The sequence below is a fragment of the Phocoena phocoena genome, chromosome 17 (genome assembly GCF_963924675.1).
Source record: "Phocoena phocoena chromosome 17, mPhoPho1.1, whole genome shotgun sequence".
NCBI classification, from domain to species: Eukaryota; Metazoa; Chordata; class Mammalia; order Artiodactyla; family Phocoenidae; genus Phocoena; species Phocoena phocoena.
Genome location: NC_089235.1, coordinates 45,146,617 through 45,218,705, shown reverse-complemented (window position 1 = coordinate 45,218,705; position 72,089 = coordinate 45,146,617). Strand labels below are relative to the sequence as shown.

At 37.7% G+C, this 72,089-nt stretch overlaps 1 protein-coding gene across 1 annotated transcript; it reads left to right on the top strand.

Annotated features, from left to right (window-relative positions):
* The first annotated feature begins 13,772 nt into the window (after nucleotides 1–13,772).
* RNF19A (ring finger protein 19A, RBR E3 ubiquitin protein ligase) lies at nucleotides 13,773–71,610 on the top strand. The gene is made up of 10 exons (XM_065895081.1): nucleotides 13,773–14,029; nucleotides 39,567–40,332; nucleotides 51,626–51,834; nucleotides 56,481–56,625; nucleotides 57,460–57,622; nucleotides 60,645–60,759; nucleotides 61,258–61,419; nucleotides 66,721–66,934; nucleotides 68,629–68,772; nucleotides 69,429–71,610. Exons 2-10 carry the CDS (start codon nucleotides 39,659–39,661, stop codon nucleotides 70,117–70,119), a joined length of 2,517 nt encoding a protein of 838 aa, XP_065751153.1. The 5' UTR covers nucleotides 13,773–14,029; nucleotides 39,567–39,658; the 3' UTR covers nucleotides 70,120–71,610.
* The last annotated feature ends 479 nt before the right edge of the window (nucleotides 71,611–72,089 follow it).

Here is a 72,089-nt window from a genome sequence, read left to right as displayed (position 1 = left end):
TTTTCTTAAGAAGCCAATATCTAGAAGCCTTTTCCTACACATCACCCCAGGCCCCCCAGACTAGACCCTTTGCATATAGACCCTCCAAAGTGAACTAGCATTCACCTTGCTCCTTGGACTTGATGATTTTGACTGCTGACCTCTCCCTGATAGAGGCTAGCTTGCCTCTATCAGGGAGAGGTTTAATTCATCTCCACTGCTTTAATTCATCTCCATGTTTGCTTTAATTCATCTCCACGTTTGCTTTAATTCATCTCCATTGCTCTCTCAGCCTCAGTACCACCCTCCTATCAGCTTGAGCCTGCTTCTGCACCAGGAGATGCTAAGTACTTGAGGCTCTGGGAAAGTGCCAATTATGATAACTAAAGAAAATGTGCAGCTGTGACACTGAGGGTGTGGTCAAAAGTGGAGCCTCTTCTCTGACCCAAAGAAGGAGGGGGTACATTGTGCCAGGGGTAGATACCAGCTGCCCTTTCATCCTGTCTCCTGTAATGCATGCATTCAAGACCCAGTGCAGTCACCCTTAAAGCAGAAGGACTGAGGTCTCAGACTCTCACTACAGTATAGGAGTCACACCTCGAACATTTGAAGGGCCTACCTGTTTGCTAGGATTTAGTTCTCAGTTTTCCCACAAATCTCTATAATAGCTCATTGTCAGACTGTATCAACAGCAATAAAGAGATGATATATTTGTGCTTCTGGCTCACATATTCTGTGTCCCTGATGAAGAAATGCTGGCTTGAAGAGCAATGGTAAAGCAAAACCATCAGTGATGCTCTCATCACCTTTCCAAACTTGTTTTGTGTGATGCCCTTTTCGTATTACTTTAAAAAGAGGAACCAGATGTTTTCCTAAGGGGAAATTTCTAACACCTTCTTTCTGAAAAATAAGTCACTGGAATTGAGAGACCATACACTCGGGATTTTCTAGGTTATGACCACAAAAAAGTAATGGATGACATCACCTATAGGAGAGAGGTTTTCATGAATCAATGCAGTAAATAGAGTATAAGAAGTAATTACTAAATCTAACAGGAAATTTTCTAGTTCCTAGATACTGGAACAATCTTCCTTACCAATCCAAAATTAGTAGATCAGAAAATTAAAATAATTTTTCTTTATATTTGCTAGCCAGTCTAAGATTAAAACTGAAAAACCAAGCTTAGATGTGTGTGACTTTTCCAGAGCAAAATAGAAAGTACCTGGAAGGCAATCCAAATAAAATCATTTAAAAAGAAGTAATGCTGACATATCTGCCGAGGAACTGTTCACCAGAATGTTTAGACCAGGTCCAAGAATGTCAGTCCCCTGGCTCCTATTCTGATTGTTTTGGGACAGAACACAAATTTCAAAAGGAAAAAACACAAGATAGCATTCAAAGAAACTCTGCCAATCCTGAATTTGAAGATATTAGCAAATGTATTCAGTGTTTTTTCATCAAAGTACAGCTTTGATTTAATACAGACTGTTTAAAGGATTTAAGAGAAATATCATTTATTTCAGAATAAAAACTAATGAGAATGATAGGGAGTAAGGTCTTAGAAGAAGGAAGAAGGGAATGAATTCAAGGACTCATGGGAAAGGATGTAAGATTGGCTCGTCTTCTGAGACAGGAGGAAAAATAAGAAATACTTGAGTAAGAGACAGAGAGAAATGACACAAAGAAAGGGAAGATGAGAGGGTTGATGATTCCCTAAAGGCCTGGATGTTTCCAGTAAAGCAATAAGGGCAGGAAGCTACCTTTTTCCCCTCGCTAGACTGTAAGATCTGTTAGGGCAGGGACAGGATCTGTTTTGTCCCCTACCGTATTACCCTGCCACTTAGCACAGTGCATGGCACATTGTTGATTCTCAATTAGTATTCGTTGAATACAATGAATGAAAGAGTGTGGGCACTAGGGACTTAGAAGAGTGGGACATGCTGGGAATGACTATGTTAGGAATCAACCAGAAATGAATAATGTGGTCGCTAATCTGAGGTTAGGTGGTATGCATTTAAGTTGAATCAGCATTTCTCTGAAATTCAGAAAAGCAGACAGACGGGAACTGGCGTCACAAGAGAACAGAATGGAAAAAGGATAAGAGGGTCTAGTATGCCTGCGAGAGTGCTGAAGGTCAGGCTGAAAATGGGGTCAAGGATGGGGACAGACTGAAAGCAACAATAGATTGCCAAGGTCACAAGATTACAAATACTTCTGAGTGCTTTAGGCAAAGAGCCCCTTTAAAACACCAGTGTAGCATATAGCTTTGTAACAGGCTGAGCATCCAGTTCAAATTTTTACTCTAAATTCTGTGAATATTCAGACGTGAATTGTATCTTATAGCCCAAATTCTTGTAGCCCAGTGTGTTAATTAAATGAATAAAAAAGGGAGGAGAAAAAGAAAGAAGACATGATTGACTTGTGTTATGTCTATTAAAATTATGAGCTACTCAGATTTTTTGTGTCTATAAGTGTATATAAGTATTTGGGGGTGTATGTGTAATACTATTCACAAATACACATTCCATCATAAACATCCCCAGATATTTTCTGCAGTATTGGGGTTGATAGCAGTGATTGGAAAATCTGTCAATTTAGTTCTGCTCTATCTTCTGTGTGGTAGGATGGAGCCAAGATCTGGTAAATACTGGGCTTGAAGACCCAGGGGACAGGCTGGAGATTTGGAATTGCTGAGGACAGAGAACCAGAACCAAATTCCTTGTCCAGAGCCCAGTTACTGAAAGGAAAGGGCCTAGAAATGACACAGTTTCACTAGGATCAAAGACCGTGGCACCAGCCAGGTCAAACAGAGGGACAAATTGGCAGGTACCATATAGAAAGTCAAAATCCAGAATTACTATGTATTTGCCTCTTTGGAAGGCCCCAACATCAAACCCTTTGCTAAAACCCGTCAGCTGTTTAAGTTCTCTGCCTTCAGTATCAAACATATCAATATTTTCCCTTCTAGGATTTTCTATTTAAAAGGTGAATCTTGGGCTTCCCTGATGGCGTAGTGGTTGGGAGTCCGCCTGCGGATGCAGGGGACACGGGTTTGTGCCCGGGTCTGGGAAGATCCCACATGCCGCGGAGCGGCTGGGCCCATGAGCCATGGTCGCTGAGCCTGTGCGTCCGGAGCCTGTGCTCCGCAACGGGAGAGGCCACAACAGTGAGAGGCCCGTGTACCGCAAAAAAAAAAAAAAAAAAAAGGTGAATCTTTGGAATTAATTTTCTTATCACCTCTTCTTGAAATGTTATTATAAATTCTTTTAATTTTGTTCATGTCGTTTCTTCTGCAAATACATGTACTCATATACTTAGGATTCTCAGGTTGGAAATTCTTCACTTGTGAAATATCAATGCAAAGGTACATTAGAAGCCTAATTAAGAGAAACAGTGACTCATTGTCAGTTGGGAGTGAGGTGGGAGAAGAGAATGAAAGGAACTTCCACTCTCCTCCAGATATCCTAAGTCTTCAAAACTTAGGAAAGTTTTGAATGTTTCAATGTTTCAAGGGAATCCATTGTTCATTTAAAAGGAAAACAAAAGCTCTACACTTGTTTTCCTGTTGGGTCTATAAATCAGTAAAATATTAAGGTGGAAACAAAAGAAATACCTCTTTGCAATTGATCATCTACTTCAGTCATACAAGTCCTTGTATTTGATTGTGTTGCAGATTTATGCTTCTAAAAATAGTATGTCTCAAGTATTCTTTCTAAATCCCAAAGTGCTTGCTACTAAATTATTTTCCCTCTATTCAATGCTGAATCACAGAGAAGATAATTTAAAAGATCTCATGTGATGTATGGAACCAACATTGTACAAAATCTGGACCGGGCACCCTCCTGTTCCCGGTAAAAAATGAATTATCATACAACTTTACTGTGTGGGAATTTTTATTTGAACAAAGCCATCTCAAAATCACTGCACTGTAGCAATTGTTTAGTTTCCCCCTCATGTCCTTGAGATATATTGTTTAAAATTTTTGCTTTTATCACAGGATATAAAACAAATTGAGATTGAATACAGATCTCTGGCCCAGAGACTTCAGATATTTTTCTCCCTCGCTCAGTTATCCAACTGGTTTCAAATCTTATTCTCTTTGATCATGGACAAGAATGTTGGCTTGGCACAGTCATTTTAGCTCCAAACTTGTGTTTGTTTTTTTTTTTTTTGCCAACTCCCAAGTATGAATTTCAACAAGTTAACAAAGTTAAATTCTCCCCTCTAGCCCTAAATGTCAGTTGATGCATTCAAGGTATGACATGTCATCTCTTGTCCATCTTTTTATATCGTATAGACTTTTCAATTAGCCATTTTGAATTCCAGCCACATTTGCTAGGAAATAACTGTTTAAATACATCCTCTCCTAACACATTTCTGATGGGATTCCCCTGGCAAAGGTAGATGGGATTTTTAAAATTGGAACCATACTAGAAACAGAATTGTTTTTGGTAATTGCGGATGAGTTTCCTGGCTAGCATACATGGAGCTAAAGTGACAGTTCCATTGAACAGCATGGATGGCAGAAAAGGATGAAAGATGGCACCTGCAGAACAGCTGTCCACTCCCAGTAGGGCTTCGTTCGGACTTAGTTGTCTCTCCCCAGTGTTTTCTCCCTGCTTAAATGTTTTGTATCTTCTTACTGTTTCAGTGCTGAGATTCTGCCAAAAATACTAAACACGATTTGAAAGGAAAAGAAAAACATAGAGATAAAACTTCCCAACATAGTATTACAGGGAGGAATAACATTTTCTTTCTTCCTTACAATTCTATTTTCCTATGACAGACTATCTTCAATAAAAGCCACTGAATCCAATATCCACTCATCTTAAAATAATACTATTGATAACACCTAATATTTACTGAGCTATTACTAAGTGCCAGGTACAGTGCTAAATGCTTTACCTTTATTATTTCATCTAATGCTCCCAGAAACTCTAAGAGGGAGATATTTTTATTACCCTCATTATAAAGATGAAACAGATATAATGGAACCTTGATCTATGAGCATTTTTCTGCCTGTACTAGTAATTTTAGACCTTTTATTGGAAGGTCTCTGAGAATCCAAGTGCACACATGTATTTTTTCACCCACTGAATATGAATACCTACAAGTATAATCAAAGTGGGAGGGGGCCACAAGATGGGTTATAGTATTTTTAAACTTTTAAAAGAGTATCTTTAGTAATTCTGCTTCTACGTATATACCCCAGAGAAACTCTCCCATTATACCAAAAGAGATATGTATAAGAATGCTCATTTATATAGCAGTTAAAATGAATAAACTAGATTTTCATGTATCAACATGGATAGATCTTGAAAACAATGTTGTGTAGGGAAAAAAAAGACTATAGAATGATATGGATTTATAATATATTTATGTAAAAAAATAATATCATTTAGTAAAACAGATGTTTGGAACGTAAAACAACAGAATATGTTATTTGGAAATAAGCATTTTTATAGTAAAAGGATAAAAATGTGAGCCAGAAAGGTAGAACTTTCAGGATAACAGTTACCTTGGGAGGAAAGGAATAGGATGGGGGGAAGGTACAAAGTAGGCTTCAACTCTTTGTCTCATTTCTTTTGCTATAGAAAATAATGCAAATATGAGAATATGTTAACATTTGTTCTGTCAAGAACTACATGAGTCTGCTACCTTATTTTCTGAAAAACTTTTATATTTTAAAAATAATTCCATCTTAAGAAACACAAATAGGTGTATTCACACTGGAAAAGGGCAGGGATCACTATACAGAGCATTATCTCCATAATTTGGGGGTAAAACTTTTCTGAAGCAGATTTAACTAGGTGCCCAATTTATTTATAAAATAACTCAGTATACCATCCATAGAACAGCTAGCTTTGAGTCTTATAAATTCAGTGCAACCTCCAAACTAAACTAGTTATAAAATGTATTCTTCAGTAATTTCATTAAGGTGAATTTTGTGGTTTTATATTAGCTGCAAACCGCAAGGAGCCAGCCCCCAAGATCCCTGCAATATTATCAAGGCCAACAGAAAGAACAGTTGTCTGGGGACTGTCACGGGCCACACGCTTCTGGCCAAAGACTCCTCTTCGTGGGTCATCATTATTACCTGGACTGTACATCCCCAAATCTGACTCCCTGGCCACCCCTCTTCCTTCCCCTTTCTTCATCTCCAACAGCACAGGATTTCACTGTGAAGGTAAGCACTCCTGATTGCTATCTAACTAGGCCATGTGGTTTCCGTAGTGAGCGCTCTTCATTACATGATTTGGTATAAGGTTCTGGGTCATAGCTAAAAATATTTCAGCTTGAAAATTAATCTAATCTCGTTTGTTTTCTTTTGTTTGGAATATTTTCACTTTTTAGACAATAATGTAGTTGAAGAATGCTATACCCAGCATTACTTAAAGTGCCATTTATTTGTTAACATTATATTTTGTAAGTGAGAAAAGTATTCCTCGTGTACATTTAAAAATAATCCCCTTCAGTTATATAACTAGCAATCAGTACCAGTTTGTTTGTGGGCATGTGTTCATATACATTTTTTATACCTGCCTTGTTTCAAATAGCATAAAAGCTGGGTTACAGATATAGATAGATAGATAGATAGATAGAGATATAAATAACACCAGAAAAATTAAATCTGAATTCAGTGAAGACATGGAAACAGAGGATTTAAGTCAGGAGTGAGTTAAGTATGTAAAGTGCATCCTGTTCAATATTATACACAGGCAGGAAGGATGCCTCATACATGGCTCTAAGCTTCCTCGCAGCCAAGGAAAATACTGTCAGTCCCACAATTGGCTATCCAGAAAACAAAACAAATGGGGATAATACACAAGGGAAACACAACTATACCAGGTGCTAAAACTAAAGAAAAACATTTTCCAGATATTGTTAGAGTAAATATAGCAATAAATTTCATGGTGCTTTCTTATAAATCCTTTAATATAGGCCCAAAGTATGATACCAAAGTAAGTGCATTAAGAAATCAGAGGGAAGAAAGGAACCATGGCATGGAGGCTGGGAAGGTAGGAAAGGGGTAGCAAAGGCACAATCCAGGGGCTATGGCATTGCAACTGTTGGTCTTGACATGAGGCTCATTACCAGGATGACCATATAATTTATTGTCTAACCCAGGCCCCTTTGAGAGTGAAAGGTGGTACTATTGGGACCTCCCTGGTGGTTCAGTGGTTAAGACTCCAAGCTTCCACAGCAGGGGGCACGAGTTCGATCCCTGGTTGGGGAACTAAGATCCTGCATGTCCCGCAGCATGGCCAAAAAAAAAAAGAAAGGTGGTACTATTAATTAAGCCCACACACAGGTATAAGCCTGGAGTGTCCTGAGCCACCTGGGACATACAATTACACTAGGTCCTTGTTCCTCACCCAGTGACATCCTGCTCCCATTGCAGCCCACCACTGTGGACATTGTCAGCCAAACTCATTCTGTCCAACCTGGAGTGAGTCTAACCAGCTTTAGTTCTAGGCGACTCTGGGAGGTTCTGGCCCAGGTCACCAGCATGGGGTTGGCTTGCTCATGAGTCAGCCAAAGAGGGAAGGTAATCAAGAAAGACTGGAGTAAGCAACGGGCAATGTCATAATGGCTGAAGCACTTAAGCTATAGTTCTCAAACATGTGATATGAATTACCCAGGAATCTATCTTAGTAAGCACCCCAGGTGATTCTAGCAATGATGCTTCTAGCCTAGGCTTTGAGAAATACCACCTTAAAGGCTTATTAAATAGCCCTTCAGGGAGTCTAACCTTCCTACAAGGAAGAGTACCTTGGGTGGGCTTTGGGGAGGATACAGTACCAGTTCCCCTGTGCAAGGTCAGAGCAGTGAGATAGGTGGATCAGAGCCGCTCAGCGTTCAGCTACCTGAATGACTTTTCCATTGAGAGGCCTAGGTTCTCAATTTGGAAGAGAAAAGGTCTTTCCTCTCCAGATTCTCTATATGGTCCTAACAATTAAGAGAACCACTCAAGCCGGGACACAGACGACCCCATTTTTTAAAATCCTGGCTGGAATATCTCCCACTCTAGTGAGTTTCCCTTTACCTAGAAATAGTAGCTAACATTTACTGATGATTTGCTATGTGCCAAGCCTAAGTGTTGTATCTGCATTTACTCACTTAGTCCTGAGAACAGCCCAATGGGAGAGGTACTGTTTTCACCCCCATTTGATGGTGGGGCATGTTGAGCACACCCAAGGGGAAATGTACACAATGTGGTCTCTGTCTGAGCCACCCTTGTGGTAATGCAGGCCACAACCTTCACAGTCTTACATACTGGGCCCAGCGTTGTGGGTTATAGAAGTTTGGTAAATTTCCCAAGGTCCCGCAGCTAGAACCCAGGTTCTGAAATCTCATAGATGAGAAAAAGGAGGGAACTGGCTAAGAAGACATTTCTATGACCTGCCAGGAAGGGAACTGGACCAATTTGGGAATCAATATATGTAATCACAAAAGGACAGGTAAGAGTGAGCAGTTAGGAAGTAGCACGTTCCAGTGAACCAATTGTGGCAACTGAGAATCTCCCAAGTCTTCCTGGATGAGGTCCCAAGACTGCCTCCCCAAACCGTGTTAAATGATGATGGTGAAAAAAAAAATCTAAGCTCCCCTTCCCAGTTGCATATTTTCCAATGAAATGACCCTAAGGCCAAGCTTCTTGCTTCCAATGTCCTGTCCGGTGTTCCTACAACATGTTTTTGTCACACTTTTGGCCCTTGTATTAGAGTGATTTTCTATGTGTCTGTTTCCTTGCCAAGCTTACAAGCTTCTTGAAAGCAGGGACAATACTTTACCATATTTGTATCTCTCATTGCCCAGGGAAGGCATGCCACATGTGCATGGCTAGGCATCTTTGATTGCTTCCTTCTTCTCTTCCTTATGTGTCAGGATTAAGCTACCTGACTTCAAAGTGTAGTGGAAAAGACCTACAAAAATAATGAAGTGCTTTACACAGAAAATTATAGATAGGCACAGGATTGCTGTGGAGCCAGAGAAGATGGGCTCAGCTTAGCCTGTGAGGGCCAGCGAAGGTTGATAAATTGAGCTAGACAGAGAGAAGGGAGGGGGCGCTCTAGGTAGAGTAGATGGCATGTGCAAAGAAAAGAAGATGCTCATGTGTAAGAGAGAGAGAAAAGAAGGAGAGGAAGGGAGAAAGGAGAGAGGATTTGTGGTACTGCAAGCAGCTTTGTGTGGTTGAAGAAGTTTTCACTTTGACTGTGTCACCAATGGAGGGGGCTGGGGTAGGGATGGGAGAAGGGTAGGAGCTCTGGAGCCAGACAGCCTGCAAGGTCCAAATCCCAGCTCTGCCACTTACCAGCTATGTAACTTTGTGCAAATGACAACCTCTCAAGCCTCAGATCCTCATTTGTTAATGGGATAATAATAGCACCTACCTTTTGGGACTCATAATTAAATGGCCTAATACTTATAAAGCACTTAAAACAGTGCCTGTCATATAATATGCATTCAATAAAGAGTAGTTATTATTGTAACCCCATTGCTCTCTTTCTCTCATTCCCTGCTTTTACTCCATTCCAAGTAAGTCTTATCAATTCTTCCTCTAAAACAAATACCAAGACCATCCTCTTTTGTCACCACCTTGGTCCAAAGAACTATGATTTCTTTCCTGGATTCTTGTAGTAGCCTCCTAACTGCTCTCCCTGTTTCTATTCTTGCTCTGTTACAATCTGATCCACAAAACAATTAGAGTGATCCTTTTCAAAGGTAAATTGGGTGTCACTCCACTTAAAAATCTATTGTTTCTCATCACACATCATCCCAACCATTTAGAATTCTTATCATGACCTTAAAAGGTCTTAAATAGGGTTTCCCTGGTGGCGCAGTGGTTGAGAGTCCGCCTGCCGATGCAGGGGACACGGGTTCGTGCCCCGGTCCGGGAAGATCCCACATGCTGCGCGGAGCGGCTGGGCCCATGAGCCATGGATGCTGAGCCTGTGCATCCGGAGCCTGTGCTCCGCAACGGGAGAGGCCACAACAGTGAGAGGCCCGCGTACTGGAAAAAAAAAAAGTCTTAAATAATCTGGCTGCCTCTAACCTCTCTAAAACTACATCACATTCCCTCTCACTCACCACGCTTCAGCCTCTAGTTGCCTTGAACTTGGCAAGTTTGTCTTGCTAGAACCTTTGCAACTGCTGTTCTCTCTGCCTTCCCCACCCCGTAACTTGTTTGCCTCCTTCTTGTCTTGTACTGGGTTGGCCAAAAGGTTCATTTGGTTTTTTCCATAAGATGGCTCTAGTAGCACTTAGTTGTCTTTAACTTCATTCGAAACAATTTTGTTAGATTGTATGTGACAGCTGTCATATCAGCGTGCATTTCAAAAAAAGACATCAAAATTGGTGAATTTTTGTGTAGCCATTTTAATATTGAAGATGGAAGAAAAAAGCAACATTTTCGGCATATTATGCTCTAGTATTTCAAGAAAGGTAAAAACGCAACTGAAATGCACAAAAAGATTTGTGCAGTGTATGAAGAAGGTGCTGTGACTGGTCGAACGTGTCAAAAGTGGTTTGCAAAGTTTCGTGCTGGAGATTTGCTGGACGATGCTCCACGGTAGGGTAGACCAGTTGAAGGTCACAGAAATCAAATCGAGACACTGGTTGAGAACAATCAATGTTATACATGTGGGAGATAGCTGACATACTCAAAATAACCGAATCAAGCATTGAAAATCATTTGCACCAGCTTGGTTATGTTCATCGCTTTGATGTCTGGGTTCCACATAAGTTAAGCAAAAAAAACCTTCTTGACTGTATTTCCGCATGCAATCCTCTACTTAAAAGTAATGAAAACATTCCCTTTTTAAAACAAATTGTGATGGGCGCTGAAAAGTGGATACTGTACAATAAAGTGGAATGAAAGAGATTGTGGGGCAAGCGAAATGAACCACCACCAACCACGCCAAAGGCCGGTCTTCATCCAAAGAAGGTAATGTTGTGTATATGGTGGGATTGGAAGGGAGTCCTCTATTATGAGCTCCTTCCAGAAAACCAAATGATTAATTCCAACAATTACTGCTCCCAGTTAGACCAACTGAAAGCAGCACTCGATGAAAAGCATCCAGAATTAGTCAACAGAAAACGCATAATCTTCCATCAGGATAAGGCAAGACCACATGTTTCTTTGATGACCAGGCAAAAACTGTTACAGCTTGGCTGGGAAGTTCTGATTCATCCTGCTGTATTCACCAGACATTGCACCTTTGGATTTCCACTTATTTAGGTCTTTACAAATTTCTTTTAATGGAAAAAATTTCAATTCCCTGGAAGACTGTAAAAGGCACCTGGAACAGTTCTTTGTTCAAAAAGATAATAAGTTTTGGGAAGATGGAATTATGAAGTTGCCTGAAAAATGGCAGAAGGTAGTGGAACAAAAGGGTGAATACGTTGTTCAGTAAAGTTCTTGGTGAAAATGAAAAATGCCTTTTTTTTTTAAACTTAAAAACCGAAGGCACTTTTTGGCCAACCCAATAGAACCAGCTCAAATGTCAGAGGAGTGGACTTTAGTTTGAGACACCAAACTGAAGTAACAGGCTCCCTGGTTTCTATATGTTACTCTGGTAAATTTATTTCCTTTTGTTTATGTCTCTGTTGTTATTTACTCTGCCTTCCCCAACTCTGTGCTCCAGAATATATGTTCTATGAGAGCAGAAACAAGGCCTGTCTTTTTCATCGTTTCAATAACAGCAAAACTCTCTGCCTGAACTAGGCACCCAATAAATATTTATTGAATTGAAATTGAATGAATTAAAAGAGAATAGGGAAAGAAGGGAGAATGCTGCCAAAAATGAAGGCACCTGGGGCCAATTATTATGCTTTTGCAGCAATCCAGTGAGAAATGATGAGGCCCTCCAGTGGTTTTCAACCTTGGCTCTGCATTGGAATCACCTGGGTAGTTTTGAAAAATACTGATGCCTGAGCATCATCCTCAGGGCCCCTGATTTAATTGGTGGATGCAGCCTGGGTGTCAGGATATTTCTTAAAGCTCCAGAGGAGATTCTATCATGCAGCCCAAGGTGAAACCACTGCCCAAAGGCAGAAGGGGGATATAGAAGAGAGTGAGTGCAAGGATGTTTAGGACATGCAATAAGCAGGACTTGGTGGTTAACTACAAACTGGAACTGATGAAAAGGAGGGTGCCTAGGAAGAATCCTAGATTTCTGGCTTGGGCCTGGGTAAAAGAGAGAGGCAAGTTTTGAGAAAAAGATAACAAATTATGTCTTGGACAGGCTTAGTTTGAAGTGCCTGTGGGGATTTGAGTGGAGATGTTCAATAGATATTTCTTTAATAGATTTACGTTGCCCTAGTGAAGAACAGGAAATCCCTCTAGTTTTTAAGATGACAGGGAAAGGCATCTCCGGAAATTATGACAGTACAAGACCATTCCCACTCTGCACAGACTCTTTACTCAAAACTCCCTTCCAAGACAATGCCCCATCAGTTCTGAAATGTTGTTCAACATGTTGATATATTTACAGGAAGGATTATATTATGGATGGGTACCATCCCATAAATCCATTTAACTTACTATTCTTGTATTACCTGTAGGCTTAAAGTATCCCACTGATTAAATTGCTGGCAGCCTCCAAATAGCATTTAAAGGAATATATAACAGCTTTAAAACTTTCTGATAAATGAAAATGAACATACCCATCATTACTTCCTTTAAGAGTTGTGGTCAAATATACTTAGACCTAAACTGCTTAGAAACCTTGTTTAGTTTAATTGGTAAATATTTACTGGGTTACCAAAGATACCAAGTACCCTCTGAAAGACCATGGCTCCTTGGTTTGTTTCTAATTTAAATTAGATACACTAAAACAAGGATTGATAGGGGGATATATTTAGTTAAGTAACAGATGGCAAAAGGACATTCTGTCCAGCATCTATCACATTCCTGTTTCTCAGTATTCCAAAGAGTGACTAAATCTTGAAATCAACTAGGAAGGAATGGACTGAATGTGTTTATTCAACGAAGATGAACTGATGCCCAGTCGTGTAGGTTAAAAAATTCAAAGGGGGTATGGCTGGCTTCAAGGATATGGGGGGTGTAACGGATAAAGCGGATTAAAGTAATTCAGAAGGTATCAAACATAACTGAAATATGAATTCTGAATTCTTAAGGGACTCTGTGATATCAAGTGGGAAAAAAAGAGGTGAGTGGAAGATATTCTCCGAACCCTCACGCAAGGTGTTCAACTGTGGCTAAGGGCTGTTCCTAGCAGCCCCTGCGGAAAACTAAGGTCTGTTAAAAGAAGGGGGTTGATGGGGCGCCGCCACCCTGAGGGAAGGACATTTCCTCCCGGAGAGGTTTGAAACTCGCTGCAACACCACGGCCCTGCTCTCCCTGGGGCTGCCAATCTAGCAGGTGAACCGTGAGAACACAAAGGAATGAATAATGGCGTGCGAAACGCCGAAAGCCGGCTCCGCAAGTCCAGCATCTCCCTACACCTCCAGCCACTCCCACCCGTTCTTGGAGGAGACACCTGCCCCACAGCCCGGCCCACTTCGGGGAAGTCTTGCCGGATGATGGGCAGGAAGGGCCGCTGATAGCCGCGGGCGGGTAGACAGGGGGGAGGGGCCACACTCCCAGCAGCCCGAGTCGCTGGCGGGGAGCTCCCGGGCGTGCGCGGAGCGAACACCAGCGAGCGAACAGCCGCGTCCCAGAGCCGCCCGCGACGGGCTGGGTGGGCGTGACGCCATGACGCAAGGCACGCGGGCGGTGCGCAGAGGCGGGGCGGGGGCGGGAGGAAGGAGTGGGAGGAGGGGGCGGAGACAGCGGGGGCTGAGGGAGGGGGAGAATGGCAGTTGCGGCGCTGGTTCCCGGGAACAGCAGTCAAGACAGAACTGCGGAGGAGGAGTCCGGGAAAGCGGCAGCCTGGACCCCTCCTCTCCGTTCCCCCCGCCCCAGCTGAGAGGCGCCTTGGCGGGTCTGAGGAACCCTCCTCCGTACTTCCTTTGGCTGCTGCCGCCGCCAGGAGATGGGCCTGCTCGCCCGCAGCCCTGCGCCCTGCGTCTCCCTGAGGAGTTGAAGGTACGGGCGGGTACGGGGGGAAGCTGCGCCCGGGAGCCAGAGGGCAGGGGCGGCTCCAGTTTCCGACACGCGGCGCTCCGGCTGCTACCCTTGCGCCCCTCCCCGGGACGGAAATGGATTCGGAAATCCCACGGGAAAGGCGCCTCTGCTCGTGCTCGGCGCGGGGCCGGGGCGGCCCGGGGGTCAGGCCTCGGGCTGGTTCCGCGTCCCCGGCTTGGACCCGGCGCTGGCGTTCCCTCGGCCGCGCGGGCGGAGGGGAGGCGTGGGATACGCCCCGAGCTCTGTCCTCCTGGCCCGAGCAGTCTGGGGCGAGGGCGGCCGACCCGGCGGTGTTGTGACGGGCGGAGGCGGCGCTCCCCTCCTCACTTCCCCAGCCCCTGGAGCAGGCGACGCGGAGGGCGGCCGCGGCGGGGAGGTGGCGGGGGCGGAGCGCATTCCTGATGGGTGAAATCGGCTCTAACGGGACTGATTTCCGGGCCTCGCTGCAAATTCGGAGCCGGGGCCAGCGCCCCCCACCCCCTGCGGCTGGAGGCCTCGGGGAAAAGAGAGGCAGGCACTGGGGAACGTTCATCCGGGGGACTGCCACCCCCTGCAAAAGCAGAAATTAAACAGACGAAAAATGGTGGGGTCTTGGGGTGAAGTATGTCTTAAGAGGGGTCCTCCAGGGTTGTCTCCCTCACACTAAACCTTCAGGGAGTTCTCAGTCTTCATCCAAGCCAATAATGCCACTATTTTTAATTTACAGTTTTTCCTATCATTTGGCTTCCCCTCTGCCGTTGCCCTCCCCCCCACCCTTTTCATTAATGGGAAGAAGGAAAATAAGTTCAGGGTTCATTAACCTCGCGACAAAGGGCAGTAAATAAAAGAGGGGAAAGAATGGTTAAGGCTACATATGGGAGAAAGAAAGGTCTTATTTTTTTCCCATTAGCTCTTGAAGGTAGAAATATACGAACGATGTTTTATTCTGGTTAATATTTACTATTCAAAATGTTGCGGAACGTCCTGTTGGGTGGACGTTGGAAAGAACAACATTTAAATGCCTCTGCAGTTTTCAAACCCAGGTGTTGGCTGCAAACGCTAGTATTAAATGTTAGTAAACGGTGGAGGAATAAAGCAATCCTTTCCTCTGATCGGTTGCCTTAAAATGTGATTTTTCCTTAGCGTTCCACGTTTCTTTTCTTTTCTTCCCTTTTTTTGGTAGTAACATGGCTGTCTTTTTATTTATACATATGTACTTTTTATTTTAACCTAATTCCTTGACCCTTTTTGTTTTGTGAAATCTGACGGTATGCCCAAGTTTCATTTTCGGTTTTGCCATTAACCATCTTAATGAGCATCTTTATGAGTCAAACTGTTATTACCATATTGGCTTGTTTATGCTTCCTTAACACCCAACTGTCAGAACTGAATCAAAATGTAAATATTTATATTTAGAAGATGGCGATGATCTATTGTTGACGCTTATTTTCAAATGTTCTTTGCTTGCTACGTGCAATTCCATGGTAAAGATCTAGAATTAAGTCTTGGGACCTAAACCACATTATGCAACAACAACAACAAAAACCCTTTTTATTTGTTAGTTTTATTCCTCTTTCTATTATTGTATACAGTGTAACTGAAATTTAAATTTCATGTGTCCTCAAAAACTATTTTAATGTCACCACAAGGTGTCTTTCTGAGGAAAAAATTACATTTGGCAACTAATGTTAGTGTAGTTTTTCAATATCTGTGACTTCCAGGAGGATTCCAGTAAGATTAACTTTTAAAACTGTAACATTATTTTAGGAATTGAAACACAACTCAATTTTTAGTCTTCAGATAGTAGCTACTTGAAATATTGTTGTTTCGTTTGAATGACGCCTCAGTTGAGCATTAGAGTTTATATAAAGAATGGTCCATTTTACTGTCTTCAGACCAGTATTGGAATTTTTAAAATTTTGGTGGTGATTTGTAGAATTTTGGGTGCCTTTTTACTTGGTTAAATGAAACTGTTTTTTTCTACCTAACATATGAAAGATACTAAGATTATGGTCTGTTTTTAAAGCTACTTCAGCATTTTAGTGGAAAATAAATGTACTTCACACATTTGAAATAGAGGAAGTCATAAGGTCATATTTTTGCAGTTGTGAATTAAGACACTTGGAGTCGCCTCTCTTCAATGGGATCAGATTGAAAGATATTATTCTCCCGGGGTTGTTAGATGGAATTAAATATAGGTAATTTAAAACAAACTCTTTTATCATTTGAAAGACTCTCTTGTATATTATGGCAGGTTCTGATTTTATCCTTAACACTTCCTTAGATTTATCGCAGAAATTCTTTGGTTTCTAATCATCCCTGCCCACACTGCCCCACCCCCACCCCCCCAATCTGGAGGGCGCTGAGGATTGAAAAACGTAGTTTTCTGAATTTTTCAAGGAGGAGAAGGAAGACAAATATTTGTGATAACACGTCAAAATCTCTGGTCAGGTGCTGGGCAGAGAGTAAGCTAGGGATAAATTTTGTTGCATTTATATCTGAATTGCCTCTTTCTATTTCTTCCCTACTCAGGTTATAAAGGAAATCTTAGAGAATTGTTATTTGTTTTTCTGATGCTTCTAACAAGTGACAGTTGATTGTCAAATGCAGGCTGGTTTCGTGTTAAGCTTTATGATCTTTTATCATTTAAGGCCCATGTAAAAATTAGGCCATTTTAGGCTGAAGGCCAAAAAAAGGTTGAATTTTGAAATTTATATTTGATTATATTGGCATTGTGTTTGGCAAACTAGCACTAGTAGTTTAATGGTGGTCTGAAAGGACCCATGGTCGTACATGAAGTACTTTAGCTTAAAGGTTTTGGTTTGATCTTTTTTTAAGCAAAATGTTAATCTGATTACTTATGGAGATCACCTAAATTTTCCTTAGGTGATTTTTTTTCTCCAGTCAGGAGTAATTATTATTTTTCTTTGGCTTTTTAATTTTTAAGTCATGAGGTACCAGCTTTTGTTAGTTTTGTATAACCCTGAAACAACTATATATATAACCACACCTGCACAGCTAAAGACTGTGGGATACTGTTCCTTTGCTAAACACATCTGTATTTCAGATGACGGTAGAAAAAAGGCAGTGAAATCATTTTGGGTGTTTAAAACTTGGATACTTCGTTCGTTTCTCAATAGCTGTCATATGTCAGTAATACTTTCTGTATTAAACTGAGAAAAATTAGCACCTTTTGATAAAGTAGTTTTTGCTTGTATTGCTCTCTTTGTAGCTGTCAATAAAACCTGAACAATTAGTTTATTAATGACATTTTCTTGAAAGCTAGGATATTAGCCTAAAAAGCATTATACATTCTTGTTCTATTGATGTTACCTACTATTTTCTTTCAAAAGTCATTTACTTGAGAAATGCTACTTGTTAATTTGTTTTTGAAGTCCTTCTTGGTAGAGTTTCCTTTTTTGTGTGTGAGTATACCAGCATTTTTTTTTAACATCTTTATTGGAGTAAATTGCTTTACAATGGTGTGTTAGTTTCTGCTGTACAACAGAGTGAATCAGCTATATGTATACATATATCCCCATATCCCCTCCCTCTTTCGTCTCCCTCCCACCCCTCTAGGTGGTCACAAAGCACTGAGCTGATCTCCCTGTGCTATGCGGCTGCTTCCCACTAGCCATCTGTTTTACATCTGGTAGTGTATATATGTCTGTGCCACTCTCTCACTTTGTCCCAGCTTCCCCTTGCCCCTCCCCGGGTAGAGTTTTCTTCTGTGAAATCCTCAGTAGGATAAAACTAATAAGGAGTTGTTTTACCCCTCAAATACATTTGTGCGTTGAATTTTGAAGCAAAATCCTCAGAAATCACCCTAGTTTGTTTAAGCCGAAAAGAAACTTCAAACCTCAGTCTTGGGTTCAAAAAAACTGAACTTAGCCCCTTAAAATTATGTACACTTAACATTTTCGACCTCTGTCCTCCTCTGGAGACCCCTGAAAGTATAAACAGTCCTGCTGTAATGTGAATAGCAAGCAAGGTTGCTAGTTGTAGAGACTTCTGGTAGAGATGAGCTGTAAGAGGGAGCAAACTAGTTAGAGAGAAGGAACAAGAAACCAGGAGAAGCTATAGGGAGTGAGATAGTGTTAAGCTTCCAGATGAATCGTATATAGCATAATAATATAACTAATGTATCACAAAAGTAGATGGCCATTACTATAAATCTGCTGATGATTTATATTTTGTGATTTCTAAGTCAGGTATTGGCATTTGCTCCCCAAATGGTGAAGTACTCTAAGTTATTCTTATGCATATGAGATAATACATATGAAATGTGCAGTAGAAGTGTAGGAGATAATGTAAACTGTATGATGCCAGGGACCATAATCTTTGTTCACTCTTAAGGTCTCAGCACTTAGCATAAGGCTTGACAATGATAGGTGTTGGATAAATATTTGCTAATTGAATAAAGTTATGTATTGTAACTATTTCATAACTCTCTCTATAGCAGGGCTATCTAATAGAAATATAATGTAAGTCATAAATTAAGATTTCCTGTTAGCCACATTAAAAGTAAAAAGAAACAGGTGAAATTAATTTTCATAGTATATTTTATTTAATGCAACATATACAAAACATTATTGTCTCAGCATGTATTAGTGAATGACTTTACATTCTTTTATTCATACCAAGTCTTCAATCCACCATGTGGTTAACACTGGACAGCACAGCTCTAGGAGTATTTTGTATGAAATGTTTTTTCCTTTCCACAGAAATTCTTTTGTCTTTTTTGATAGTCTCTTCTTTTGTCTTTTTTGATAGTCTCTTTCTAACATGTCTTTTGAGTCCACATACAGAAGCACATATGTCATTGAATTGGAATTACTGAGTTGGATTGAAAGTCAGGATACCTGACTTCTTTCATTTGTACAACTTTCCCAAAATGGCTCTGCCTCACTCTCTTTCCCTGTCTGTAAAATGAGGGAGAATGTGCTATCATCTGTTTCATTTGATTAGTATAAATTATGTCTTTAAAACACTCTTAACTACTCAGACAAGACTATTACAAAATAGATTTTTAAGTTATTAGTAACTTGTCATAGCAAATCTCAGTATAAAAACAGAAGGAAAAAGTACCCATGAGACTGCTGGTGCGGAGGTCCTGTTACCTCCCACACTGGAATAAGTTACAATGAATGAATCAATACAAGATGCTCCTGTAACATTGAGTCAGGAGAGGTGACTAGGTCTGCTCCAGAACCAGATTTTAAACCTCTGATCTATTTAAATATTGCCTTAACTAATTTATCCTTCAGTTTTTGTTTGCATGAATAACCTACACTTCTTACATAGGCATCCTTAAATCAAAATCATGAAATAAGGTCCTTTGGGAAGAGAGGGTGGGGACTGATTAAGTGCATTTAAGTGGGGGAAAATAAAGCAAACATTTAGAAAAGTCTATCATCACATCCTATAGTACAGGATATGTACTATATAGCACAATAACTGATTCTTTTATCCAAACCAGGGGTTGCAGTGGTTACCTGGTAAGCAGTTACACATAGCCAAATATAGCTAAATCAAATACGTAGCCAAATCAAATAGGTATCTCCTTATAGCTATATCCTTTCATTAAAAAAAATAATAATAGTAACTTTTAAAAAATTATAGATGAACATCCTTTGGCTTTTTGCATAAGCATAACACACTTTACTGATGACCTTAGTAAAAATTTCTGGAGTCATGTAGTAGATTGTGTGGTGGCCCTCAAAAAGATGTTCACATACTAATCTCTGGAACCTGTGAATGATACCTTATTTGAAAAAAGAGTCTTTGCAGATGTAGTTAAGGATCTTGAGATGAGGAGATCATCCCAAGTTATCTGAGGGGTCCAAAATTCAATGGCAAGTTGTCCTTATAAGGGAAAAGCAGAGGGAAATTACAGATAGACAGAAGAGGGGAAGACGCACAGAAGAGGTGGAGGCAATGTGAGGCATGGAGGCAGAGACTGGAGTGATGTGGCCACGAGCCAAGGAATGCTTGTAATCACCAGAAGCTGGAAGAAGCAAAGAACAGATTCTCCTGAACCCCCAAAGGGATCGTAACACTGCTGAATTTGAGGCTTTTACCTTCCAGAACTGTGAGAAAATAAATTTCTGTTGTCTTAAGTCACCCACTTTGTAGTAAGTTGTTAACAGGAAACTAATATACAGTCAAAAGTAAAAAGATCTGTGCTTACCTTTGTTTTGTATTATGCATTGTGACTCTCAGAGGCCAGAGAGCCCTTCCTTTAGAATTCTTATCCGTTTTGAGAAGTATCAGAGGAAGTGTCTTAATACCCTCAAGTCTGAACAGGCCTAAGAAATAGCTTATATCATGTAAGATACACTGTTATTGTCTCTCAGGTCGTTCTTAAGATACAGTTTATATTTAGGGGAGGGGGCAAGTGTAATACTGATGGGATAGACCAAGAGGTTTTGTCTCATGAGGGTGTGATTCCTTCCACCTTCCCTATCTCCTTTACTGGAGCCTCCTCTTCTACCCTATATCTTAAAGTTGGAATGCCACAGGGCTCAGTCCTTACCCTTCTTTATTTATTCCTCTGGGGACTTCATCCATGCTTGTGATTATACCCACCATTCGTATAACAACTCTTCCCAAAATTTTATCTCTAAGCCAGACTTTTTTCCTGAACTCCATGCCTGTCATGTGGGTATTTGGCTGTACATTCTCACCTAAGATTTAAAGGCATCTCAAACTTAAATGTCTGAAAATGAACCCCTGCTCTTAGCTCCTCCCTGAACTTGTTCTTTTCACAGCCTTCTCCATTTCAGTGGACAGCAGTTTCAGCCTTCTGGTTAATCAGGGCAAAATCCTCTTGGAATCCATCAGGAAATTCTGTCAGTTCTAGTTTCAAAAGATATCCTTATGCCCATCATCATCTCTCTCCTAGAGTATTGCAGTAGCCTTTAAACTGTTCTCCATGTTACTGTCCTTACTTCTTTCTTCTCATTCTATTCTTAACACTAGAATTATCCTTTAAAATTATTCAGATTCTAAACTGTCTCTGTTTAGAAGCCCCCTAAGTTTGCCCATCTCGCTTAGGATAAAAGCCGTAGTTCTTACAGTGGTCTATAAAGCCATACACGACCTGGTCCCATAACGTTCTGACCTATCTCGTATATTCTTTTTTTGCTCACTTCCCTCTGGCCGCATTCTGGCCTCTAGGCTATTCCTTGAACATACCAGGCACATTCCTACCTTAAGGCTTTGCAGTGGCTGTTGCCTTTGCCTTGGAGGCTCTTTCCTCAGATTTCCTCGTGGCTAACTCCCTTCAAGTCTTAGTTTAAGTGTCATCTTTTCAGTAAGCTCTGATCACCCTTTAAAAAATTGTAATCAGTGCCACACGTACACACACTCTTGATTACCTTTACTCTGCTTAACTTTTTTCCCACATTCTAGCAAAGAATCACAGTAAAATATTTAAGTGAAGTATTTAGAAAATTGTAAACTTCTATATAAAAGTATGAAACAATTTTTAGTAGTTTATCTGTAATTACTGACCTAGAATGATTTGTGGAAATAAGGTAGGTGTTGGGCCTTGAAAGAAGAGTAGGACTTCAAAATAAGCAGAGCAGAGAAGGTGGAAAAGAGTATTCAGGCAGAGACAAAGACATAGGAAACATCATGGAGGTGAAACTATGTTTTGTTGATATATTTAACAAGTAGACCAGTTGGCTAGAGTGTGTTTTTAATGTAGGAGAATGGTGAGAGACTAAGATTGCGGAATGCCATGTAAAGCTTAAAGTTTGTTTACCTGTGGGAAGCAAATGGATGTTTGTAAGCAGAATTTAACAAAAGACCAACGTGATAATTCAGAAGCCAGGTGATTAATGAAGGTCTTGTGGAGGAAGTAAAGTAGTAGAAAGAGGACTGAGACTTTGGCTCTGCCACATTAGCTGTATAGATAAATCAAATAATCTCCAGACCAGCACTATCCAATAGAACTTTCTGCAGTGATGGAAACATTCTAGACCTGCACTGTCCAGTATGGTAGCCAGTGGCCACATACGGCTGTACAGTATTTGAAATGTGACTAGTGTAACTGAGAAACTGGAGTTTAATTTTTTTTAATTTTAATTAATTTAAACTTAAATAGTCTCATATGGCTAGTGACGATACATTCGACTGAGTAGCTCTAGAATACAGTTTTCTCACTTATAAAATGTAAGGTTAGATTGGAACATTAGTGGCACTAGAAGGATAGGTTCCACAGCCAAATAAAGTTGATGCAGTGTTCTGAGAAAAGCAAATGGTATCTAGCTAGCAGATGCACCTGTGCATGACTAGTATTTGTGAAACAGTTCCAGGTTTGTATCCTTTTCATTTTTTGTATCTCCATGACTTATTTGAGATCCCCTCTGTCTCTTGATTGCTGATTTTTTAAATTGGTCTTTAGGTTGATGCTTCCTATAGTTAAATAACTAATACATCTAATTTAATAGTATGTTTTATAATTATAGTTAAATCTATCTTGTTTCTTTTGAATTCTTAATGGGAAAGCCATAACAATGAAAAACCTTTATGATTGTTTACCTGTTGTGTAATTCTTACCTAGATTCTTCTGCTTTCTTTAGAAAATACTCCCTTACTTGTTTTCTTCCCCTATAAAATTAAGAAATATTTCATTTGTATTTCAGTTTTGATTTTATTTTCGGGGGACATGTTTAGAGAGAAGCTCTATGAATGCTGTGTCTCCAAAGGAAAATAGACACATGTTGCTTATTGTGCCTCTTGTTTCCCAAGAGATATTGTTCCTTCTGAGAATTACTTTATAATTTGAAGAAAGTTTTAAAAATAGCTTTTAGAACTTATAATCAAATAGCTCTTCCAGCCTGTGCCCTACCTAGTTATGTACATACGTCATAAAATTAAGCACACACACACACACACACACACACACACGCACACACACAGTGATTTACCCTAACCAGAGGTTTCCGCTTCCCCCACCCCTCATGTTCTTTAGGAGAAAGTGACAAATGAAATTCCAAAATTGGAGAGGCAGGATACTGCTGTTATCAATACTTTTTATTAAAAAAAACCAAAATACAACTTCCAGAAAAAATGGTAAGGACAAAATTAGCCCAAACATTTAATATTTGTAATTGTCCAAATAGTAGAATTATTCAGATTAGTGATGAAACCGGTAAAATTCAGTTTGCAAAGATAATACTCATTACACTGGATTTACTAAGACCAAAGAGTATACCAACACGGTAGAGAATTTGGAGATATTTTTAAAAGAACAGAAATATTAATTGTCCACTTTTAACCGTAGAGTATGGTATGTATTACAGCTGTCTATATATTTGTATATTAGAATCATAGTCTTTCAGAACTAAGGGGCCTTAGACATTACCTCATCCAATCACTTTAGCTTTCAAATAAGGAGGTTGAAATTCAAAAAGTAGACAGTCTTGACTAATATCAGACTAGGTTAATATTTCCCTTCTGTTGATGTATAGCAATGAGTATTTTAACCAGTTCAAAAAAATTTTTTGACAGTTGGATATCTTTTTTAAACCTATTTAAAAATTTTTTCATGTCTCTGGGCCCTCTTATCATACCCATCGTTTTGCACTATGCTTTTCCTACCTTCTCCCTATTGGTGTATTGTTTGCCCTTCTGAACAAAGAGTGCCTGGAATGGGCTAGTCAAAATGTTTTAAATGATTTTTCTTTAATTGGAAAATGGAATGAATAATGCTTTTTCTTTCTGCAGCAGATTTTTTTTTTTTTTTTTTTTTTTTTGCGGTACATGGGCCTCTCACTGCTGTGGCCTCTCCTGCCGCGGAGCACAGGCTCCGGACGCGCAGGCTCAGTGGCCATGGCTCACAGGCCCAGAAGCTCCTCAGCATGTGGGATCCTCCCGGACCAGGGCACGAACCCATGTCCCCTGCATCAGCAGGCGGACTCTCAAACACTGTGCCACCAGGGAAGCCCCAGCAGCTTATTTTTGTAATGGATTGAGTAATGAGTATTATTTGTAATGAGTATTATTAAAACCACGTAGTACCATTCTATTCTACCTCCCAAACAAGAATAGGCTTAAATAGATAAATGTAGCAGGTGTATGTTTGTGAAGCTGTTTAAGAACTATCTCTTTGGGGAGGCTTTGTGGCATATGGGAATAGTTTATTCTGAACTTTTAGTTTATGTTTCTAGGCGATCATAGGAATTATGTTAAGGATAGAGCTCAAGGTAGTATATTTGAGTCTTGATAAGCATTCACTTTCCAAAAAACTTGCTGGAAACTGATATGTGCCTATGTTAATGCTCTGTTGAGTTACCTCCACCTCCCCCATATATAAAAGTAGTTAAGTTGAAATTATTTACCCCATTTTCAATATTAGACCACTTGTCATAGGTTTGTAGCTGTATAAACATAACAAGGCTGAAAACTATATTTATGTTGGAGAAATTCGTGTATTATAGTGATGTATTCCAAACTTGCAAATGACTAACTATTCTGATGACATTAGACAAGTCATTTCAGAGCCAACAGTTTGTTTCATTTTATTTCTAACCTTAAGCATGATAATCTCTTTTTAAACAGTTTTATCCAGTAAATGGTTCAGTTACATTTGTGCCATCTCCTCAGATATTTGTAATAGTTATAGCTAATATTTGTTAAGTGATTAATATGTCATACTGATGCTGGATTCTTTATATATTTTATTTAATCCTAGTAATAATCTTGTGGACTGTAGGTTATTTATTATTCCTACTTTACAGTTGAGTAAACCGTCTTAGTAATTTAATGCAATGTCACACAGCTAGCTAATAAGTGTCAGAATCTGAACTTGAACCCAAACTTTGTGACTCCAAAGTCTGTGCTTTATGGTCTGAATAAAAAGATGCTATCATTACCCCATATTTGTATAGTATTTTAAAAATTTCCCGTCCAAGCTACTCGTAAGTTATTCCCTCATTTTATCTTATCTTGGGTAAGATAGTTGTGTCTGAAACAGACAACCCCAAAATCTCAGGCAGAACACTATAAAAGTTAATTTCTCACTCACACAGAGAACCGTGTGGATGACTCAGGTATCCCAATTCCTTCCATCTTGTGACTCAGCTGTCCCCAGAGGCCTACTTGGAGTCAATCACTAAAATTACTATATTCAGCCAGCTAGGGAAGAGGGAAGAGAGAGAGCTCAAAGGATGATTGAAAGGATGATTTAGGGGCTAGTCCTGGAAAGGGCGTAGTACATCACTGTACTCACATTGCACTGGCCAGGACTGGATACATGGCTGCATCTAGCTGCAAATGGAAGGAAAATGAAACAGGTGGGTATAAAACATCATCTCTGCCACAGATGATACAGAGAGGTTATTGCTGCACTAAAGCCACAAAACCACTTGGTAGCTATCTATAGAACCCAGATTTCTTAGATCTGCGTATAATAGGCTCATGTTTCTGAGGAGACATTCCAGTAATTAAAAGGCTTTTTGGTTGTATTTCTAGCACCATTGCTGACTCTTTCTCATTGGGCATCAAACATTTTACTTCTTTGTGCCTGTTACATTTTAAATAGGAATATTGTTATTGACTTACCTTATGAGGAATGATAAACTTAAAAAAAAGTTTTTCAGTGGTAATTGCCATTTTAAGTGAAGATGACATTATTGCTTTATAATATCTTTATATTTATACTCAATTGTCCTTTGACTATACAACAGTTAGCCTTTACTTGTTAGATTTTGTTTTTTAAACATGTGATGAGTTATTCTAGGCTTTCTACATACCTTATATTTATTCTTGCATTCTGAATCTGAGACATTTGTTTAGGGATGAACGTTGTTTTTTAATGTTCCCCCAAACTTAACTCTTTTGGAAGGAATTGCAACTTCAAATCTTAAAGGAATAGAAGTATGTTCTAACTGAGCTAATAGTTATGAATATTGTACTAATAATATAAATTAGTGAGAACAGACACAATTTACAGAAACTGATGGTAACTTTTACTGGCAAATTAAATTCTTCCATCTCTTCAGTAGCAGTTAACCGTTTGTTATACTTTAGACTCCTTGGAGAATCTCTTGAAAGCTATGGATTCTATCTCTAGAATATACCTATATTCACAATTTAGTATACAGTTTTAGAAATTTCATGGATTTCTCTGAAGCCTATCCATGCATTAGCTGCTATTTTTAAGCATTTTTATCCTTCTCCAAAATTTATTATCATGCCTATTATATTTTTACTTTAACAGACTGTATAAAGAGATGTTTAATGAGTCAGAGTTTTTATAAGATTTATAAGGAGAGTCTGTCTCCTTAATATTATTTGGACAGCAAGAATTATGCCCAGAGCCTGCACTGCTGCTGTAGCTGAATTTCCAGCTATATTGGGGAATAGATTTATTAGAGGAAAATATGACATTTCCACATTTGACATTGACAAGATGAATGACATAAAATAACTTTAAACATTTAAATAACCTTTTTGAGCAATATCAGACTTCATTATAATAAACTTCAGTGATTTATCACTGTTCAGAGAAAGCTGTATATGAAAATCCAAGTAATTTAATGCCTCAAATTTCTCTTAATGAACTTCTTGTTCAGATGTACAAAGGTCTGTTTATTTGGGGCCAAAATTAGCTTGTGTGCAGATACATCATTTCTAGTACATCACTTCTAGTTGTGGTCGATCAAAGGATGGCTTATGATAGTTAATTCTGTTTTTTGGTAATCAAGTACTACCAAATTGTACCTAGGCATATTTAAATTTGTTATGTTGTTTGCAACTCTGTATATAGCAAATGCTATGGAAGATAAATATTTCCTTTTTTCAGTGCCTTTGGAACCTTTAATTAACACTAGAGGAAGAGCAAGGCCAAAAAAGTGAATTAAGTTTCAAGGATATCCCCCACTGTTTATTTACCATATTTGTTTCTGAAGTTATGCACAGTGAGCTAAATTAATTTTCTCTATACTAGATCATTTGGTCAGATAACTAGTGATTCTTCTTTGTACAACTTAAATTGTCTGCTATTTATTATACTAGAAAGCCATTGTCACTGTGAAAAATAGAGTGCTGTCAGAAGCACATATTTATAGTCTTTTAGAAAAAAGCTTTAAATGGGATATTGATAAATATTTGTTCAGATTATGGGGCTATCATATATGCTCAAATATAAAATCAAGTCGTTTTTCTTTCAAAATTATGCTTATGAAAAAAGGGAATCACTTTATTATAATTTATATCCTTGCCAAGTCACTAATATTACTGTTTGGGGAAGACATAGTCTGAAATGTCTTTTATTCAGTGCTTGGTTAGAATGCACTAGAGTGAAAGTTCCACAGAACAAGGGCCTTGTCTGTCTTGTTCACTATTATATGTCTACCACCTAGAAGAGCATTTGGCACATGATAGGCACTGAACATATTTGTTGAAAGAGTAAATGAATTAATGATTATAAAGAATAATGAATTAATGCATGCTTAAGCTAAAATTTCCTATGACAGCATCGTATACAGATTCAAGAATACTGTATCTCAGATCCTTTGGTAAAGGTCTCCTTTGGAAAACCGCCAAATGTTTTTACCCAAAGTGTATACAGCTTTCCTCTTGAGGAAAAGTTCAATCAGCACAGGGCAGCTGAAAATCAAGCAGAAAACTAAAGTCTTACTGGCCTAAGGTGTCAAGGGACGGAATTTGGGACTGCCAGAATGGCTGGAAATTGAGTGGATAAATCCCAGAAAGGAGGGAGTTGTAGTAGGATAGCCCTAAAATCTATGAAAAAACTCCCCTGAAATACCTAGGTGACCCCTGAACTCTGCAGAAAGATTCCAAGGAGCTCAATGGAAAATAATAGCAGTTAGGTTGAAAAAGCTGACTAGAGATTTCACCTGCTACTCTCTGCAGGGGAGACAATTTGGTGTTTGATTCCCACCAAATTAAGGGGTTTTAAACATTTGTGCCCAGAGACCCATTCTAAAACACAAAACCAGCCTCCACAAGTTTGACTTTATTAGCCAGTGATTTAACTGCCAGGTATAATAAAAATCCTCACTCTTAGGAGCAGATAAGAAGCTGTAAAAGTCTCTACTGCATAACATCCACAAAATCCAGTTTATAATAGACAACTACTAGACATGTGAAGAATCAGGATAATGTGATTTAATGTCAAGACTATCCACCCCAAAATGGTAGCTGACCCTAAAATTAGCAGAATTAGCAGACTTTAAAGCAACTGTAATATATTCAGTGACCTAAAGGGAGATGCATGATCATGATGACTGAATAGATGGGCAATTTCAACAGAGAAATAGAAACTATAAAGAAGAATAGACAGTCTAGAACTGAAAAGTATAATATCTGAAATAAACATTTTACTGAATGGATTTAACAGCAGATTGGAGAAGGAAGAGGAAAAAGTTGATGAACTTGAAGCTAGATCAACAAAATTTGCCAATCCAAAGAATGGATAAAAAAGATTACAAAAATGAACAGAGCCTTGATGGCCAGTGGGACAGTATCAAACTAACATGTGGGGCTTTCTTGGTGGCTCAGTGGTTGGGAGTCCACCTGCCGATGCAGGGTACACAGGTTCGTGCCCCGGTCCGGGAGGATCCCACATGCCGCGGAGCGGCTGGGCCCATGAGCCATGGCCGCTGAGCCTGCGCATCCGGAGCCTGTGCTCCGTGGCGGGAGAGGCCACAGCAGTGAAAGGTCCATGTACTGAAAAAAAAAAAAAAAACAAAAAACTAACATGTGAATAGCAGAAAGAGAGATAAGAGACAGATATAGCAGACAGTCGGGCAAAAAATATGTTCATTGAACCCCAACTAGGATAAATAAAAGGAAAACCACATCTAGGCGTATCTTAAACTGCCGCACGTCAAAGGTGGAAAGAAAATGTTAATGCAGCCAAAGGGGGAAAAACCCCACATTACTACAGAGGAATTACAATACCAATGAAGGATAACTTAATCAGAAATGATTGGAGACCAGAAGACAATGGAATGACCTATTTAAAGTTCTGAAAGGATAAAGCTATCAACCTGGAATTCTGTATTCAGAACAAAATATCCATGAAAATGAAGGTGAAATAAGGACATTTTTCAAATAAACAAAACTTGAGAGAATTCATTGCTAGGAAACCTGCAACACCAAGAAATGCTTAAGGAAGTTGTTCAGGCTGGAGGGAAATGACATCAGACATCAGATGAAACTTGGATCCACAAGAAGGAATGAACAGTACCAGAAATGGTAAATGTGTCTATAAATAGATTTTATCCTCAGAAAATACTTTGTAAGCATATAAAGCAATGAAAGAAGAACTTGGTAGATGTGACTAAATAAACATCTTAAACTTCTTCAAAAATCACAAAGGGCAAATATTAAGAGGAAGTTAATATGAAAGATTTAAAATCAAAGAGGACCATTAATGTTCCAGTGTTAAAATGGGTAAAAAATATGAACAGATAAATCATTGAAAAAATAAAGAGGGCTGTAAGTGTGAACAAATGTTCAATTTGTTTAGCAATCAAAGAAATGGAAATGAAAGTACTTACTTTTTTTTGCCACTTAGAAAAAACTATTGAAATGATATAGGGTGTTGATGAGAATTCAGGGAAGTAAGCACCTTTCCAGTTGGTGGGAGCATAAATTGGAATGAAACTGTTGGGTAGTTTATTTCAAGAACATATTTTGGAAGTCCATACCACCTAGGTAGCAAGAAATTCATACACCAAGAAGTAGCCTACCAAATTAGGTCAGAGATAGGTAGAAAGGAGATCATTATTCAATTAGTGGTGTTGAGATAACTAGCTAGCCATTTAGAAAAACTCAAATTTTGATCTCTACTTAGTCCTAACATGAAAATAAATTGAAATGGATGAAAGATGTAAGCAATAAACAAATCATAGAAGTACCAGAAAGAAACATGAGCAAATTTTAAAAATATAATCTTGGAGTGAGCAAGATGTTCCAAGACAGATATAGAATCCAAAAGTCATAAAGAGAAAGATATGTTAATTTGAACACACACACACACACACACACACACAATTTTAAATTCCTACATTGGAAATTACCATACAGTTTTTAAAAAAAATTATTTGACACATAATAACAAAGTTCCTTTACATAAAAGGCCTTATACCAACAGCAGGATATGAACATGTGGTTAGTTCACAGAAAATGAAATGTGACTTGGAAACATTTGAGAACCACATATAATACCAAATATATAGTCATTAAAATTTTTTCTTTATTCCTCATCTTCTCTCAACCTCTCAACATAAGTATATATGGCTGAAAAAGTTTAATGGCCTGTTATGCTTTTGTAATATAAAATAGTATTTTAGTAGCATCTAAAATAGAAAGTCTCATTTCTTTATGTTCTTGATTCTCACTTGAGTATGAGATAGCTCAGGCTTCACTAGTGACCAGAATTAATGATCAGTAGAAACTGCTGGGAATCTCTGTACCTATTCCCTCCTCACTTCAAACAAACAAAAACAACTTTATACTTAGTCCTCTTTCTGTTCTCTTCAACAGTGCTATTGTTTTTGCATTCTACTTTTATTACATTCATGTTTTAGAGGTGCTGAACATCTGGGTGTCAGACATCAGTAAAAGAAATTGAAATCAGAAACCGTAGGTACTCTTTGCTCTTATACTTAGCATTTATCAACACAAAATTATTGGATTTTCTCTGTCTTACCTTTGCAAGAAGTAACAGAAGAAACCTAATTTTAGCTGAATAACAGAGGCAGAAACATATTCAAGAGTATAATGGGGTTTTCTCTTGGTAAATTAATTTCTTTATTGTCTATAAACTTTATTTTGCCTAGCCTTCTATCTCAAATACCCTTTCATGAGTCTTAAATCACATAGGCATGTGGGTGGTTAGTAGATGCTACTAAAACATTTGTAGTTAGGATATGTTTATTGGTTGAATATTTTAAATCTGTAATTCTTGAAGTTGGATAATGTCAGGATATTCAACATGTCTTATTTATCCTGTAGCACAAGGGTCCCCAACACCCCTAACCCACGGACCACTGCCAGTGGCAGCACAGCAGGAACCGGGCAGCACAACAGGAGGTGAGTGGCAGGTGAGCAAGCGAACCTTCATCTGTATTTACAGCCGCTCCCCATCGTTCGCATTACCGCCTGAGCTCCACCACCTGTCAGGTCAGTGGCAGCATTAGATTCTCATAGGAGCGCACACCCTACTTTGAGCTGTGCATTTGAGGGATCTAGGTTTCATGCTCCTTATGAGAATTAATGCCTGATGATCTGAGGTGGAGCTGAGAATATGATGCTAGCGCTGGGGAGCGGCTGCAAATACAGATTATCGTTAGCAGAGGGGTTTGACTGCACAGAGACCATAATCAATTGCTTGCAGACTCATATCAAAACCCTATCAGTGAGTGGCAAGTGAAAACAAGCTTAGGGTTCCCACTGATTCTGCATCATGGTGAGTTGTATAATTATTTCATTATATATTACAGTGTAATAATAATAGAAATAAAGTGCACAGTAAATGTAATGCACTTGAATCATCCCCAAACCGTTTCCCCACCCCCGTCCATGGAAAAATTGTCTTCCATGAAACCAGTCCCTGGTGCCAAAAAGCTTGGGGATGGCTGCTGTAGCGCTTGTGGGGTAAAGATTCTTTTCACAGTTTAAAAAGCTGGATGTAGTAAGGTTGTGTCACTTACAGAGAATCTTACAGCAATAACAAGCCAAAAGCAAAGATATGAACGGAATCCTCAGTTCCTCACTTCCACTTATGTGTGTTCTGCATCATAATTTATTCATCCAGTGTTTATTAGGCACCTACAATAAGTTACAAGTTGTATTAGGTACTAGAGATACAAAGCTTGTCTTACATTTCACTTCAGCTAACATTTAGCATAGTGCCAGGTTTTAGCACGTGCCAATTTCACTTTCTTCTCATAACATCTATTTGAAGTAAGTGGTATCATCCATATTTTGTAGTGGAGATCACAGACTCAGGAATGGACATTACCTGAGATTTTATAACTAACAGTGGCTGACCAGATCTTGACTCCCAAATTCTCTTCTTTATACATCCAGACTGGGTGTTTTTTATTTGCCCCATCAGATCCACTCCTCATCCTTCCTTGACTTTCTCTGTGCCCCAGAGGAGGTTGACCTAGTCTAAGGACTGCCTCACTTGGGCTCCTTTTTTGGTTTCTCATTGGATTTAGCCAGTGTGAGGCATTGGTGGATATTGGAGATCCAGAGAAGAGAGAAGCTGGGTATTTATTCTTCCAGTTGCCTTTTGACAGCTCTCTCCCTGCTCCTTCTTTCAGAAGGCTGGCAGTGGCTTCCTGAGGACTTTGCCATCCCTGTTACTTCCTTTAACCCTGCCCACACCTTTGTAAATGAGCCCTTCAGTTATCTCTTTGAAACTGCTTTGTTTTTTTGCCAGGACCCTGACTGATACATACAGCTTTTCAAACATGAGCTACTGTTTTGTATGGATTTGAGTTTTCTAACTGTTTTTATCCTGTGTTTATAAGTTGAGCATTTAAAATCTGCAACACATTTTCATGTCAAACAGTATTGTAATTGTTTATTAGGTGCTTCACCTGGAATGGTCAACTTCCATAATTTTTACGACGAATTAAAAAATAGCGTGCTGCCAAATTAGATGTATTTTATGATGCATCCGTACGAAGTTATCAGCACTTCTACTACATCTTTGGTCCCTAAAGCTTTGACACGTCGTAGAAATACCTTTGTTGTGGGCTATTCCTATTTCTTAATTCCGTATTCCTCAAGAGGTACAAAAAAGTTAGAATCAAAGAGATCTTGACTTTAAAGAGGTATAAACACTGTGGGCTAGAGAAGGTTAGGTAAGCAGGTTCAGGTCTTTGTCCTTCATACCAGTCTCAGGTGATAGTCTTCAATTTAAGTACATAAAAAGGTCAGGAGGTGGGGCTCCTTTGCCAGCGATAAAAACTAATTTTTCAACCAGTTTCTTCAGGGGGATGAAAGTGTGTAGCAGCAATTGGCAGAGAGTCTTCGTTACTTGTTGGAGTTGTGCTAGACTGGGAAAGGGGGAAAGAGAGCCATTTCTCATATTTTAATTAGCAGGTGATTGGAATTTCTTGTGACATTGGTGTTAAGAGAATTGCCTCCTATATGATATTAGATACTTGGTTGAAAATACATAATATGGGGTCTACTTGTATTTTACTCTCCTTTTCTGTTTCACTAAGCTCTTCTAGCATCTGCAATTACAGATCTATACTTTTATTTAGAGGGGAGAGGTATCCCCACTAAGCCAACAGCCATAACATCATGGAGGCCAACCTCAGTTATCTTTTTCCCCACTGCTTTTCTTCATGTTATCGATGTGTTGTACTTCGACAAATCCTTGTGATAGTAAATCAGTTTAAAGAATATCCAAAGTTGGGGATTATTAGGAGTTGTATATATTTCAAATTACATCATTAAGTACATTTACTGCCTCTCATCTTCTGTTCCTGCTCTGAAATGATGTAAACTACTCTAGGTTTTTAATACATAATTTATTTTGCCTTTGATCCAGTAGACCTCATATTTGTCTTTGTAAACTTGGTGTGAACTAATTGGATGTTTTAAAAAGTAGAGCATGTATATGCCTAGGAGGCATGACAGTGAAATAACAAGATTTTTTCTTGTGCTTATGAAATAGTATCATCACTTCAGTGACATTGTGTCATTTTAAGAAATACTCATTTGGTATTTATTCACAGTGTCTATGTTCCTCACTTCATCTTGGGTGTGTGTGGTATTAAAGAAATCACAATACTCAAGTTATACATTTAAAACCTTATTAAAACATTGAAGGTAATCAGGGCAGAAAAACAAGTGAACACTGTAAAAATTTCTTATCTGAGTTATAAAATGTGAGTACAGTTTAGTTAGGAGGAGAGAAAAGGGAGTGGCATTTCAGATGGGGGAATGGCTTGAATAAGGCATGGAATTGAGGGATAGTTAAGACCAGCCCTAGATGATATGTAAAATATAATTGTCTTTTGTTTTCTGAGACAATTTTTGAGATACTGATAGTGACTGGAGTTGTTTCATGAAGGCAGCTGCAGACAGATGATGGTACTGAGGCCGAGATATCAGAAGACCTGAATTTGACCCTGAACCCTGTTATTTCCTAACTGTGCAACATTTACCCTCTCTGCACTTCAGTTTTCTCATCTATCAAATCAGGATAATACCCATTCCATAGGGCAATGAAGTTTAAATCAAAAATGCTTTAAAAGCACTTTAAAACTCTACTGTGTAGTGGTATTATTATATACAACATATTTTCCCTTCTTTTTCCAACCAGCAACCCAGCTCTTTGTCTTAGAACTCAAATAATATTTTTGTCTTAATGGTGTGTGCATTTATGAGGCCGAACATAACAGTAGTACTTACAGATTGATACAATTGATAGTTTAAAAAGTTGAGTTCAAAAAGAATAGTACTATATTAAATGATGCAAATAATAGATTTTTATTTTTCATTGGAGAATAAAATCAGCTTTTTCTAAAAATAAGTAAAGTTTCTAAATCACTGAAAGTTTTTTTTTATAATTTCACACATTTTTGTCATCTGTTCAAATTGGCAGAATTTCTGTAGTGCTTTTTTGTTTTTTTGGTGGTTAAGGGTAGTCTCAGAAATCCAAGTTAGTTTACTAATTTCTAAGTGTTTATGCAAATAAACAGTTTGATTAAAAACTCTTTGTTGTGGGTGAACCACATAATCTTAATTTCATATACCACTAGAATAATTAGGTTTAGTTCTTTACTTAATACTCTTGAGTCTCTGATTTCCTATCTGCAAAGTTAGAGTAAACTTTATGTATATGGCTAAAACTTGTATATTGTAAATCACTGAGAGGAGGGGAAGGAGGGACGAATATGTCCACACTTCAGGGTGGTGGGGTGAAATATTGACTATATCTTTTGAATCTGCTGTTATGCAGGGCCTCTTATTAATCTTGTAGGTGGCTTGCAAGATGGCTTCCTTTCTTTTTAAGATGAATTCTGTAATAGCCTATAGTTTGTCATAATGTCTGAAAGACTCCCTCTAAATCTGGTGAAAATGGACTCAGCTGTTTTCAAAAGTTGTAGTAACAGAGATAAATTTAATATATATAAGTTTATAACTATTGGTTTTGTGATATATATTTCTTCTCCAGACATATCGCATTGAGTACAGAGACCCATGTCTATCTTGTTTATGGTGGTAACCTCCTGAGGTTTAGCACAAGCTAGGCTTAGACTTTAACTTTGAAATTAAGCCAAAGTCCCCTTGATTGAGGCATTCCCAATACTGTTGAGTCACATGCTTTTAGACACCTTTCATGGATTTTTTCTACAGATAGTCATTAATTTATGTGGGTTTTTTTTAATGTCTCTCATATCTCTATACATAGGTTTTTAAGTACTACCTCACTATAGGCTGAAAATGACTATAAACTGAGGTTGTTTTTTTTTTTTTAATGGCACTTTTATTTTCAGTACCTAAACTAATGAAAAGCAAGGAGCCTTGATTTGGAGGCCAAGCCTATAGAATTCTGTTTTTAAGTGAAAGTGTTTAGCAGACTCTCTTTAGAATTAGTGGTTCTTGACCAGCGTGTGCAACTAAATTACTGAGGAACATTTTCAAAATATACAAGTTCTGGACCACATCCTCAATTTGATTGGGTAGCTCTAGAGTGGAATACGTTTTTTGTTGTCGTTGGTGGGGTTCAATTAGCTGGGTTTTTTTTTTTTTTTTTTTTTGCGGTACGCAGGCCTCTCACTGTTGTGGCCTCTCCCATTGTGGAGCACAGGCTCCGGACGCGCAGGCTCAGCAGCCATGGCTCACTGGGCCCAGCCGCTCCGCGGCATGTGGGATATTCCCAGACCCGGGCATGAAACCGTGTCCCCTGCATCGGCAGGCGGACTCTCAACCACTGCACCACCAGGGAAGCCCTTAGCTGGGTTTTTTTTAAACTATACGCAATAGATGCTCATGATACAATTGTAAACTATGCAGAAAGCAGAAAGTGAATACTAAAGATTATTCTCCCCAAGGTAGCCATTGTTAATGGTTTAACATTATTCCAGAAATTGTGTACGTACATGTAAACCTCTGTGGGTGCGTTTTTTTCCACAAATGGGTTCATACTATACATACTATTTTGCAGTTATTATTGTTCACTCAGTATTATGTAGCGAGATCTTTTCCTTATCGTTACATGTAAATTGTGGTTGGTTCCTTTATTTTTACCAGTTCCCTGTGGGACACAAGTTATTTCCAGGTTTTGTGTGGGGCTTGTTTGCCTTGTTTTGTTTTGTTTGCTTGTATCAGCTAGGCTGCAGTGAGTTTCCTTGCACAGTATTTCTTTGCACACTTGTGTCATATTTTCTGAAGGATAAATTTTACATGTAGGATTGCTGGTCAAAGCAATTTTGAAGTTTAATAGATAGTGCCAAATTGGTTCCCCAGAGTTGTGCTGATTTGCGGTCCTCCCAACAATATGTGAGGTGCTTCTTTCAATACAGGTTCACCAACCCTTTCAACCTTTGTCAGTCTGATGTATACAAAGATGGTGTATCTGGTGTTTGAATTTTCATTTCTTTAGTGTTGTTGAACACTGTTTCCTATCTTCCTAATTTTTGTAATTCTTTTTCTCCAAACTTCCTCCTTATATCCTTGCTCATTTTACTGCTAGATTGTACATCTTTTTCTTACTTATGTGTAAAAGCTGTTTGTATACTAAGGAAATTTGTTCATTGTTATACGTGTTTTACTAATTTATCACATCATCCTACTCTGTAGTATTTTTTACCATATAAAAATATTAAATTTTTTAGTATTCACATTTGTTTCTTTTCCTTTGATGCCTATTTGTTTATTTGCAGAATGTTTTAGGAAGTCTTCCTAAGTGGGATGACAGTATGTTCTAGTTTGCCCCTGTTATCCTAGTTTAAATATTAATAGCACCTCCATTCACTCTTACTAGGTTCTTTTTTGGATAATGAATGATATGGGTATCAAATTTCTAAAAGTGTGTTTTGAAAAATTCTCCAGCTGATATTCATTAAATACCACTGGTTTAATGTTTTCAATGATAAATTCTTAGGACAGAATCCCCAAGATAGATTCCCTCTACAGTTCTGTTCATTGATACATATATTGAACCCTGGAGTACAGAAAGCATTTTGAGATGCAAGAGAAAATAATAACTATAAAGAAGAAAATATGCAGAAATTTTTAGTTCATTTACCATCACACTCTATATTTCCCTCAGAATTAAGGGAATATGCTGCAGATGATGGGAAAATATAAACTGATAGACATGAGTAAAGTTTGCCTGAGTGAAATTGTGTGGATATCACCTCAGGGAGCTTTTTTTTTCTTTGACCTTTAATCGTGGTATAACAATCACCGAGAAAAATGCATTAATCATGAATCTGTGGGTCAGTGATTTATCACAAAGTGAACATACCTTTGTAACCACTATACATGTGCTTTTTCCTTTGTGTCTCTCCTCAAAAGGTAGCTACAGTACTGACTTATAACATCATAGATTAGCTCTGTCTGTTTTTGTTTTGTTTTGTTTTGTTTTGTTTGCGGTACGTGGACCTCTTACTGTTGTGGCCTCTCCCGTTGTGGAGCACAGGCTCCGGACGCCCAGGCTCAGTGACCATGGCTCACGGGCCCAGCTGCTCCGCGGCATTTGGGATATTCCCGGACTGGGGCACGAACCTGCATCCCCTGCATCTGCAGGCGGACTCTCAACCACTGCGCCACCAGGGAAGCCCAGCTCTGTCTGGTTTTGAACTTTATTTAAATGGAATTATACAGTACACATCCTTTTATGAGAGATTCATTCTTGTTTTATGAGTAGCAGTATTTTGTTCATTTTCATTGCTTTCTGGTATACCAGAATGTGGAATGAATATACCACAACTTGTTTATCCATTCTACCGTTGATGGAAATATGGGCTGTGTCCAGTGTTTGGGCTTATTATAACTAGTGTTGCTGTGAATATTGTTATGTAGATGTTTTGGTGCATGTGTGCATTCATTTCTCGTGCATTTATATCTAGGAGTATAAATTGGGTAATAGAGTATCCATGTGTCCAAATTTGGTAGATACTGTTAAACAGTTTTTCAAAGTAGTTTTCCAAACTCCTACCAGCAGTCAACATCTTTGCTAATATTTGGAAATGTCAGTTGGAATTTTAGCCATTTTGCTGGGTGTGTAGTGGTCTCTCAGTGTGGCTTTAATGTGTACAACAAATGATGTTGAGCACTTTTTCATATTCTTTTGTGAAGTGCCTGTTATGTCCCTCATCCATTTTTCTTTTATATTGTCTGCTTTGTCTTGTTGACGTCTAAGTATTCTTTCCATATTCTGGTTACTGGTCCTTTATTAGTTTTATGTGGCAAATGTCTTCTCCCACTCCCTTAATACTGTCTCTTCATTTTATTGTAGTCCAATTTAACAATCTTTCATTTTATGGTAAGTACTTTAGTATGTTTTGTTTAAGAAATCTTTTTGTTGAAATATTCTCTTCTGTCAACTCCTAGAAGTGTTATGATTTTACTTTTCACATTTAGATCTATGAACCATGAATTGATTTTTATGCAGGGGGTTAGCTATAGGTTAAGTTCCTTTTCTCTTCTGAGATGGTAACCAGTAAAACAGTACTATGTTGTTTTTGTTTTGTTTTTGACAAGGCCATTCTTTATGCTCAGCAGTGTCACTTTTGGCAATAAGTCAAGTATCCATGTGTATATGTGGGACTTTTTTCCTGGACTGTGTTCTGTTCCACTGGTCTTTGTATCCATCTTTGTGATGTACCACACTGTCTTCCTAATTACTGTAACTTTATAATGAGTCATTATATCTGGCAGTGTAAGAGCATCCCCTGCCCCCCCCACACTTTGTTCTTCACAATTGTGTAAGCTCTACTTAGCCATTTGTATTTGCATGTCCATTTTATTGTCAATTTATTTTTAACTCCTAAAGGCAGTGGGAATCATTGAGGTTTGAGTGTGATAAAAATCATAAGTTTTGTACAAGATTTTTTTTTTTGTGGTACGCGGGCCTCGCACTGCTGTGGCTTCTCCCGTTGCGGAGCACAGGCTCCGAACGCGCAGGCTCAGCAGCCATGGCCCACGGGCGCAGCCACTCCGCAGCATGTGGGATCTTCCTGGACCGGGGCACGAACCCGCGTCCCCTGCATCGGCAGGCGGACTCTCAACCACTGCCCCACCAGGGAAGCCCTGTACAAGATATTAAGAATAAGGTCAGCTCAAATCTAGACTCTTAAGATTAAGTAATATCCTTGTTATATCAGCATTGGTTTTATATTCTCTTGTAGACTACTCAATAAACTGGCCTTATTTAAAAAAATCAAAACCAAAAACTAATGATTAAAGAACATACTTGTTTGAAGTTTCATAGAGAGTTTGTAAGTTTAAGAAACATGCAATTAAATAATCTTGGTGTTTTTGTTTTGTTTTTCAGAACATCTGTGATAAGTCTACCATAAATTGAACTCCTTTAAGAATTCTCTGAAGGAACCAAATAGGATTTTCTTACATCATGACTTAATCTGAATGCAAGAACAAGAAACAGGTGTTATCTCTAAATATAATGAAGGGCTGTGTGTAAACACAGACCCTGACTCAATTCTAATGAGCATTTTAGACATGAGTTTACATCGGCAAATGGGTTCAGATCGAGATCTTCAGTCTTCTGCTTCATCTGTGAGCTTGCCTTCGGTCAAAAAGGCACCCAAAAAAAGAAGAATTTCAATAGGTTCTCTGTTTCGGAGGAAAAAGGATAACAAACGTAAATCAAGGGAGCTAAATGGCGGGGTGGATGGAATTGCGAGTATTGAAAGTATACATTCCGAAATGTGTACTGATAAGAACTCCATTTTCTCTACAAATACCTCCTCTGACAATGGATTAACTTCTATCAGCAAACAAGTTGGAGACTTTATAGAGTGCCCCTTGTGCCTTTTACGGCATTCTAAAGACAGATTTCCTGAGATAATGACTTGTCATCATAGATCTTGTGTGGATTGCTTACGACAATACCTAAGGATAGAAATTTCTGAAAGTAGGGTTAATATCAGTTGCCCAGAATGTACTGAACGGTTTAATCCCCACGATATTCGCTTGATATTAAGTGATGATGTCTTGATGGAAAAATATGAAGAATTTATGCTTAGACGGTGGCTTGTTGCAGATCCTGATTGTAGGTGGTGTCCAGCTCCAGACTGTGGGTAAGAAGATTTTGTTTGATTTTTCTTGAGTTAATTTTTTTCTCTGTGGATAAAATAAGAATTTGCTGACTGTTACTCAAAAGAAAAATCTTAACATGCCAGGTAATTCATTCATTCAGTAGACAAAAATATGTTGAGTATGTACCATGTGTCAGGGACAATGTTAGATATTAAAGGCAGGAATCTTGTCTTACTCATTTTTATATTGTCTTTGCATTATATATTCACTTAAGACTGTTTTCAGAAGAAAAGGATAAGATGGTAGAGTGCAGAATCTAGTCCTATTTATTTTCCCCATCCATTTGGAGAATTTTTATTTTATAATATATGAAATGAGCAGACATTTTGTTTGTTTGCTTTTGGTGGGGGAGTCACTCGTTTAAACTTAAATGACCCTTTTGAAAGGCACCTTAATGCGTGCCACAGTATGATGTGTTCATGAGTTGATGTGTTCTTGAGACATAAGATCTAGAGATTATGTAATACTTCATTTACCTCAAGCTTTTGAATTACAAATACCATTTTCCCAATATTTAAAGTAAAATAATTTTGCTTGTATATTTGGTTACTATGTTAACAGCAGCTCCTGTTATAGGGTATTTACCATGTATGGTTGTCAGAACTAGAAAAAAATAGTCATACGCTTTTCACGAATAAGGAAAGCCATAAACCCTGGATGAGTTTAGCATACCATTAGTAAGCCAGAGATTATAAATAAGAGTTTGGGAAAACCCAGAACTTCCAAGATTATCTGGGTATAATCAGAGACAAGGCTGAAATGTGAGTTTGATTTATCAAATGACAATTTCAGGACTCTGATCAAATCCATTATTAAAAACTTACTGAGCAGCAAATTTTCAGATTGTATTTACCAATTCCATAATTTTAAGTGAGAAAGGTAATAGTATGTTTTTAGCCTGTGCAAATTCCACCAGTTTTCCCAGGTATCACTAGTACTTGACTGTCCACCAGGGATTTCTGTGAAACATAAAGCATTAAAAATATTGGATTATCTAATTATTTAACATTTTATGAATTCATTAGTTGTGTGAAGGACTCGGAGGTACTGTTTAGTATCACATTTGTATTATGATCTCCGATACTGCAGGATGCTTGTACTGTAACATAAATAACAAAATAATATATTAAAGATACTATCTAAACTGGGCCAAGGTTGGCTGTGCTTCCAGGTGTATGGTAGAAACAAACTCTGGACCTGTGAAGGGTTAAATTCTCAAGAAAAAGATGGGGAGAAAATAGGGATAATGAACAGTGCCTTTAAATAATTTGAGCTAGAGAAGAAGAGCTTAGGTACGATTGTATCACTCTTGATCCTGTGGACCCTTGCAGAATATTTTCACTAATGCAGGTGTGTACATTCATTAGAGTAGATTTCAAGTTGATTACAAATTTTAGGTTTAAAAAAAAAAGCCTTTTGCAAGTCATTATAGCAAATACCCTATAGCAAGAGTTCAAACAGAAGTATTTTACATTTCATCTGGACAAAGTGTGATTTTCTAACTGTCTTTCATGGAACCCCAGGATAAGAGGTGTTTCACAAGTTCCTTTAAGCATTTAATAGCTTTAAAAGAAAATGTGTGAAAATGATGGAACAAATTAAAAGGAGGCTTTTGTGTCAGAACCTGTGACCAGGAGAGATTGAGAGAGTAAATCCAGGAGCACAAGCTTTCTGGTCACTAAATAGGTATGTTCTCCTGTGCTGGGTTGATGGATCATGTCATCATAGTGGATAATATCAACACTATCAAGCTAATAGAACGCAATAGATAGGGCTGACATAGATTCTCACTTGTCTAAGAACTTGATTTGGGGACTTCCCTGGTGGCGCAGTGGTTAAGAATCTGCCTGCCAATGCAGGCAACACGGGTTCAATACCTGGCCTAGGGAGATCCCACAGGCCACAGAGCAACTAACCCCGTGCGCCACAACTACTGAGCCTGCGCTCTAGAGCCCGCGTGCCACAGCTGCTGAAGCCTGCGCACCTAGAGCCTGTGCTCTGCAACAGAGAAGCCACCGAGATGAGAAGCCCGTGCGCTGCAACGAAGAGTAGCCCCCGCTCGCCACAACTAGAGAAAGCCCGTGCGCAGCAACAAAGACCCAATGCAGCCAAAAATAAACAAATAAAATAAATAAATTTATTAAAAAAAAAAAAAAAGAACTTGATTTGGGGGGAAGAATGCCAAACCAACTGGGAAAGGATTGATTATTCACCATATAGAATTGTGAAAATTAGCTATTTAAGGGGAAAAAATTAGATTGTCACCACATATAATAAATTAAAACAAAATCAAAACAGATTACAGAGGTAAGTTATATAAATAAAAGGACAAAATTAAAAAGAAAATACAGATTGATTAGATCACTTACTGCTATATTATTTAGTAAAATTGAACACACATCCTGTAACTTAGAAGATCCACTCCTAGTTAAATGCCTCAGAGAAACTCTTTACTTGTGTGCCAGGAGACATCTAGTTAAGAGACATGTTTAAGAATGTTCATAACAGCAAAGAAACAAAAAAGTTCATTAACAGTAAAATGGATAAATGCATTTAGTCTCATGGTTACCTCTTGTGAGGAAGAAGAAGGGATGTGAACTTCAAAGGGGCAATCAAGGAACTTCTAAACAGATAAACAAGGTAACCATAGGTTCTGGTCTGCCCAAGATAGTTCCAATTCATGCTTATTGTACTGGTGTAAATTTTAATAGCATTACCTTTCTTTTTCAGGTGTTCCAGTCAGGTTGTGAATTATATGATCACCCTACTGATACTATTCTTAACTTGTGTGGTAGATTCAGGGGGTATTCATTTTATTATTCTTTATAAATCCTTTGATGTATATGACATTTCTCAGTAAATTTAAATTTTTTTCATAATCTCATACTCTTAGGTATTTTGCACATTTTCTTCTTATTGAGACATCATTGTTAAAAAATAATATGGCTTAGGTATTCTAAGTATTTTGGAGAGGAAGACATGAATGTTAACTCAAGTATAGAATAATCTTAAAATAATAGAAACACCTACTTTAATAGATTCCTTTATTATGAAAACCACTTGTTTGTTACATAAGTTTAACAGAGAATTAGTCTTGATTAATTTGGCTATAAATTAATTTTTGGTTTTGGTGGTTGTTAGTAGTCTTACGCACAAAGGACAAAGAAAACATGTCACAGAGATTAATCACTTTGTGTATTTTCATTTGTATTCAATTTATGCTGGCTCACTAGATTAGAAAGAGCATATTTTATATACTTGATTATGTTATAGGTTTTATGGTTGTGTTATGTGGAAAAGATCACCTGTGACAAAATTTATACATATGCTTTGAAAACATAGAATACTGCATAAGACCTCATTACAAATTACAATTGTACTTAGCATGAGCGTGGACAGACCTGATTTTGAATCTCTATCCTATCATGTTTTAAGGATTGAGAAGGTTTTTAATGTTATTGGTAGCATAATTCCTAGCACACAGTAAGCTTTTTATAGTTCTTATTTATCACTCCTCATCTCCATTTCTGAAGTTTTGTTTTTATTTTTTTAAATCAGACAGTTCTTCAAATATTTACTGCACCCGTGTGCCAGGTACTGGGAATTTTTAATAACTAACAAAAGATGAAAATCTCTGCCCTCTTGGAACTTATTAAAATCTTTGGATTCACAGAGAGAAATTTCTTATTTAAACTCCATTTATTACTGAAATCTGGCACAGAGGATACTGGTAAATATCTGACTGTTTGACAGTTATTCATAGCAATGCAGAGCCAGTAGTACATACTAGGACCACAGGCATGCGTGTAGTATTTTAATCCCTTTCATTGTACAGCACACTTGAAAGACTTTTTTCCAGAAATGCTAAATGTGAAATTATGTTTTCCTCTTGCTTTTGATACTTACCAAAATGACCATTTTCTGTATCTGACACCAGTTTTACTTAAACATGTAGTTTAACACACTGAGAAATATTGCCCTTAGCTCAGAGTAGAAAGAAAACCTGACCTGGTTTCTATTTGAGACCTCTGAGGGTTTCTGACCTATAGTCTTTCCTCTCTTCTGAGGGCCAGGGCAGATTAAGCTTGTTTAAAGGACAGTATGTATTTCTGAAAACCCCTCTTGCGAAGGGGTCTAGGAGGCCAAACCTGTGTGCTGTGATTTAACCGGGGTGAAGTTATCTGGACTGCTTCTAGAACATGCCAGTCTATACAGGTTCAGAGAAAAATCTGGCCATGGCTGAGGAAAAGAATTACAGTGAGGGACATGTAGGAGGGGAAGCATAAGACCTGCCTTGGATAAAAATATCTATTACCTCTGCCTAGGAGGCTTAGTTTGTACATTGTCTAGGCAGATAGCAAAAAACTGGCATCTTGGTTTCTGTCATCACTTGTTTCAATTGGCTAAGACTACCCATCTACTAGCACACATTATCCATGTCATCTCATGTGAGTGCTTTTGACTTTACTGGGGAGATTTGAATATGCAGGAACATTTATTATACTAGAATATAGTTAATGATTTAATGTCTGTGAGCCCCTCAAGAGTAAAAATAAAAAGTATTTTTTTCTTTATAACCACAGGTTAACCACATGCTCAATAAAGAGTTATTGAATGAACACATCTGAATATATGCCATTAATGTAAATCATATGTCTTAGGAACAGTTAATAAACCATTTTTAAGCAGTGTGCTCAACTATAATCAGGTTTGTTAAGCTTTGAGCTGATTTACTGACATTTAAATGGCTCTAAATAATAACTTACTCTGGTGGAAGATACTGTTCATAATGGACACTGTTCATAATGGAGTGGCACCATAGGCTTAGGAACTAAGGAACATGTATTTTTAGAATTTTACTCTATCTATATGACTCTCATTCCCGTCCTCCAAAGAAGAGTTTTAGCCATATCTTGCCCGTCTTTTTGACATGCTGGAAATGCTTTTGTAGGCTAACCTTTTAGAACAGAGAACAGGTCCAACTTTGATTTTCTCCCGAGGAAACAAGTACATGTGTCTGAGAAAACAAGAACCGAGTTGATACATAAGACACAGGAGACGTATCAGCTTTCTTTTACTAATTAGCTAAAGAAGTTAGCTTTAGATATGCATCCCAAATGGCCTAACACTCCACCCTGAAATTAGAGAGACTTCTGCAAATAATCTGGGCGGTTCTCTACAACCGTAGACCTCCCCTCCCCTACAGCATGTACCGGAAAGCAGAACAGAAAGCATCCTCTCTAGGAAAGCAGATCCTGAAAGGGGGAACCAGGAGATGAGCCTCACTTTGTCTAGACCGTCTCTCAAATATATTAATTAAGTCACTCCTTTTCCACGGAATAATAGTAACTTCTTGCTAATGGAATCATGAGCCTGTTGATTTGAATATAAAACTTGACTTTTCCCCTTAACTGGATCAAGTAATTTTGGTATTTCTGATTATATTTTCTTTGTTCTTTAAAGGTTGTGTTAAAGCTTTGTGCTTTTGGGGGAAAAGTTATCTTGGACTCCTGGATAATCTTTCTTTTTTCTCATTTTTTTAATTAAAAATTTTATTGAGACTATTATATCTTTCTTAGGATTCCATTTCATGTTTGGTATAGTTTGTTCTTCTTACTTGTTCCTTCATGAGGAATTTGCTCTAGGCAGAGTATACGACCCTAGTTGGTATTCCTACCTCCTCAATGCTAATTTGTGGAACTCTAGTACTGTGAAACCCTCCCAGGAAATAACATGTCATGGTCAAATAAATTTGGAAAATAATGTTTACTATATATGTACATTATTGGTATGTTAAAAATTATTTTAGCAAATCCTATAGTAAAAAAACAAACAAAAAAGTACTTTAATTTTGCTTAGCATGTCCCTAACTTGACCATTGAGTTCTTTCTTAGTATGTTTCACCTATTAACAATCCAACAAATAGAAAATATTTCTGGAAAAACTGCCTGTTTCAGTCCTTTTCCGTCTTTCCCACTTTCTTCCTATCCCTCCACTGCTGCTAAGTAGGAATGTTTAATCATTTCAAGTAACTAGAGATCTTCAGCTGAAAAATAGAGACAGAAAGTAAGACCTGAGTTAAATAAGGGATCATAGAAGGAAATGGAACTATCTTCTGAACCAAGATTTGTGTACTGTTTAAGCCAGAGATGTTTACTTAGTTAACTAGTAGTATTCAGTTATTTCTGTGACCTTCTGCTGAGCCTGTTATTTTCTCAAATAATACCTAATGCATTAGAGCATTGAAATTTTTCTTTAAAGCAAATATTTTGTATTTACTTTAGTTTTACCATTTGCTTCCATTATAATTTGAGAGCTGTTCTCCAGTGGAAAATAAGTTTGGCTCCCACACAATGAAAATCATCTTCAAGAGTCCTGACATTCTGTTTTCAAAATATGTGAATGCTAGGTACATTTAATTGCTCGATATATAATAGAATGTGCTTAACACAGTTACTGAGATTGAATGTGTATGAAAACGGAACACTTATATAGTACACTCTCAATAATTGTTAGCATAAGAAAAAGGTTCTAGACAAAATACCCTAACTTTTATAGTTATCAAAATTCACAGTCATGAAAATATTTGGTTAGTATTGATAAAGATAATCCTGTTTTTCTTTGGAACTTGCTTAGATTGAATGGGACTTAAATGTTTAGCTCTGGGGTAGGACATCTTAGCTTTTCTATTTAAAAAAATACTGCAGGGCTTCCCTGGTGGCGCAGTGGTTGAGAGTCCGCCTGCCGATGCAGGGGACACGGATTCGTGCCCCGGTCCGGGAAGATCCCACATGCCGCAGAGCGGCTGGGCCCGTGAGCCATGGCTGCTGAGCCTGCGCCTATGGAGCCTGTGCTCCGCAACGGGAGAGGCCACGACAGTGAGAGGCCCACGTACCGCAAAAAAAAAAAAAAAAAAAATACAGAGTAGCATAAAACAAGTTTGATGTACTTTATCTCTAACATTTTGAATACATATGATGTACTGTAAACTAATTTTCTCTTTTCCTTTCCCCCACCTCTCTCTCCTCTTTCTCTCTCCTCTCTCTCTCCCTCCCTCCCTACACACACACACACACACACACACACACACACACACTGTTTTATTTAAACAACATTTTGTTATTACTAATTTTTAAAAAATTTATTATTTTTGGCTGCGTTGGGTCTTCGTTGCTGCACGCGGGCTTTCTCTAGTTGTGGCGAGCAGGGTCTACTCTTCGTTGTGGTGCGCAGGCTTCTCATTGTGGTGGCTTTTCTTGTTGCAGAGCACAGTCTCTAGGCATGTGGGCTTCAGTAGTTGTGGCTCACGGGCTCTAGAGTGCAGGCTCAGTAGCTGTGGTGCACGGGCTTAGTTGCTCCGCATCATGTAGGATCTTCCTGGACCAGGGCTCGAACCCATGTCCCCTGCATTGGCAGGCCGATTCTTAACCACTGTGCCACCAGGGAAGCCCTATTATGTCCTAATTTTTGAGATACATCAAAATCTACATTTTCAAAAAAGCCAAGTGGCCAGATGTTTAATCAGTATTCATCCAAGGTCAAAGTCAAATATCACCAGTGATGAACTTTTGAGATACAGGAATAAATATAAAATTTTAGGAATTAATTTTTAAAAATTAGCCATCATATTAAATGTTTGACATCATGATGCGGGAATGGTAATTAACTAATTAGCTAACATGTCAGCTGTTAGTTTGCTCCCGGTAATTACACTGCATATTTTAAAAATTCTAAATAGATATCTATAAGCAGTCATTTTCAACAAGCTTAAGTCTCTAGACTCAAAACTTTAATATTTATCTTAAAGCAGTTTATAAAGCTCTTTGGAACTCTGATTATTGAAAAGAAAATATGAGTCCTCAGTTTTTTCACCATAACCCTTCATGTTTTTATGGATATTTTGCCAGATTTTGGAACTTGTGAAATTTTGAAATGGCAAAATTGACATTCTGCTTTTAATTCTTGTCAAGATGTGAAGAATTCCCTAAAAGGGCTTTTTCTTGAAAGGCTGTCTCTAGATAGCCTAAATCACTAACTAGAAAGTAAGTCAGTGCTTAAAAGTTTTGCTTAGTGATATACTAGTACACTGAACAGCCTCTACAAAGGTTAGAATTACGATATAGCCCAATTTCTGCTAATCTACCTCATATATTTTTATAAATATTTGTTTTCCCAGAAAGAATATTTTCTTCCTAGATTTATCTAGTTAAAGCAATCTTGATGTTCATATTTACTGTAAATCTGTTTCCCTATTTAATTATTAGAAAGTTCTTAAGCTTGTGTCTAAATTTGGCTTTCACAGTCATCACTAAGAATTACTGCATTGTATTCTTGCAGCACGGTGTACATTTATACTTCAGTTGTCCAGTAAGATTTCACCATATAAAGCAGTAAGCTTTTTACTTACATTATTTATATAGATGTAGAAATGGTAATGGTCATTAATCAAGCATAAATGCAGAGGTACTAGAAATGTCATTGAAACAGTCATTTGCTTATTTGGCCTTCTAAAGGTCAAGGCCAAAGCTGAAGCTGTTTTTGGCTGAATACTGAGGCTAAGCCAAACTTTAGTGAATCCCTATTTTATGTTTGGGAAAACTTAGTTGTAGGGAGATTGCGTAGCTTACATAAAATTATACAGGTAATAAGTGGTAGAAGTGGAGTTTGGTAGTCTAAACTTTTCTTCTGCTTTTATAAATTGTGACTGACTTAAAAAAATGGTCATAACATAGTCCCCTACACACACACGGGTTTCCCCATTCTGTCTCTCGCCTTCCCTCCTTTTTTCAAGAAAAAGTAGGGTAGAGAAGAGGTTTAGAAGAGAATGCCATTTCCTTTTCACTGAAATTACTACTATTATAAAGACTGCTTTAGATTATAACTTGGGAGAAAATAGTTTTTCAAGAATTGTTTTCTTTTTATTGAGACTCCAATGAATAAGCCGTCAGGGAAATGGAACTTTCCTAGATTACCCTGTGTTGGTTTAAATTGCCTTTAATTTAGTCGTGTTTGAACACATTTATGATAGACAATGGTAGTTTGAAAATGGCCTATCAAAAATAAATTGGGGGCTTTCCTGGTGGCGCAGTGGTTGGGAGTCCGCCTGCCGGTGCAGGCGACACGGGTTCGTGCCCCGGTCCGGGAGGATCCCACATGCCGCGGAGCGGCTGGGCCCGTGAGCCATGGCCGCTGGGCCTGCGTGTCCGGATCCTGTGCTCCGCAACGGGAGAGGCCGCAGCAGTGAGAGGCCCGCGTACCGCAAACATAAATTGGAATTTCATATGTAAAATTTAAGTTTAAAGGGTGAGATACTAAGGAAGCAAGAGGTCCAAAATTGGAGGAACTTCCTTACTCCTAACATTTTGCATAATTTAATAGATTATCTTGTAATTCAATAAAAATCTCTGTTACAACTATTATTTAAATTTTATTCCAGTAAGAAGAGGAGCCCTGAAAAACTCCCCTAAATTTCTAGGCAAAATGTTTGATATTTACAAAAGCCTCTTATGCATAGATGACTTGTTTGTTTCTCTTTCAAACACTAGGCTTTTTAAATTGAAAGTTTTATTGAGATGATTGTAGATTTATGTGTAGTTGTAAGAAATAATACAGAGATATTCTTTATATCCTTCAAACAGTTTTCCTCCGTGGTACCATTTTGCAAGGCTATAAAGCAATATCACAACTAGGATATCGATATTGATACAATCTACCTATCTTATTCAGACTTCCCGAGTTTTACTTGTATTTATCTTTGTGTGTGTATTTAGTTACATACCATTTTATCACCTGTAGGTTTGTGTATCCATATCCACCACCATAGTCAAGGTACTGAGCAATTCCATCACAACAAATATCCCTCATATTGCTCTTTTTAAATACATCCACCTCGTTCCTGCCTGCTCCTTGACCCCACCCCATTCCTAACTGCTGGCCACCACTGATCTGTTTTCCATTTCTAAAATTTTGTCATTTCAAAAATGTTATATAAATAGAATCATAGGGCTTCCCTGGTGGTGCAGTGGTTGAGAGTCCGCCTGCTGGTGCAGGGGACACGGGTTCGTGCCCTGGTCCGGGAGGATCCCACATGCCGCGGAGCGGCTGGGCCCATGAACCATGGCCTCTGAACCTGTGCGTCCGGATCCTGTGCTCCGCAACGGGAGAGGCCACAGCAGTGAGAGGCCCGCGTACCTCAAAAAAAAAAAAAAAAAGAATCATAAAGTATGTAACTTTTTGAGACTGACTTTTTTCACTCAGCATAATACCCCAGAGATTCATCCAAGTTGTTAAGTGTATCAGTGGTTCCTTTTTGTTGTTGAGTAGTATCCCATGGTATATATGCATCACAATTTGTTTAACCATTCACCTGTTGAAGAAGGACATCTGGGCTGTTTCCAGTTTTGGGGCTATTACAAATAAAGCTGCTGTAAACATTTGTATACAGGCTTTTGTGTAAACTTAAGTTTTCATTTCTCTGGGATAAATGTCTAAGAGTGCCCAGAATTTATTTTAAGTCAGAAATTCTTAAAGTGCCAAAAATATTAACTCAGAAAATAGATATTAGTCACAAATCTGCTGTTCTCAGGTTTTTTTTCTGAAGCAAAATAACAAATTTCCTGATGGAGAAATTAGAGTTTGTGTACCTTTTATTAGGAGATTGGCACCGAAGACAACTTCTGCCATGCATCTTAAAAACAAAAATGTGAGAATTTATGCATAAACTCAAGATATTCACAAAATGTATGAATTGGCCTCATTTGCCATTAACTGATAGGTATAGCTGATCCATAGTCATAAATAGGTAATTTTTTTATCTTTCTGATTTTAGCATTAACAAGTAGTTGTAAAAATTAGAAATATGTAAGTATATAAAGAAGAAAAAACCCTAATACCAGGCAAACTACTGTTAAGACTTTTGGTATATTTCTTTTTAGTCTTTTCTATGTGCATATAATACTAACTTAATAGAATTTTTATAAAATTAGGACTAGGCTATATATACAGTTTGGTGTCCTAGTTAAAAGTTGAAAGTTAAAAGTTGAAAATTAAACTTTAATAATTTTTTTAGGCATTTATATGTCTTCATTTGTGAACTGTTTATTTTTTCCCCATTTTTATATTGATGAGATAGATAGTTTTAGGGTTTATGACTGTTAGCTCATGCATAAATAGAAAACTTTTTCTGAAATAGCATTTAAATTGGATACTGTTTTTACTTAATGAGTATCTCTTATTTTACATCACATTTTAAATCTTTTTTCTTGTTCTGTAAAGGTATGCTGTGATAGCATTTGGATGTGCTAGCTGTCCAAAATTAACTTGTGGGCGAGAAGGCTGTGGAACAGAGTTTTGCTACCACTGTAAACAGATTTGGCACCCCAATCAGACCTGTGATGCTGCTCGACAGGAGAGAGCCCAGAGTTTACGTCTGAGAACTATACGTTCTTCGTCCATTAGTTATAGTCAAGAGTCTGGAGCAGCAGGTATTTACATCTAACTTCTTCTAGTAAATATTTGACACATATAGAACACCAGTTATTTTAATTTAAAAATGTAATATTCAGTCCTTGTATCCTTTCAATTTTCTAAAGTGTTTTACGTGTTAGCATTTCTGTCCCAGAAGCACTCATTCTTTCTGTAGAAGAAAGTGGTATTGAGTTGGAAAGATTTTATTGTCCAAAAAAAAAGGAAGAAAGGAAGTGTCAGTGATGATTTATATAACTGATAGCTGAAGATGGTCTGAAACTGATGTTTATAAAGGTGTTTTATGTAAAGCTTAGCAACTATTTTAAAAAATATATTAATTTTGAATATATTACCCTTAGAGATTATTTCTTATTGTATAAATATCACCCAGTTACAGATTTAAAACAGTATTTATTTTTGGAATCCTTTTCATTTACATGTTTTGTGAAATACAATTTTTATTTACAGATATTACCAATTCCAGGATCAGGGATTCAGAATCATACCTTGGTGAGGAGTACACTAAGAACTTTGTGTCTTTGGCTAGGAATTTAAAAATTACTTGGAGATCTGTACATGAGCAAACATATACATCTCATAAATCTTAAAAAATTTTTTAAAAGTCTGAGCATCTTAATGTTCTTTGAATAAAAATTCAAAAAACTAATATTTCATAGAATTTTCACTGTTTATTGGAACTTCAGTCATTTTTAGAAAAATATTAACTTTTTTCATTGATTATAAAAGGAAAAAACTTGGAAAATACAGAAATTTATCAAGAAAATAATTTATATTCCTACTAGCAGTGTATTAAAATAGTCATGTACTTTATGCTACTAGAAAAAAAAAGTCTTAATATTTAAAGTTGAATTTAAAATTAAATAAACTTTAAATTCAACACTTAATATTTTATACAATGGACATGGATTTTCTTGCTTGTTCACTGGTTGACTTGTTTTATTTCCTTTCCTAACGATTTGGGGTAGAACTCCAAAGGTATTAATAATAATCTGTAGGTATTGGTTCAGAAGCAATTCAGAGAGGACCTGAGTATGCCTACACTGTCCTCTGTAGAGTCAGCTATAGCTATTAAGTGGTCCCCTTGGAAATGATATCCCTCTTCTCTAAGTGGGGATGGATATTTATTGCTTACAGGACACACAGACATATAGAGTAGGAGAATGGGCTCTGGAATCATCATCTGGATTCGAATTCCAGCTTCTTCACTTATTCTCTGTGTGACCCTGAGGAAGTTACTTGCCTCATCTATAAGATAAAGATACTAATAATACTTAAATCCATAAGGTTGAAACATTTCCTAGCTCATAGTAAGTGCTTTGGCTATATGAGATAGGGAAACTTAGAGAAACCACAGTCCCCTGCTAGAGATTTGCATATATCTGAACCATCATTAAAGAAAAAAAAAAAAAGAAAAGAAATGACTAAGAGATGACTTTTGTTATTAATTTTAGAGTAAATATCATGATTTACTCACATCCCAGAGAATGTTGGTCTTCCTTATAGTCATCGTGGGGGATTTTATGTTTATTTAGCAGTGCTGTCCTGGAATGCCTTACTGGTCATAACCCTTATACGTTCACTTAAAATTATCCCTTTAATGTGAGTTTGATTTCTGGGGATAACCAAAAGTTCCGTTGCAGCTAAGTTTAACACCTAGAGTAACATACCAAGTTGAATCACTGGTTTGGTGTGGATCCAAAGTAAGATGTGCTTATATGATCATGAGTGTGACTTTTATATATATATAAAGTAGCTTTGAAAGTAATTATGAAAGAAAAACTTCCAAATGATTTGAGTTAAATAGTAGCATTGTTGGAATAGCCTCCCTCCCAAGGTGATTATTTTAAAAAATAAACTTCATTTGGAATTTTTCCATGTTGATTTAAAAATCTTATCTCATTGTTCTGAAAATATAAGGTACATGCATTTTCACCTACAGTGTTCCAAAAATAAAAGCTCTCAGAACAAAAGTTTAGTGGTAGTTTCCTTGATGTAATCTATAAAAAAATTAAAACTTTGAACTTGGCTTTTCACTGACTTGTGGAAAGACAAGAGGAAAGTAAACTACCATCTGAAATAGTTTTATTAATTCCTATTGTTCTGGGTATCGTGGTGTTTTTTGGTCTCGTTATCATGATACATTAAAAAATAGTCTGCACTTTTAATAATAATTGCTTGGTATAATAATAATAATTGGTTGGCTATTTCTTTCTAATCAGTTACCTGAAGTTAAATAAGTATGCTTAATTATATGGTACATTAAATAATTTCTATTATGATTATATTTGTCTTTAAACTCTGACAGTATTGCATCTACATGAGACTCTTATAGCTACCAGGGAGTTAACACACTTTGAGTTACTGCATTTTAAATGAAACACATATTTTTCATTTTTGTTACCATGTTTCTCCTCCTTTATAAAAATATATTTAATTGGCTCAGCTCCCCACCTACCCCTATCCCCTATTACTACCACCCCTAAAGATATTCACTGTTAACATTTTGTTTTAAGTCTTTATAGGCAATGTTGCAGGGGCAGGGGAGTTTTAAAACAATTTTTGAGAACATAATATTTGGTAACCCAGTGTTTTTTTCTTAATATGACAATGGCACATATTTTAACAACAAATAGAAATATAGTAATTTAAAAAGACAAAAGCTTTGCCAAACACTTTAAATAGAAATGGAAAACATTTTTTTTTTTTTTTTGTATAAAGGAGCTGTGGATTAATTGATGCTTGGGGAGTGGGGCATCATTTGACCATCTAATCATTAAAACAGTTTTATTTAGGATTTTTGCATTTGGAGACTATTTTGAGAGAAATACATTATCTAATATGCACAGTAAAAAATTTTTTTTTCCAGTTTGTTGTTCCAGAAACGAGACAAAGCAGACAAAACAGCTTTTTGTAGACAAACAAGTATGCAGAGAGTGAAAGCATGCAAGTACAAATATATAAAAGAGACACATATCATTAGATTGCTTATGGTGTTAATTCTCTAACATGTAATCTTAGCATATTAAAAGGCCTTTTTGTGTTTTTAGAACCATGAAAATGAATGGGAATATCACCTGTCAGTTTGTTCTGAAGATTGCATATGTCAGAGCCAAAGCCTGAGTCTTTTTACTCTCACCACTAATTGGGATATTTACTATTTGAGAATACTCTGAAATGAGGAAGTTTATCAATTAATATGCCACTTAAGCAGAGTATTAGCATTTCTTTAATGTACTAGCTATTATATTAGCTATAAAAGCCAGCTTTTTTTCATTCATGCCCAGTGTTAAAAACATTTTCATGCAGACTTTGTGTTCTTTGGATCATTTAAATCATGACTTATGGATTTTTAAATTTTTATATTCTAGTAATTATGTGTTTTGGTCTGGCTGCATAGAGTTGTCAGTTTGCTCAAAATTGTTTGAATCGTTAAAACAGTAATTGTGAGCATCGACCAGTTCTTAAGTTAAAAAACAGCTTTGGCCCTAAATGAAGCGCTAAGGAAACCTGAATTCACTGATAAAGCACAGGTAAAATTTGACCATAAAACTTGTAGAAAGGAAAATAGAATATAGCTTAATGCTTATCATGTAAGAAATTGAAACAAATACTTGAATTCAGTGGCTTGCACTATACATATCTTTTCTTAGCTGTCTTATGTGTCGTTGGAAAATACAGGTGATTACTAGTAACAGTAAATAATTACTGGTTGCTATTTAAATAGATGCCAAAGTTCAAAATAGTTGCATAATTTGAGATAACTCTTATTCTGTCTCAGCGATTCCTAAAGTTATGTACCACTTGATTGTAACTTGGCATCTTTGTGCATTGTAACCATATTACTATACACGAAGCATACCACAGCATTTGAATAAATGAATAAAATGGACGAAGTTAACTAATTAAAAACAGTCATGAGCATAACCAACAAATGGTTGCTTTAATTCTGAAACTATTTTCCATTAAGTGTTTATAACCATACAACCCTTACTTAACCTCTTACCTCCTCCCTTTTATCTGAGTTCTGATTCTTTGCAAGGCCCATCTATCTATTGTATGAATTAAAATATGAGAAAAAGGCTGCTTTTCTACAGATACCGGTATTTTTACAGTGCCTATAGTTGATGTTACCTAGAAGAGAGGAGTAAACTCATAGTGCTATTTTTATGTAGTGCTTCAGGTTACTATCAAATTGTCACTTGCCGTTAGTAGTCATTCACTAAAGGAATAGTATACGGAATATCTACGTTTAATTTAAGTGGAGATTGTTAGAAAAGTCCTAGAACTTGAAGTGCTGCTCATTGAAGACAGCTATGGGGTGGGGACAAAGACAAACTTTATATAGTTCCCGGTTTGTCTAGAGCTGCCCTTGGTTCTCATTTCTCTTTTTATTATTTTGTTATTCTTTATTCTCATTGTTCTGCTACTGTTGGAAAAATGTTTACAGTTTGAAAATTTAATGTAAAATATGTCCCTTTCCTTGGAAGGGAAAAAAAAGTGCTTTATATACTAAAATTAGCAGGCTAAAGCTATCGGTTAATAAACCATACATGTTAAGATATTTTGGCAGTGCTATAATTATCTACTAGAAATTGTTATTTTTAGACTAGTCTTGTATACTAAATGTCTGTTTTCTTAATAGCTGATGATATAAAACCATGTCCACGGTGTGCTGCTTATATAATAAAGATGAATGATGGGAGCTGTAATCACATGACATGTGCTGTCTGTGGTTGTGAGTTTTGTTGGTTGTGTATGAAAGAAATCTCGGATTTACATTATTTAAGGTAAGCTTACAGAAGGGGCTATTTATGTCTAAATATAATTTTATATTGTAAGACAAAAGGACTTTTTTTGGAAACAGCATTATCCTTAGTATTCTTAAGCTTGGAATTTATATGATACTTGAAGAGATCTATTTTATTCTAGCTACGTAAATTTAATAGGAACCCAATTATTGTGCCAGTCATTTGAGATTAATAGCTAGTCAAAAATAAGAAATGGAAATTTCTTCTTTTTTTTTGTTTGGCTTTGTTTTGTTTGTTTGTTTTTGGGCTGCACCACGCAGCTTGTGGAATCTTAGTTCCCCGACCAGGAATTGAACCTGGGCCTGACAGTGAAAGCGCCAAGTCCTAACCACTGGACTGACAGGGAATTCCCGGCTTTGTTTTTTGTTAAACTAGAAAGTTAGCATTTAATACCCCATGTAATTATGGTAGGTCATAAATATTTCCATTTAATTTTCTCATAAATTTCCTCATTTAGGCCACAGAGTGAGTTTATGATATAATCAGATAATTATGTGCCTAAAACAGGGATAAAATAAGCGTATTTTGCATTAATTTACTCTTCCAAAACTAATCTAAGGTTTTGAGGCTAATGGAGGACTAGGGATAAATGTTTAACCTGAATCCCAGTTATCAGTATCCTTTTAATGTAATTTATGGTGGTGCTTACCTTGATACTTTAGCTTTTAGTAAACTCAGAATTCAAAGGAAGGGGAAAAAAATCCTCATTCCTAAATTTGAGAATTCTTTTATAGTTATTGCTGAATGTATTGTAGTAAATTGTTACTGTGATGTTTTGCAACAGTTACTTTACATTGTAATTTTTTCCTTTAGTCCATCAGGATGTACTTTTTGGGGGAAGAAACCCTGGAGCCGAAAGAAGAAAATATTGTGGCAGCTGGGAACACTTGTTGGTGCTCCCGTAGGAATTGCTTTAATAGCTGGCATTGCTATCCCTGCCATGATTATTGGCATTCCTGTATATGTGGGCCGTAAGGTAAAATGCTTGATTCCTTGTTAATTTATTATCTTATTTTAAATCTTTAGATTTAGGATTGATGGTTTTGCTTTGTGTTTGTTTTGTTTTTTTATTTGTTTATTTGTTTTGAAAGACAGAGGTCATTTTTGGTATCTTAAGTGTAAAACAGTTACTATTTTTTCATGAGGTAATAAATTTTCAGTGTTTGGCAAGCTTATATGTATGCATAAAAAGTAGACTTGCTTTAAAATTATCTGAATCTGAAAACTTCAGTACATTTGCATTATAAACTTTACATATAAAATATTAAAGAATCCACACCTGACATTTTTTCTCATGGATATGTCCTTGTAAAGTCAGGTCTATAAGGTTAATAGAGAAATAACATATGCCCTCAGGCAAAGAACAATTAGCCAGTTCCTGAATTATTTCCAACTTGAATTCAAAGCTTTTTTTTTCTTCAGATTACTCCTATTAGTAAATACACTATTTTGTAGATTACAACAATTTTGTGAAAGTCTGAACACCCAATACTTGCCACTGGCCTGAGTGATACTTCATTGGCTAAGCAAATAATTCTTTTTTGAAAGATTAAAGGGATAATTTACAAAGTGGCTAAGAAGTCTACTGCTGCCTAAATTAGTAGAATATCAGAATTGAGAAGTAACCTCATAAATGATCTAATCCCAACCCTGTAGCCAAGCAGAACAAAGTATAGGAATTTTAAAAAGGGGAACTAACATTTGTTGAGTTCTAACTGTGTGGTAGATGTTTTATATACTTTGACTCATTTTAACCTCACAGCAATTTATATGTTAGAATATTGAAGTTTAGGAAAATTTATGTAATTTATCTTTAGTTACACAGGAAGAAGCAGAGCTGGGATTTAAACCCAAATGCACAAATTCTTTATATAAGATCCCTGATAAATTTCAAGCTATCCATTTGGGCACTTCAGTGATGGGGAAACCACCATCTCATGAGGCAGCCCATTCTGTTGCCAGGGAGCTGTAAGTGTTAGAAAATTCTTATGTTGAGTCAGAATCCATTTCCCTTTTAATTGTTTCATTTAATTCTAGTTCTGACTTTCAGGACTCAAGACAAGGCTGATCCTCTTTCATACAACAGCCATGTTTTTTTATGTTCAACACATATTACTTTTATAATCAGAAATAACAGTACATACTATTTTTTTAATTAGCTTGAGACTGAGGACAAACATATTTATGGGCCGAATGTTTATTTCAGAAGGTAATTGTTTAAAGTCCCAAACATAATACTGATTATAATAATTTTTCGTAAGTTGTCCAAAGCAAGGTTTTGCCGAAAACAAAACTATTCAGATACTTAGAAGTAGAAGGGAAAGAAAGACTGTTGTACTGCATACACCTGCAAATAATTTATAGAGGAGAGATTATTTACCTCATTGTTCAGTCTTAGGTGCAGTAACGAGTCTCCTTTTTGCAAACCTGTACTCAAATGGTTGCAAGTTGATGAATTAGTTTTCCACTGAAACAGTGTTCTCTGGGGTGTGTAGGGTTATAAACCAGCCCAGGAAAACCTATTAAATTGATAAAGTACCTAAAAGCTGAGCCTTTCTTTACAATAACAAATAGCAAATGTGGCACAAAATAGTAAAACAGAAAAAATTAAGTTGAACCAGAAGTAGTGGGCTGATATGATCACTGTAATTGAACATTGGTGCTTGAGGATGTGGAATTATCTGGAAGACTCTTTCTCCTGACAGCCTCCCTTTGCAAATCTGCTCCATCAGTTTGTAGCTTTGTCTTTTTTCTGCTTCAGTGCTGAGTTTTGTAGGAATGGGGGGGGCGAGGAACAGGTATTAGCTAGAGTACTGAAGGATAATGAAAGGTACTTTGGGAAGGTCTGCCATCTCTGCCTGTATGGACTATTTAGGAAGTGTAGAGACCCATTCCCTGGAACATATAGTCAGTTCTGGGAAACAGAATTCTGACTAGGAAATAGAAATGTTCCTTGTCCCATGCATGTTTTGCCCACCTCCCCATCCCAGCCTTTTCACTGTTTAATACATCCCATAAGACTCATTGTACTTTACAGCCTTCAAAATAACCACATAATAATGATAGATTACTTTATTATGCCTCATCTGTAATATTGTTTTTAAGTCAAGTATTTTACTTTAGAGACTACCTGTACCCTTTTGAGGCTGTTTTGAATCTGTCTTGAAACAGGGGGAAATGTACTTTATTAGCTTTAGCCCTTGAAAATCACAAGAACAAAGATACTGAGCTATTTCCTGAAGTTCATATAATAATTTCACAAGTAACTTTCATGGTGATATTAAGTTCTGTTTATTAACAACACCTGTACTCTACAAAGATGCCAAGTAGATCTAACTCCTGTCCTCTGGCAACATTATTTGTTCTTTTTTTCTCTCTGTACCCCTTACTTTGAGCTATAAATGAGAGCCCAGGATCCTGAGTCATTTGATAACATTTTTCTTTATAAAAAGGAATCTGAGAAAAAAATTGATTCTATTTAGTGATGTTTGCTTATTAGTACTGCTTTTTAAGGTCAGGGGTTTTTTTTGTTTTTAAAAGACTGTGTAAACCTCTCCTAGAAGCCAACTAATTAGGGATGCTTATTTAGAATTCTGTGGAATGATACATTTCTTAGAAGTAATCCTGTTGATCTAACATCCAACTCATAACTATGTTGAAAATAATGTTCTTAATTCCTTCTTCTTTGCTCAAAACATGATTTATACTGTTCTTGAATAAGATTATAAGGACTACTTTTACTCAAGATTGATTAAACACAGAGTAAAATCTATTAAATCACTGTCTTATGTAACCAAACTATTAATAAGGAGCAAATTATATATAAGAATATGGTTTAAGAGCAATAATATGTTTACCTTGAATTTGGACACTTAACTATGAAATTATAAGGTAAATCACTTTAAACTTCTAACAAATGTAGGTCTGTTTCATTTAAATTAAATAAGTAATATGTTTTTTCTTTAACCCATCACCCCCATTTTTCTTTTTAATTCAAGATTCACAATCGATATGAAGGCAAGGATGTTTCAAAGCACAAACGGAATTTGGCCATAGCAGGTGGTGTAACATTGTCTGTAATCGTATCTCCAGTTGTAGCTGCAGTAACTGTAGGTAAGAAATGCTTAAAAATTCTAATTACCTCAAATTTTATAGAATTAAAGTTTTGTGGGAGAATTTTGAAAAACAGAGCATTATATTGTTGAAGATATGAGAGTTTATTTATTTAGGGTCAGTTTGAGCCTACAGATAGCCTCTCATTCTGTAACTGTATTGGTTAAAAGTAATATAAACTCAAGAGCCTAGCCTTAGGGATAGTTGGTAAATTATTAGTGGTTAATATCCCTTCCTCCCCACCAAAACACCGTTTAGAGCCCTGGCACTGAAAAAGAAAAAAGATTTACATCTTTTTTTTAACCTCATATGTGTCACCTGAGGCTAGAAGCTTTGAATCTGCTTGCATCCTTTAATAGTTGGGTAAATCTGCTTTTGGCAAGAGTTGCAGAACCCTAATACTTTTCTCCTGTACACCTTCTCTTGAAAAGACTTCTGAAATGTGTGTTTCTGTAATTTATTTTTTGGTTTGTAATGACCAATTTAATTCCTCTTTAGGTATTGGTGTTCCTATTATGTTAGCTTATGTCTATGGTGTTGTTCCGATTTCTCTCTGTCGAAGCGGAGGTTGTGGGGTCTCAGCAGGCAATGGAAAAGGAGTCAGGATTGAATTTGATGATGAAAATGATATAAATGTTGGTGGGACAAACACAGCTGTAGGTAAGTCCTTTCAGCAAAGGAAGAAAATGTACGTACTAGTAGTAATAGTGTAAGGCTGTAGGTAACATGCAAGTCAGAATTCCCATTGCTCTCTTACTAGCCCTAATAGTATTCACCCAGAAGTACATCAGAGAAATGAGCTGCTGAGGAAAGGTGAATGATGAAAGAGGGTGGGATGGTTCTGGGTACCTATAACCTCCGATGGAAATGTAATGTCTTAGAGATTCTAGATTATTTTGTGTAAAATGTTACAAATCAATAATAAAAGGACAGAAGAGAACTGCAGTTCATAAAAGAAGAAATGCAGATGCCCAATGAGTAGAAAATATCTTTGATGTTATTCAAAGAAATAGGAATTATAACAAAAACTGGAACATATAAAGGCCCTCATAGACTACCATTAGGAGTATAAGTTAATAAGCTTTTTTAAATGTGCGTGTTCTTTTTAAAGAAATTCCCACAGTTCTTGTTAAAGAAATTGTCTTAGGGAAGTACAGGCATACCTCGGAGATGTTGTAGGTTCGCTTCCAGACCACCACAATAAAGCCAATATCACAATAAAGCAAGACATGAATTTTGGGGTTTCCCACTGCATATGAAAGTTATGTTTACACTATACTGTATATTAAGTATCTACCTGAATTTAAAAATACTTTATTGCTAAAAAATTTTAATCATGTGAGCCTTCAGCAAGTCATAATCTTTTTGCCAGTGGAGGGTCCTACCTGGATGTTGGTGGCTGCTGACTGATCAGGGTGGTGGTTACTGAAGGCTGGGGTGGCTGTGGGAATTTCTTAAAACACGACAACAGTGAAGTTTGCCGAATTGATTGACTCTTCTTTTCAAGAATGATTTCTCTGTAGCATGCAATGCTGTTTGATAGCATTTTACCCACAACAGGACTTCTTCCAAAACTGGAGTCAAACCTCTCACACCCTGCCGCTGCTTTATCGACTAAGTTTTTTCCTTTGCTCAACCGTAAGAAGCAACTCCGCATACATGAAAGTTTTATCATCAGGTTGCAGCAATTCAGTCACATCTTCAGGCTGAGTCGCTAACTCTAGTTCTGTTGTTATTTCCACCACATCTGCAGTTACTTCCTCCACTGAATCTTGAACCCCTCAAAGTCGTCTATGAAGGTTGGAATCAACTTCTTCCAAACTGCTGTTAATGTTGATATTTTGACCTCTTTCCATGAACCACAAACGTTCTTAATGGTATCTAGAATGGTGAATCCTTTCCAGGTTTTCGATTTACCTTGCCCAGATCCATCAAAAGAATCACCATCTATGGCAGCTATAGCCTTACAAGATGTATTTCTTAGATAATAAAACTTGAAAGTTGAAATTACTCTTTGGTCCATGGGCTGCAGAATGGATGTGTGTTAGCAGGCATGAAAACAACAGTAATCTCATAGTACCTCTCCATCAGAGCTCTTGGGTGACCAGGTGCATTGTCAATGGGCAGTAGTAATACTTTGAAAGGAATCTTTTTTTCTGAGCAGTAGGTCTCAACAGTGGGCTTAAAATATTCAGTAAACACATGTGTTGTCATCCAGGCTTTGTTGTTCCACTTATAGAGCACAGTCAGAGTAGATTTAGCATATTTCTTAAGAAACCTAGGATTTTCAGAATGGTAGATGAGCATTGGCTTCAACTTCAGGTCACCAGCTGCATTGGCCCCTAGTAAGAGGGTCTTCCTGTCCTTTGAAGCTTCAAAGCCAGGCATCGACTTCTCCTCTCTAGCTATGAGAGTCCTGAACAGCATCTTCTTCCAATATAAGGTGTTTCATCTGTATTAAAAATCTATTATTTAGTGTAGCCACCTTCATTAAGCATCTTAACTAGATCTTCTGGATAACTTGCTGCAGCTTCTACATCAGCACTTGCTGCATCACCTTGCTTTTTTATGTTACGGAGACGGCTTCTCTCCTTAAAGCTCATGAACCAACTCTGCTGGCGTCAGACTTTTCTTCTGCAGTGTCCTCACCTCTCTCAGCCTTTGTAGAATTAAAGACAGTTAGGGCCTTGTTCTGGATTAGGCTTTGGCTTGAGGGAATGTTGTGGCTGTTTTGATCTTCTATCCAAACTACTACAGCTTTCTGCATATCAGCAATAGTCTGTTTTGCTTTCTTATCATTCATGTGTTCACTGGAGTAGGACTTTTAATTTCTTTCAAGACTTTTTCCTTTGTGTTCACAGCTTGGCTAAATGGCACAAAAGGCCTAGCCTTTCAGCCTGCCCTAGCTTTCAGTGTACCTTCCTCACTAAGCTTAATCATTTCTACCTTTTGATTTAAAGTGAAAGATGTGCAATTTTTCTTCTCACTTAAACATTTAAGAGGCCATTGTAGGGTTATTAATTGGCCTAATTTCAATATTGTTGTGTCTTAAGGAATAGGGGGGCCCGAGGAGAAGAGAGAGAGATGGGGGAACAGCCCATTGGTGGAGTGATCAGAACCCATACACATTTATCAATTAAATTAGCTGTCATATATGGGTGCGGTTCATGGCACCCCAAAACAATGACCATAGTAACATGAAAGATCACTGATCGCAGATCGCCATAACAGATATAATAATAATGAAAAAGTTTGAAATATTCCAAGAATTACCAAAATGTGACACAGAGACGCAAAGTGAGCAAATGATGTTGGGAAAATGGCGCTGATAGACTTGCTTAAAGCAGGGTTGCCATAAACCTTTCACTTGTTTAAAAAACAAACACAGTATCTTTTTAAAATTGATTAATTGATTAATTTACTTTTGGCTGCGTTGGGTCTTCTTTGCTGCGCGCGGGCTTTGTCTAGTTGCAGCGAGTGGGGGCTCCTCTTCGTTGTGGTGCGTGGGCTTCTCATTGCGGTGGCTTCTCTTGTTGCGGAGCACGGGCTCTAGGCACACAGGCTTCAGTAGTTCTGGCGCGCGGGCTTAGTTGCTCCACGGCATGTGGGATCCTCCCAGACCAGGGCTCGAATCCGTGTCCCCTGCATTGGCAGGTGGATTCTTAACTACTGCGCCACCAGGGAAGCCCCAACACAGTATCTCTGAAGCGCAATAAACTGAGGTTTGCCTGTAATCAGGCATATGTGCAAAGATAATGTTCTCTTCCTTACCTCCCGTTCTCGCTTGAACTCACTCCAATCAGATTTTGGTCCCTACCATTCCAAAATTTCCTCTCTGCCACTCCACCAAAGCAGAGTCACCAGTCACCTCCATGTTACCAAATATAGTGGTCAATTCTTGATTTTCATCTTACTGTAACAGTACACCTGACATGGTAGAGCATGCCCTCCTTCTTAAAACATTTTCTCTACTTGTTTTCTGGATAACCACTTCTCATCTCATCATATCTCCTGGCCACTCTTCAGCTTTCTTTGCTGGTTCATTTTCCTCTCCTAACCTCTAAATTTTGGAGTTTCCCAGGGCTCTCAGTTCTCAGATTTCTCTTCTTAATCTACACGCACTCCCTAGGTAATCTCCTCTGTTAAATAATATATAGACAAACAACTCTTCAGTTTATGTTTAGGCTAGAACTGTCCTCTAAACTTCAATTCATACATCTAACTCTTCTACCTAAGCTGTACTGGAACGTCTAACAAGAATTCCAAGCTTAAGAGTCTGTAACCAGACTCTTCGCTCTAAAACCTGTTGTCCTCTCAGTCATCCTTCCCTTGTTTAGTAGCCTCTTCATTCTTGCTGTTGCTGTGCCGAAACCTCTGCTGCTGATGACTCTCCCTTCTCCCTTTTTACCCTACGTCTGATCCGTCAGCAAGTTTTGCTGCTTCCTTCAGTATTTAGCCATAATTCCACCATTTCTCACCATCTGTACTGCTATTCCACTAGTCCAAGCTACTCTCTTTTATCCTGGGTTATAGTAATAGCCTCTTAAGTGATCCATCAGCTTTCAGCTTCCACTCACCATTCCACATAATGATATTTTTAAAACATAAGTTAGATCTAACTTGTGTTCAAAATTCTCCCAGTGCTTCTAACTGTACCAGGGGCGGGGGGATGGAATCGACAGTTGCTACCATGGCCCATAAGTCCCCCTCTGGTCTTTGCTGAGCTACATCTCTGAACTCTTCCCTTATACCACCTGTCCTTAATGTTGAGGATGCCAAACATACTTCCACTTATAGGCTTTTAAACTTGCAGTTTCCTCTGCCTGGAATACTCTTCCCCCAGATAATTTCATGGCTCATCTCTTCACTTCCTTTGAGTCTCTGATCATACTATATATAAAACAATACACAGGCGCTTGCATGTGCACACACACATGCACTCCTCATCACTCTCACTGCCTTTTACTCCCCTTTACTCTGCTTTATTTTTTCTCACAGCATTTATCACCATATAATTTTATTTATTGCTCTCCCCAACTAGAGTGTAAGCTTTTTGAGGGCAGGTTGTTCGTCTCTTTGATCCACTGTGTCCCCAGTACTTAGAAACAGAGTTGGGTTATATAATAGGAACTCAAATATTGGAGCAAATAAATAAATCCTCCAATATAAAGCCTGTGAAAAGTATTGTAAGATTGGAATATAGTGGTATCAGATCTTGAAATAGCTTGTAGACAGTCGGAACTGTGGAATATATCAAGAAGTCAACTTTTGGCCCATTCTTATTGTCCTAGAGAATACTAAGCTCTTTAAATAACATCTTATTGAAAACTGTCACATAATTTTTCTCAAAGTTAGCTAAATTCTTCAACCATCAGGTTCTTTATAGAATTCCTAAATCTTCTTGATTTTCTTGTAAAGTACAGGCATACTTCATTTTATCGCACTTTGCAGCTAATTGCATTTTTTGCAGATTGAAGGCTTGTGGCAACCCTGAGTTGTCAGATGATGGTTAGCATTTTTTTTAGCAATAAAGTATTTTTTAATCACTGTATATACATTTTTTTTAGACATAATGCTATTGCACACTTTTCTATAGTATAGTGTAAACATAACTTTTATATGCACTGGGAAACCCAAAAATTCATGTGACCCACTTTATTGTGATACTTGCTTTATTGCCATGGTCTGGAACCAAACCCACAATACATATCTCCAAGGTATGCCTGTAGTGACCATTTAAAACTGAGGGCATCCTTAATCCAACTTTACCCTGTGAGATATTTCCGTTTACTCTTATTCCACGGTTATGTTTTGTGTCCCTGACTCCAGACACCTTTTCTATTCCTGTGTATGTTTTATACTTTATATGAAAATATGTCCTATCTGAAATCATGACAGACTTTATGGAGAGGGAAATCAATAATCACACTTATTTAATTTCTTTGAAATATTTGCATTTAGACACAACTTCAGTAGCAGAAGCAAGACACAACCCTAGCATAGGGGAGGGAAGTGTTGGTGGTTTGACTGGCAGTTTGAGTGCAAGTGGAAGCCACATGGATCGAATAGGAGCCATCCGGGACAACCTGAGTGAAACGGCCAGCACCATGGCGCTCGCTGGAGCCAGTATCACAGGGAGTCTGTCAGGAAGTGCCATGGTAAACTGTTTTCACAGGTGAGAAAACTGTGCTTTGTTTTGTTTTGGTTTGGTTTTGCCTTAACTACAAATTATTAATTATTATAGATGAGGAGAGTTTTGAACACAAAGCATGATGATGGCATATAATCTTACTGTGTCAGGGTTGAAAACAGTAAGGTTTCAAACACGGAAATTTAGTGGTAAACAGTGAGTAAGGAGATTTGATGAGGTAAAAACCAAGTCTAAGGGATAACATGCCATTTTTTTCACTGCACTTGTCAGATTTTATATTATGAGTCAGTGCTGGAGCTGCCTCGGTGAATACTGTAAAGGCAGTGATTAAGCTGGGACCTTACCACTGGAGGTGGCCACAGCTGTTAGGAAATGAGACGCTGGCTGAAGCCTGGGGGAGCAGGTGGAGTCAGGATATCCGGAAATGCAAGAACTGAGGCCGATAGAGTCTGCCTGGGTCCTTTTATGTATTAATGGTTATTTAATTCTCACGAAGTCTTTTACCCAAAGCCATGTAGATAAGTAGGATAAGTTAAAGCATTTTTATCTTCTTTTGTTACCTCTTTAATTCACTTTTCTTTACTTTTGTTTACTAGCTTTGGGATGTTTTTTTAAACGTAGGGGAGAGTACATGAATTAAAAGATAAATCAGGGCTTCCCTGGTGGCGCAGTGGTTGAGAGTCCGCCTGCCGATGCAGGGGACACGGGTTCGTGTCCTGGTCCGGGAAGATCCCACATGCCGCGGAGTGGCTGGGCCCGTGAGCCATGGCCACTGAGCCTGCGCGGCCGGAGCCTGTGCTCCGCAACGGGAGAGGCCACAGCAGTGAGAGGCCTGCGTACCACAAAAAAAAAAAAAGATAAATCAGTTATGTTTATCTTATTTTTAGGTAGTGTGCTTTTAAACACAAACTCTTAAGTTATAGTGGTGTATATTATGTCTCTTTTTTTTGATAAATTTATTTGTTTTTGGCTGCATTGGGTCTTCGTTGCTGCACAAGGGTTTTCTCTAGTTGTGGTGAGCGGGAGCTACTCTTTGTTGTAGTGCACGGTCTTCTCACCACGGTGCCTTCTCTTGTTGCAGAGCACGGGCTCTAGGTGCACGGGCTTCAGTAGTTGTGGCTCGCAGGCTCTAGAGCGCAGGCTCAGTGGTTGCGGCGCACGGGCTTAGTTGTTCTGCAGCATGTGGGATCTTTCTGGACCAGGGCTCGAACCCGTACCCCCTACGTTGGCAGGCAGATTCTTAACCACTGCGCCACCAGGGACGTCCCTATTATGTCTTTTTTAAAGAGTCAGGTGTTAAATTTGGAACTATTTTTAATATATAGATGCCCAGGATTTTTTGAGGCACTGATTTGTCATGTAGAATGGTTTTTAATGTATTCCGATTTGGTGTTTTGCACTGAAGTGTGGCAAGCAAAGCACCGCATCATAAGAATATTGGAGCATGTTTAAGTTAAAATCCTTTATGTTCTTTTTGTATTACTCTGTTATTACCTTACTTGGCAGACAGCTAATTTTACCATTTTATCTGGATGGCTGGTACTGTTCAATGTGCTGCAGTAGAATTTGAATAATCAAATAAAAGGAAACTTAAAAAAATAATGTTTATAGTTGTTTCTAAAATAGCTTCTTGTTACTAAATTATTGAAAGATACATTCTCATAGTAGTGTTGATATTATATGTAGTTGATTTTTTTTCTAATACCCCTCTCTTTAAGGTTGGAAGTACAAGCAGACGTACAGAAAGAACGGTACAGCCTAAGTGGAGAATCTGGCACAGTCAGTTTGGGAACAGTTAGTGATAATGCCAGCACCAAGGCAATGGCAGGATCCATTCTGAATTCCTACATCCCATTGGACAAGTAAGGAAAAAATTGTTATAAAGTCAGAAGTATTTTTAAAATTAATTTGTAAAGAATTATCCCTATCATTAGGCAAAATTATTGTGAATAATGGTTATCTACTATTAGGTTCTCTGCAAGAAGAAAGTGGTGAGATGTCCAGAATAGGCAGATCCATAGAGACAGAAATTAGGTTAGTGGTTGCTAGGGGTTGGGGGGAGGGAAGAATGGGAACTGGCTGCTAATGGGTTTCTTTTGGGGATGATGAAAATGTTTTGAAGTTCAGTAGTGGTGATAGTTGCAAACTCTGTGAATATACTATAAACCACTGAATTGTGCACTTGAAACAGGTGAATTTTATGATATGCAAATTATATCTCAATACAACTGTTGTGAAAAAAAAATGGAGAAGGTAGCATAGTACCTGGAATAGCATAAGCAATGAGTGTAGTTGCTTCTGTTTTATTTTAAATTGAAGTATTATTTTAAAGATAGTCCTCTTATTTCAAGCAACTTTTTTCTATTAGTAGAATGTATCCTGCATTAATTTGTTCTAATAGCTTTTATATAGTCTTTGAAGTTTTCACACAGAAGCCTCTCCCCCTTTGCTGTCATTTGCATTTTTCTTTTTAAAAAGAGGAAGTCAGAAATTTATATGTGTTACTCTTATGTTCCAGAGAAGGCAACAGTATGGAGGTTCAGGTAGATATCGAGTCAAAGCCATCCAAATTCAGGCACAACAGTGGAAGCAGCAGTGTGGAGGATGGCAGTGCCACCCGAAGTCATCCTGGGGGTTCATCCAGTGGCTTGCCTGAAGGTAAATCCAGTGCCACCAAGTGGTCCAAAGAAGCAGCAGCAGGAAAGAAATCAAAAAGTGGTAAATTGAGGAAAAAGAGTAACATGAAGATAAATGAGACCAGAGAGGACATGGATGCACAGTTGTTAGAACAACAGAGTACGAACTCAAGTGAATTCGAGGCACCATCCCTCAGTGACAGTATGCCTTCTGTAGCAGATTCCCACTCTAGTCATTTTTCTGAATTTAGTTGTTCTGACCTAGAAAGCATGAAAACGTCTTGTAGTCATGGTTCCACTGATTATCACGCCCGCTTTGCTACTGTTAACATTCTTCCTGAGGTAGAAAACGACCGTCTGGAAAATTCCCCCCATCAGTGTAGCATTTCTGTGCTTACTAAAACTGCTTCATGTTCAGAAGTTCCACAGTTGAATCATATTGCTGAAGAACATGGCAACAGTGGTATAAAAACCAATATTGATTTATATTTTGGCAGTGCACTAAAAGAAGCAAATAACAACCATTCACATCAGACAGTGGAATTAAAAGTTGCAATTCAGACTGATATATAGACCTATAAATGCTGCAAAATAATTACCACTTGAAAAACCTTGTTTGGAGCTGGTTGAACTGCACGTGACTATTTTAAGTTTCAAGTTGCCAGCAAACGCTGGGTTGCATCATCATAATGCAGATACAGTTTCTGTGTTCAGCAAAGCACTGTGTTTCGTGTGGATCTTAATTACCAAACTATGAAATGAAGGCTTTAAAAGTGCATTACTGTAAGGACAGTAATTCTTAAGAGAACTATGTTTTGTGTGTTTGCCACAAAACATTGCTTGAAGCACATACTTGTGTATTTAGATAGAAATTTGGCTTAATTTATAATCAATATAAAATACTAATGCAGTTCTACAGCATTCTTATGAAGAGAACTTGAGGCTTAGGGCTAAGTGGTTAGTGACATTTTATTGAAACCACTAAAAGATACTGTTTAAAGAACCTTGCAGGTTACTCGCAGTATACGATACACTTTGTAACATTTATGTTCATAACTGGGCATAAATTTCATTTTTTTCTTCATATGCAGTGTGGATATATACAGCTTAATGCAGCCCATTTGCTACCATTTGGATACTTAGACACTTTGAGCAAGATTGTGGCAGTTTTTGCACAACTTTGAAATAGAAACACCTGGTACCCTATATATCTTGTATATTGTTGCCATCTTAGAAGAAAAGTGTAAAAGTAGGTAATTAAGTATACTGACAGCACCAAATAAAATATATAAAACTGCAAAATAAAATTCCATTAGTTTATAAGTATTACAAAAAAGTCACCTTTCATTAAGGGGAAGTTTGCACCCCACTGATTCTTGGTGCCTTCAGAATAGAGTAGATTTTAAGGGCCTACTTGTTTGAGGGTTTTGCTGTATTGTTTTCCATAATGTCCTCTCTAGCCACCTTGGATTATGTAGAAAAATACAGGGTAGAGAAACATAAATATGATTAACAATAACAATGCTGAAAAAGTATTAGCCTACCAAAGACACACTCAGGCTTTAGTGAATAACTTTACATAACCTCAGTTTTTAGCACATGTATATCTTCTCCAATCATGAAATCAAAGCACGGTGCAGAGTTTGTACTAAGGAGGGGTCTGTATATGGCTGGCTTTATTTTCCTTTGCTTTTGTTTATGGAAGATGTTCAGCTGACATAAACAGAAGTTGGCCAAAATATTGCCTACTGTTAACTTCCAGTATAATTCACTTAAATAAAACAGGCTAACCTCAGTTAAAATATTCCATCTTATGTGTTTCTTTTAAGTATTACCATTATGGTGCTACAGAGCTTTTTCTTTTGATAAAAAGAAAAATGCCATGGGCTGCAGTCTTCTTTCATCATTTTTCTCACCAGGCCCATTAATATGCTTATAACACTAGTGCCAGTTATTTTATTTTATAATGCTTATTATGGTATTTGTATATTTGTCTGCATTCCAATTTTGTTCAATAGTGAGTGTGTAAACTGCATACATGAAATAAATGTAAATACTAATGTATCGCTGCCTATGGTTTGTGCACTGACATTTTTATAAGAACAGGAATATTCATTTGCCATGTGGCAAATTCGTAAATATTGCAAGCCACTGAGAGGATTCTGCATTCTAGTCTCAGCCTAGAGGGAAGCATCTGCTGAAATTCTCAACAAACAATGTTAGAAACTATCCTTTCTTCATGTCGAATACCTGCCTTTCCTCCAGAAAGAAGCTGCTTTATTCATCAACATAAATTCATTTCTTTAAAGTATGTTGGTTGAAAAGTAAATAGAGCTGTCGTTTAAATTGTGAAGAGATAAGCATTATAAATCCTCATCTTAAAAGAAAATAGGGTTTCCCTGGTGGTGCAGTGGTTAAGAATTTGCCTGCCAATGCAGGGGACACGGGTTTGAGCCTGGTCCAGGAAGATCCCACATGCCGCGGAGCACCTAAGCCCGTGCACCACAACTACTGATCCTGCACCCTAGAGCCCGTGAGCTACA

Bases quoted from the DNA above. Each gene is read 5' to 3' on its own strand.
- RNF19A (XM_065895081.1), top strand. From the start codon at position 39,659: ATGCAAGAACAAGAAACAGGTGTTATCTCTAAATATAATGAAGGGCTG. The intron at 51,835-56,480 runs GTATTTACATCT...TTTTCTTAATAG, and splicing joins TCAAGAGTCTGGAGCAGCAG to CTGATGATATAAAACCATGT. The intron at 61,420-66,720 runs GTAAGTCCTTTC...ATTTGCATTTAG, and splicing joins TGGGACAAACACAGCTGTAG to ACACAACTTCAGTAGCAGAA.